This window comes from Carcharhinus amblyrhynchos, chromosome 8, assembly GCF_965287045.1.
Source record: "Carcharhinus amblyrhynchos chromosome 8, sCarAmb.v2.hapA, whole genome shotgun sequence".
Classification (NCBI taxonomy): domain Eukaryota; kingdom Metazoa; phylum Chordata; class Chondrichthyes; order Carcharhiniformes; family Carcharhinidae; genus Carcharhinus; species Carcharhinus amblyrhynchos.
This window is the reverse complement of record NC_137331.1, coordinates 45,555,297-45,627,385: the sequence shown is the minus strand read 5'-3', so window position 1 is coordinate 45,627,385 and position 72,089 is coordinate 45,555,297. Positions and strand designations below refer to the sequence as shown.

The 72,089-nt window shown below is 41.9% G+C and overlaps 1 protein-coding gene across 4 annotated transcripts; it reads left to right on the top strand.

Annotated features, from left to right (window-relative positions):
* The first annotated feature begins 26,566 nt into the window (after nt 1-26,566).
* stard3nl (STARD3 N-terminal like) lies at nt 26,567-61,124 on the top strand. Of its 4 annotated transcripts, XM_080193997.1 has the most exons (10): nt 26,587-26,653; nt 34,319-34,472; nt 34,970-35,229; nt 36,456-36,533; nt 36,626-36,703; nt 37,102-37,155; nt 38,347-38,467; nt 38,842-38,940; nt 52,526-52,569; nt 59,030-61,124. In XM_080193997.1, the coding sequence occupies exons 3-9, from the start codon at nt 35,011-35,013 to the stop codon at nt 52,564-52,566; spliced, it is 690 nt and encodes a 229-aa protein (XP_080050123.1). In that variant the 5' UTR covers nt 26,587-26,653; nt 34,319-34,472; nt 34,970-35,010; the 3' UTR covers nt 52,567-52,569; nt 59,030-61,124. The 4 variants fall into 4 exon arrangements, with proteins under 4 accessions (XP_080050125.1, XP_080050122.1, XP_080050123.1 ...); XM_080193999.1 differs by lacking the exon at nt 34,319-34,472 and having other exon boundaries at nt 26,567-26,653; nt 59,033-61,124; XM_080193996.1 differs by lacking the exon at nt 34,319-34,472 and having other exon boundaries at nt 26,567-26,653.
* Nucleotides 61,125-72,089: the final 10,965 nt, after the last annotated feature.

Genomic DNA, 72,089 nt, shown 5'->3' with positions numbered 1-72,089 from the left:
TAATAACTGAGTACCAATAGCCCTTTGGGGTAGGGAATTCAAAATATTAACAACATTTGCCTCAGGTATCAGTGCTGAGCCTACTGTTATTTGTCATTTATATGAATGATTTGGATAAGAATATAGGGGGCATGGTTAGTTTGTAAGTTTGCAGATGACACCAAGATTGGTGGCATGGTGGACAGTGAGGAAGGTTATCTCCAATTGCAGCGAGATCTTGATCAATTGGGCTAGTGGGCTGACGAATGGTAGATGGAGTTTAATTTAGACAAATGTGAGATGATGCATTTTGGTAGATTGAACCAGGGCAGGACTTATTCAGTTAATGGTAGGGTGTTGGGGAGAGTTACAGAACAAAGAGATCAAGGGGTACATGTTCATAGCTTCCTGAAACTGGAGTCACAGGTGGACAGAATGGTGAAGAAGGCATTCAGCATGCTAGGTTTCATCAGTCAGAACATTGAATACAGGAGTTGGGACGTCTTGTGAAGTTGTATAAAACATTGGTAAGGCCACACTTGGAATACTGTGTGCAATTCTGGTCATCCTATTATAGAAAGGATAACAAGAAAAAATGCAGAAAAGATTTACTAGCATGCTACCAGGATTTGATGGATTGAGTTGTAAGGAGAGGCTGAATAGACGGGAATTCTTTTCTCTGGATCGTAGGAGGCTGAGGGGTGACCTTATAGAGGTCTACAAAATAACGAGGGACGTAGACAAGGTAGATAGTCAATAGCTTTTCCCAAAGCTAGAGGAGTCTAAAACTAGAGGGCATGGTTAGTTAGTAAGTTAGGAGCTATGAACATATACCCCTTGATCTCTTTGTTCTGTAACTCTCCCACGTTCCCTACCATTAACTGAGTAAGTCCTGCCCTGGTTCAATCTACCAAAATGCATCACCTCACATTTGTCTAAATTAAACTCCATCTGCCATTCGTCAGCCCATTGGCCAAATTGATCAAGATCTCGCTGCAATTGGAGATAACCTTCCTCACTGTCCACCATGCCACCAATCTTGGTATCATCTGCAAACTTACTAACTAACCATGTCCGCTATATTTAGGTATAAAGTGAGAGGGGAGAGACACAAGAGTGTCCAGAGGGGCAATGTTTTGCAGAGAGGGTGGTGAGTGTCTGGAACTAGCTGTCAGAGGTAGTAGTAGAGGCAGGTACAATTTTATCTTCTAAAAAGCATTTAGATAGTTACGTGGGTACGATGGGTAAAGAGGGATATGGGCCAAATGTGCACAACTGGGATTAGCTTACGGGTTTTTGAAAAAAAGGGCGGCATGGACAAGTTGGGCCGAGGGGCCTGTTTCCATGCTGTAAACCTCTATGACTCTAAAACTAGCTTGTTCTATCATAAACCCTATAAGTTGTACTCTCCAGCTCAGGGTGACATATACCTACATTTAAAATTTCCAAGAAGTTGTTAAAATTTTGTTACTTTCAACCTATTAACCCATAATTTAAATATTTTTGGGGGGAGCTGATTTCATGCCGGTTTTACAATAGGAATAGCAATTAGATTGGTATGAGGGTGTCCCATTACCAACTATTGTGACCACAACACTATGATATTGCTATGATTACCTGCTAATTGCAAGTTTAAAATTCATAAGTATGTTTCTTTATCATGGGATCTTTTATTCAGACTGCCCTATTTATAATTTTGTAAAAATATTTTGACGTGAATTTAAGCGAAGTTTGTCTATCTCAGCACAGTGACCCAGATATGAAAAACTTGCATTATTATATATTGCCTTCCTCAAAATAACGTGAGGTTAGGGTTCGTATTTTATAAGTATTTTAGAACCAATGAGAGCACATGTCAGTGGCATGTAGGGTACAACATCTGGCTATCCAAGAAGATGCCTCAGAAATTCATCCAGCATCACTCTACCACTGCACCCCACCACCACACCACGCCCCCCCCAGTCCTATTCCCACATCCCCCAACTGCACTATTTCTCCATCTCTAGGGCCAGCTGCTATATCAGCTCCTTGACCTTTGAGTACCAAAGATGCAGCCAACTCTGAAACGAGTGAGGTGATATACACTTTGGAAGGTGTAATTGACAAGGAAGTATTCAATGAATGATAGAACAATAGTAAGTTCTGTGAAACAAAGAGACCTTGACTTGTTTGACCACAGACCTCTGAAGGCAGAAAGGCATGTTAGTAGGGTAGTGTAAAAGGCATATGGGACACTTGCCTTTATCAGTCGAAGTGTAGATTACAAAAGCAGGGAAGTCATGCTGGAGTCGTATAGAACTTTGGTGAGGCCACAGCTAGAGTACTGTGTGTAGTTCTGGTCGCTATATTATAGGAAGGATGTGATTGTACTGAAGTGGTTGCAGAGGAGATTCACCAGGATGCTGCCTGGGATGGAATGTTTAAGTTATGAAGAGAGATTGGATAGGCTTGAATTGTTTTTGTTGAAACAGAAAAGGCTGAGGGGGGCGACCTGATTGAGGTGTACAAGATTATGAGGGATGTGGATAGAGTGGATTAGGAGCAGCTGTCCCCCTTAGTTAAAAGGTCAGTCACATGGGTCATGTTGCAAACTGTACAAAACTCTGGTGTAGCCACACTTGAAGTATTGTGTACAGTTCTGGTCCCTGCATTATAAGAAGGATGTGGAGGCATTGGAAAGGGTGCAGAGGAGGTTTACCAGGATGTTGCCTGGTATGGTGGGAAGGTCTTATGAGGAAAGGCTGAGGGACTTGAGGTTGTTTTCGTTAGAAAGAAGAAGGTTGAGAGGTGACCTAATTGAGGCATACATAATGATCAGAGGGTTAGATAGGGTGGATAACGAGAGCCTTTTTCCTCGGATGGTGATGGCTAACACGAGGGGACATAGCTTTAAATTAAGGGGTGGTAATTATAGGACGGATGTCAGAGGTAGGTTCTTTACTCAGGGAGTAGTAAGGGTGTGGGATGCCCCTGCCTGCAGCAGTTGTGGACTCGCCAACTTTAAGGGTGTTCAAGTGGTCAGTGGATAGGCATATGGATAACATTGGAATAGTTTAGGTTAGAGGGTCATTAGATTCATTCCACCGGTCAGGGCAACATCGAGGGCCGAAGGGCCTGTACTGCGCTGTAATGTTCTATGTTCTATGTTCTATAACATTCAGGGCTGGGAACCAAATGCTGGTAGATAGGATTAGGTGGGAGTTCAAGTGTTTCTCATGTGATGGTGTGGACCCAATGGGCCAGAAGGCCTTGTCTGCACTGTATGATTCTATGAACTAATATTGGCCCTCATGTTGCACCTAAACAAAGAATGCAAGAAATAATGGATTTATTCCATGCTGCCTACTGCAGTCATATGATTTAAGATTTGCACTGTCATTTAAGACCAAAAGATTTTTATGTATCATGATGTTCTTTGATGGTCAGTGTTGAAGGATTTGTCATTCAATTCAATTTGTTATTATTCTACAATAAAAGCTGGTCTACATTTCACATCGGGAAGAGATATTAAAATAGCATTAGCCTGATTGCAGATTTATTTAATATAGCCACCACATGTCATGACATTGAATTTATGATATTAAGCATTCTTACACATACCAGTTAGGTCATCAACACATCTGGATGAAATGAGTTCTATAGTCATGAACATGATGCTGGAAAATTGCTATACACATGCTCAATGAATCTTGTCCAGAATTGTTTTGTCCTTTTATCATTGTGGCTTTTGTGGATTTTTCTGATAAGATTTATTTGCCCACTACAGCTTGAAGATACTAACCTACTCCTCCCCACACCTCCTCACCGGCCCCCCCCAACCCCCCGTCCTCCCCCACCCACCCTCCATTGCTTCAGTTTGGCAGTTCTACATTTGACCTCCTGTCTGAAAAGTACATTCTTGTAGTGCCATTTACAAGAATAGCCTACATTGTACTAGACGATTCTGGTCACAAGTCAAAAAGTCGTTGAAACTAACAATATTTTGGGTTCTGCAGATAACATGGTACAAATTGTAAAACAGTCAGTATCCTGATTTCTGGCATTAACAGTATTTTTTAAAAATCGCAATTAAGAAAAATCTTTAAAGACATTTCAAGCATTTTCTTTCCAAAATTAAAACAGCCATACACAAAACTTGAAGATAATCGAAGATTGCCCATTGTAGAAACCTAATGGACATGACAGCATTTCCTATATTTCTGATAAAGAGTCTGACCTTGAATGTCCCTGGATGTTGTCTGATTATTGTGTAATCTCAGCAGGAAATTACTGCTCCCCTGGAGCTAGGGCATAAATGGCCGTTTCCAACCAATCTCCTACTTGTTGGGAATTGGATAGCTTTACCATAGAGTCAGCTGAAGCACGATATGCTGAATGGCCACCTTCTGTGTTATACCAGTCTAGGATCCTATGAGGCAGGACTATCCAGAGATGAGTTAGTGTAATAAAATGCAGCATGATTATAATAGTAGGATCAACAAAAAACTTATCAATCATTAAGTGTTTGTTAAAATAATGACACTTCAGCAATTCTTAACCTGTGAAACTGTTAAAATGGGAGATTTAATCTTCGCAGTGTCAATTTTTCCTGAACTTATCTTTGAACTCCTTCTCACCACAAACCCTTCTCCCTCAAAACCTTTCAAAATCAATGTTTTCAGCTAGGTTTTGACAGTCTTTAACCATCCTGTAAGAGAGAAACAGTGACTGCCTTTGGCAGGTAGAGTGCCTTACATGCATGTTCAGAAAAAAGACATGTATTTTGTCCCAGACATGCGGACTCTGTGTTGATACATGGGGGACCCATGGAAGAAGTTGTATAACTTTAAAAGCAACCACTAGGAAATGCACAAATATTATTGACAGGTAGCAACACAGCGCTGACATGAAGAGAAAGCAGAGGGAATGTGACAGCAATTATAGAAATTAGCTGGTTGTTATAGTATTGCTTGTGAATGATTTGGAATACCATTGCAATGATTACCTGCTAAGGTAAGTTGGTCTGTCTGTTTAATTCGATTTATTATTTATTTGATTTATTAACATACAGTGAGAAGTATTGTTTCTTGCACGCTATACAGACAAAACATAGTGTTCATAGAGAAGGAAACGAGAGAGTACAGAATGTAGTGTTACAGTCGTAGCTAGGGTGTAGAGAAAGGTCAACTTAATGCAAGGTAAGTCCATTCAAAAATCTGACAGCAGCAGGGAAGAAGCAGTTCTTGAGTTGGTTGGTACGTGACCTCAGAATTTTGTATCTTTTTCCCAAACGAAGAAGGTGGAAGAGAGAATGTCAATGGTGCGTGGGGTCCTTAATTATGCTGGCTGCTTTACCGAGGCAGCGGGAAGTGTAGACAGAGTCAATCGATGGGAGGCTACTTTGCATGATGGATTGGGCTACATTCACGACCTTTTGTTGTTTCTTGCAGTCTTGGGCACAGCAGGAGACATACCAAGCTGTGATACAACCAGAAAGAATGCTTTCTATTGGTGAATCTGTAAAAGTTGGTGCAAGTCGTAACTGACAAGCCAGATTTCCTTAGTCTTCTGAGAAAGTAGAGGCACTTGCTCAAGTGCTTCCTGAGAGTAAGTAGTCCAAATAGACTATTTCTGGCAGCTTGTAAACTCCTATGGCCAATTAAGGAGCTATTATGGTCGTTGGTATCTCATGCAGTTCACAGGTTAGAGCACAATGTTAATTCCTCACAATGCCATGCCAATTTGGGCAAATCAAAAGGCTCATGTTTCACTACCAATCATCAATCTTTCATGCTAACTTTTTGCACTTTGGGAACCTGGTCAACATATCAATCTTTGCTAATTGAAACCGAATCCTTCTCCACTTAACCCTCTCCTACCCTAGCCTATCTATTCATACATCAGAGCCTCCCTATTATACAGCTAATATTACATGTTAACTGATCAGTACAAACTATCCCTTATTGACGATCACCATGGATACCTTAACCCAGCCAGATTTGCACTCAGTCATGCACTCCATGGCCACACCCTAGCAGGCACCATCAGGATGTAGGTCACGAGGCATTTGGACCTCTCTCCAGGTGTCCTATCTCCTGCAGGAGTCAGTCCAGTGTCCTCTGGCACTCACAGGGGAAGATGAGCATCAGCTGGACATGCTGGGCGCCTCCACTGAAAATAGTTCAAGTGTATGCAGTCCCCTCTCCCTGTGCCTGCACCAACTCCAGCACTGCAAACCACTGAGGGTGCTTCTGCCTCTGCGCAGGAGACTCTTATTAGTCCAAGCCTCTCCAGGGCTCGGGTCACCAGAGGATATCCACTAAAGCCATCACAGGCATTGGGACATAGCAATCAGCATGTTACCTTTGCCCCTGCTGCAGATGTTAGGGCTGCACCAAGGCATTGTGGTTGGATTAAGATGTTACCCCAAGGTTACGGTCCTCCATCATTGTAAATAAATCTCACTTGTTGAAAATCACTCCATTGCTGTGTGAATGTTATGATCTGATGAAAGCATTATGGTTTGGATCTTTGCAACCCTCTTATACCAAGGTTCAGCCTTCCCGCTTTAAGATTAACATCCAGATGTTGTCATTCTCAGTTAACTTGTTTCAGGGCCTTTATGTTTTTTCAGGGAGAAGTATGTAATTCTTTATTAGGAGTGTATGTTGGATAAGTTCTTAATCCTTAATCCTCAAGACATAGTAGTGGCTGAGGAGGGTTCATCAGTAATATGACTCTCTATGCATCTGAGTTTCCGAACTAATAATGTCCCAAACCAAGATGTGCACTTCTTTGCGGCAGTGTTTGTATCCTTTACATGGTGTAGGAAGCATTTAGCCTCAACTTCCATCGCTCTTCTTCTTTGTTAGACTTTAAATTAACAGAATGAGCGTATTAGCAGGATACTGAGGGTCACAGCTAAGATCTAACCATAGTGAGTTGTGTGCTCTTAAGGCCCAAGTATGAATGCGGGACCTGCTTTCAGGAATAGTACATAGAACATTACAGTGCAGTACAGGCCTTTTGGCCCTGGATGTTATGCCGACCTGTGAAACCAATCTAAAGCCCATCTAATCTACACTATTCCAATATCATCCATATGTTTGTCAAATGACCATTTAAATGCCCTTAATGTTGGCAAGTCCACTACGGTTGCAGGCAGGGCATTCTAAACCCTTACTACTCTCTGAGTAAAGAACCTACCTCTGACATCTGTCCTATATCTATCATCCCTCAATTTAATGCTATGTCCTCTTGTGCTAGCCATCTCTATCCAAGGAAAAAGGCTCTCACTGTCCACCCTATTTAATCCTCAAGATTAAATAGGGTGGACAGGTATACAGCTTGGAGCGCTAGAAGAAATGCCTCCTGATGTTCTGACTTAGTTTTACTCCCCCGGAACCTATTAGCTAGTAGGGTATCACAACATGGGAGGAGTCATGGCAACTCCCAGGGAACCAGAATGTGCTTGCAACGGTCATACGTCAACTGCATGTTGGTGGAATGGAAGCCTTTGTGGCTGATGAAAATTAAGGGCTGCTACTGGAGCATACAGGTGCAGCCAATTGCACACTACGCTCTTGGAAAGCCTGCGATAGCTGCAAAGCCAATGAATCTCTGAGCCTGACTATTTCGTCCAGAGGAAAGTTTACATAATACGGTCTTCCTGTAGAGGGCATCGGTCACCTCCTTTATGCAGCAGTGTTGCCAATTGAGAAAGGCCACAGAGGCCCCCTGTTGTCCCTGGAAAGATCCAGAGGCAAAGAAATTGAGTGCTGTCATCACCTTCAGGGCCATAGTCAGGGGGAAGCCTCCAATCTCACAGGGCACCATATCTTCTTGGAGCTTGTGGCATATGTGGCAGAGCAGATGTCTGGACAATCACAGTCTTGCCCTGCACTGTCTTTCACTCATGCGTGGTTAGGACACTTGTTGATGGTAGGCCCTTGGTGTGGCAAGTTATCTCTGCTATCTAGGTCTCTGCTCTTCAGTCTCCTGTTGAAGCTCAGGCTCCACCTGGCCTTGTCCCCCATAGAGTGTCTCTTGTTGGAGCTGTGTGTGCTGACACCTTTCCCTCCTTTTCCTCTTGCACCGAAAGAGGATTCTGAGGAAAACTGTTTAGACCACTGGATCCATTATCACTTATGCCAGTTTCACATACTCAATTCTACATGTTCCCTATCCACAGATTGCAGAAGCTCCTTGTGACCATCACCATACCCTCTGCAGCCTCATACAGAACCTGCCATGTCCAGGGACATTGCTTGTAGGACAGCCCTGCACATCAAGCTGTGAAGGACATAGCCCTTGACTCTACCTGTAGCTGAGGTACACCATGCTCTTGATGATTGCTCCTGCTACATGCCGCTGCTCATTTTCTCCTATCTGACTTCAGACTGAGATCCACTATTCCCTGGACTGCCTGTCATCTCTCGATTTTGCAGTCGGAATGTCTGCACTCTCTGACTCTTGCTAGCCCCTGAACTCAAACAGAAGTCAGTTCTACTTTTTTTCATTTTCATTCAATTTCCATTTCCAAAGAGGACTAGGGACAGCAATGTCCTTCACAAACAACTGCATACCCAAACTAAACTGTTAATCCTATCTGCAAACAGTCCTGAATGTTCCAGACTTGTGAAGCTGGTTTATTGTAAGACATTTCCTCAATGCTACTCACCTACAAGAAGCTCTCTCCCCAATATGTTCCAGCTGTATCTATGGGACAATCAGTGTCACGGGTTTAACTAGCAATTCCCTGAACAAGATTAAGAGTATGTTGACAGCACCAACAAGCCCTCATCCAATATCCTGGAGGTTCTGTGTGTCCCCTTCGATAATACATGCACTATCCCTTAGAACCCCTTATTCATTTGCATTTCATGCAGCTTTGTCGAGGTCCAGATTTGCTCCCCTTGGTTTTCCTTCTGTCTTCCATTGTTTATCTTTCTCATCCACCTTCTTGTCCCTCTGCCTAACATTGTAAGTCCTGTCCTTTCTCCACTTTTTGCTCTCCTTCCATATTGACCCTTTGTCCTCGTCAGTCTTTCCCCCAACCCTGGCACCACATTGCACTCTATCCCAGTCAAACTTTGGACCTTTGTTGCAGGTGGCAACAGGGTGCCACAGAACGCTCCTGTCCAGATACACACTGCTGTGTGGCAATGAAGAAAGGAAACCTCTGTACTCCCCACCCCCAGGCACAGTCCTGATCTGAATCAGTGACACAGGAGGATCCATGGGTCCAGCAACACAGTGCTATCTATGAAGACCAGCTCAGCACGGAGATGGAGGGCAGGAACCAGTCTCCTCCAGAAGAGTATTGTACAGTGCATTAGAGGCAGCGCAGCACAATGGCAGGTAGACTTTGTATGTTGCACACACCACAAAGTCTCTTGCAAACTAAGAACTGCCTTGTGCTCACCACTCATTATCAATCGTGTTTTAAACCAATGTAATCTCATGCTGGCATGATGCAAGATCAGAAGCCCTGTCAGGATTTTGATGGCCAACTGTTTTGCAAATGGAATTCATGCCACCAGCTAGTGGCCAGACCAGCCTGCCATTAATAGATTTCTGACTTTTTGGCTCTGGGCTAGATTCTCTGTTCCGGCTAGCCATTAAAACTGGCATGGGCAGAATGAGAAAATTTCTCCCATAGAATTGAGGAGAGATAAAAGGAAGTGGGCCAGGAGAATCTCCCCACTCCCCAATTATGTACAAATAAATTACTTTTTCTCCCTTAGCTTTTCAGTGACATTCTTAAACTTGATGAGTGGAGTTTCACAACCCCACCACGGCGAACTGAGATCCTAGGCCGACTCAAAAATAAATGAAATGAGGTGTGTCTGAGGTCAGCTAGCATTTGGTAGTCCTTGATGATGGGGGCAACCCACTGTCCTGTTCCAGATCTTTAACAGTCAGATTGTAAGCAGCTGTTATAGAATAAAAGGAGAAAATTGCAGGAAACAGTTAAGAAAAATATTTGCTTTGGCTATCTCAGATTGGCTGGCTTAGATACAGCCTGTAATGGTGGTATCATCTTGATGTTTCTTTCTGCCCTCTGAAAAAAGACTCCTCAGGGTATTATTTATTCATTAAAATATTCATTAAAAATAGAAAGCAGAATGTACAAGAGGTAGAATAACCAACCCTTGGTTCATTATGGTGAGAATTCAGCAGGGAAGGTCTGTTTACTTTGGTTATCCTGTGTCATTTTAATCTGCAGCTAATATGAAATTAAAGTGTAAGTGCAGGTGTAATGGAACAAATGAGGTATTTCTGTACCAGTCAGCAAGATATTCAGTACTATAGCAAGTTTCCTTTCAAACCATCTGTATTTTTAAACACATCTCTAAGGATGAAATTGTCACACATTAATCCTGAGTTTAACATGTTACTGACAAGGAACATAGAGAAGGAGCACATGTTGACCTCATCTAGAGAGTAGTAGAAGGGTAATCAGAAAACTGAGTGCGTACTATGTCCTATTTTGGGAGAAGTTCTTGAAAAAGAAAACAAACACCAAAATGCTGATGTTTTAGTTTCCTCTTATTGAGTTAAACCGTATGTTTACTCTGAACACAGCATGGTGCTGCACTAGTTACCACTTCTCAGAAATACAGACCTTGACCAGGCTCCATATATGTATTAAACTTAATTATTTCACATTCAAAGCATGGGGTTTGGATATTTTTACTGGAACACATTATCTGACCACTGTCTAATGGGCTGTGACGCCTGATCAGCAGCATACAATTCCACATTGATAAAGATATTGCAGTTAGCCTCCAGTGCACCTGCATTACGCGTCATCAGGGGCCATGTTCATATAAAAAGCAAGAGTTTTAAAATAGCTTTTGCATTTTGCAATGCAACTCTAACAGATCCTCAAATGAAACAGAAAAAACTCTGCTAAACTTTCACATCCTGCAGAACCCGAATGTGTTTTTTATTAGGATACAGGTAAAATGGGATTATCCTTAATTAGGAAGCAGATTCGGATAATATTTAAACCAGAAAAAATGCATTTTACGGTTAATGTTGTTACTCCATCAGCACAACACCTGACACTGAATTTAGCCCAGTATTGAACAGCCTGCAGGAGAGATCGCAATACAATCATGATCAATCTTGTTCGAGCAGATACCTGGAACATTTCCTACTGTGAATCCTTATCCTTTGCAATGGATTAGAAACTGTTAAACAAGTAACTGTGTATGGATTGATTCCGATATAACATAAGTGGTTGCATTTACATAAAATAACTGCTCACAACTGTTAGCATCAACCCTTCTTTTCTTCAATATCATTGAAATGTGACTATTTCAAAATATATTCAAGAACACGGGATTATTATCAACTTTAATATTCCAATCCTGATGAAGATCAGTGAGAACACCCCAAAACATCTAAAAGTAATGATATTCAACAATATCATTTTGAAATTGTGTTTAATGTATAAAAAGCTTCACTTTCAACCGTATTGTTTCATCGTGAAACTTCCACAAATCACATAAATTATAAAATTGGAACCATTAGCAAACACAGTGCCTGAGAAATGGAGCCAATACACATCAGCAACAATATAAGTAATACCAATTTTTTCTTTTATTGATTGATTCTTTCTCATTAATGCCTCTATTACTCCTATGTTTATTTAAATATATAATTATTTTATATTGGGTCTGGGTGTTGGAGGCTGTCAGGGAATGGAGGAGGATTCAGGAAGGGGATAGGAATATGAGGGAAGAGAAGGTGTTGAGGTGGGGTCTGTGGTTAGTGACTCCATTTCTCAAATCTTAGGCTCATATTTTAACTAAATTTAAATTTAAAAATTAAACCAACACCGTTGTTAGTGTTGACTACCCTAAGACAGACTCTCTGTATAGCCCTAAAAAGCTATGGTGTCATGTATACGAAGACTTAGTGAAAAAGGCAGCAGTCATATTATAATTGTGTCAGTTAGACAAACATATTCTCTAAAATTACAAATATGTGTTGGGGAGGTAGTGGGATAGTGGTATTGTCACTGGGCTAGGAATCTAAAGACTCAGGGTTCATAATCCCACCATGGCAGATTGTGAAATTCAAATTCAATAAGTTAAATTTTAAGAAATCTGAGATTAAAAGTCTGACGGTCGACCATTGTCAATTGTTAACCATCTGATTTATTAGTGAAATAAATCTGCCGTCCTTACCCAGTTTGCTTACACGTGACTCCAGACCCACAGCAATATGGTTGACTCTTAACTGCCCACTGAAATGGCCGAGCAAGCCATTCAATTGGAGGGCAATAAATGCTAGCCTTGGCAGTGACAACTACATCCCATGATAGAATAAAGCATCAGAATTCAGAATTTCTGATGGCACAGTAAATCCTGAAAGTCACATGTGGGTCATGGTACAATCAGAACATCCGTGAAATTAAATTGCACCATAAGGCACTAGCCTAGCCCTTGATGATCAAAAAAATCTTTTGCATTAAATGTCATCACAATTGATTAAACCCTTTATCATACATTATTATATACTAGTTAGAACTTGTTAACTATTAAATGCATTGATGTAAAATATGAACTGCACACTTTAATACCCTTCAACAGTAATATAGTATAAAACATATACTTCCTCCTGCTTTGTGACTGTTACTATACACACTAAAAGTCAAGTATTTAGTCTTACATGACAGGAGGGCTATAAAGTTGAGATTCAATCTGGAAAGAAGGTTTAAATTGCTGTTACAGCAAGATTAGACTCTATCAAATTATAGCCATGAAGTTTCTTTCTGAATGAAGGTAATTCCATATATCATTGTCTCATATATATGAGGTGACACTTAGAGCAAGCCTTTCCAATTTCCACATGTAGAAGCAATAATGAGACATCATCTGAAAGAGAATTTGTACTGCTTGCACACTTAAACATTTACATTTAATGGTAGTTACAGGCACATTATTCTTGTAAGCCCAGCACTATTCCCTTCTAAAAGAATAGACTCAATGGGATTTCAACACAGCCTCCCACACCCCTGCTATCGTCATAAGTCCTCCCCTGGAAGGGCCATGCATTTGGGAAGAGCATGATGTGGAGTGAAGGATAGCAGTTCTTGACATGGAGTAGAGGAAAATGATGGGATCAGGGATCATTTATACTTAATGTGATTTGGAGTGGAACTGAAGATGGCCACAAGATGCTCCTGTCTGCTCTGACAGAATTTTAATTGAGATGAATGTGGACATAATGTCCAGCACTCAAATTTCTGGCATTTGTGACTGCAAGATATCCATTCGTAATTATGTTTTTCATAATGAGGATGCTATACACAGTGAATAGTTAGAAATTTGAGGAGAAGGAAGAAATACATCTCTACTAATTTTCTTACTTTTGTTTTTTTGTCGATGCTTACATCCTAATCAGTCTTAAAATAATGATTCTAAAGTTGTTGCTCTAGCCCAATTATGAAACATTTGATGTCTTGATGAGAATTTCCCTGCCCATGCTATTTGCAAAATGAGAAGAATCCATGGAAGAATAGGAGACAGATCAAAACTCTGTGCCCAGCTGTTGATTTCCACATCTGCAGGTGTGCATATCCCTCACTTTGACAGAGGATTCATGGATTTAGAGTCTTTCATTTCCAGCAGGCGGGGGATACAATGCAAATGGAAATATATCAATCTTGGGCTAACCATAGCTTTGATGCTTTCACTGAAGCTCCACAATCACACTGTGTCGTATCTTCCCAGGGTGGAAGAGTCAATTACCGGTGAACATAGCTTTAAGGTGGGAGGGGTAAGATTTAAAGGAGATGTATGAGGCAAGTTTTTTTTTTACACAGAGGGTGGTGGGTACCTGAACTCACTGCTGGGAGAGGTAATGGAAACAGATATAATAGTGAGCTTTAAGAGGTGTCTGGACAAATACATGAATAGGATGGGAATAGAAGGAGGGTGGCACGGTAGCACAGTGGTTAGCACTGCTGCTTCACAGCTCCAGGGTCCTGGGTTCGATTCCTAGCTTGGGTCACTGTCTGTGTGGACTTTGCATGTTCTCCTCGTGTCTGCGTGGGTTTCCTCCAGGTGCTCTGGTTTCCTCCCACAGTCCAAAGATGTGCGAGTTAGGTTGATTGGCTATGCTAAGAAATTGATCCTTAGTGTCTAGGGATGCATAGGTTAGAGGGATTAGTGGGCATAATATGTCGGGATATGGGGGTAGGGCCTGGGTGGGATTGTGTTTGGTGCAGACTCGAAGGGCCTCTTTCTGCACTGTAGGCTTCTATGATTTATGATATGGTCCCCGCAAGGGTAGGGGGTTTTATTTCGGTCGGGCAGCATGGTCAATGCAAGCTTGGAGGGCCGAAGGGCCTGTTCCTGTGCTGTAATTTTCTTTGTTCTTTGTTCTTTGAAGAACTACATTCAGTTTTAGACACTGTATCTCAAGAAAGATATATTGGCCTTGGAGCACATACATAGAACCAGCACAGATTTACCAGAATTATACTGAGCTTAGAAGATTCAATTACAGGGCCAGGCTGTATAAACTTGGCTCATATTCCCTTGAAGTGTCATCTTTTTGAGAGGTTTAAAAGTTATAAAAGCGTTCAGAAAATAGATAGGAATAAACTATTTCCTTTGTTGAAGAATCAAGTGAGGGCATACAAAAAAGTTGGAGCGAGGTTATTCAGGAAATTCTGTTCTAATGAAAAGTCATCAGTCTGAAATATTAACTTTGTTTCTCTCTCCGACATTGACAAATCTGCTGATTATTTCCACATTTTCTGTTTTTTATTTCAGATTTCCAGTATCCATTGTATTTTGCTTTTGTTTAGAGTGTTGTGAAATCATTAAGGGATCTTTCATGAAAAAGATAGAGAAATATGGAACCTTATCCTTTATGGATGCTGCAAATTAATTATTATTTTCAACACTGGTCAACAATCTTTTGTTGGGTTATGGTCATATGGGATTTGGAAGTTAGGTAGGTAAATGAAGTTGAAACATAGAGCAGCTACAGTCTAACTGGATGGTTGGACAGGCAGGTGCCCTTCTCCCCCATTGATATCTCTGCTTGTTGACAATTGTGCCAATGATTCTGTTCTGTTGGTTGAATGAAATTTAACTGTGCCCGCAGCGTGTGCTTTGAGGCTCTGTGCCTCAGAGGATTCCAGCTTTTCTTCCTCTAGATCTTTCATAAATAACTATAGTCTTAAGAAGTTTGAGCAAATCGCTCATTTACAAACAGACAGCGAGTGCAGCAAACACTAGAGTTCTATGTAATTCCAATTGGAATGAGTCACCAGCTTGAAGATACAAATTACTTATTGAATGATGAATGTTTTGGGATAAATTGCAATCCTGAGTGATATCCTGGCAGTAATGCACAAGTGACTGTGGCTAAGTTGAAATAGGAAACTGAATGCACGTTCCGTTGTTTTCTTACTTCTGTTTTAAATCCTGCAAAATGTATTGCTTCCACCTATTACCGAAATAAGGGGCTTTTCTCACCAGAGGGTGAACATTACTGAACTTCACATAAACACTGAGGAGCGCTGCATCTGGATAACATGTATGATTTTTGTGCTATCCATTGTGCTAGGAGATAAATGATTTTTTTGCACTTTGTGATCTCCATTGAGTGTTTTATAATCTGTAACAGGAGCCATTCATATTACAATATAAATCAGATCAAAATACTGTACTTCCCATATTGTAATACATACCCATCACCTCCACCCTGTGTTCGTTGACCAACATTGGCTTCAGATCGCAAGGACAGTGACTCTCTTACAGCGTTAGTTGCATTCTCCCTGGAATTTCCTTAGGCAAGTGATGGTCACTACCTTTAACCTCTGTGTGCACACTCTGAGCTGCTGTATTTATCACACCAAACACATTCTTTCATTTTCTTTCAGGAGAAAGCCCATAAAAGCCGACATTCAGCCTCTGAGCCCTTTATAAAGAAAGCCCACTTAGCACTAGAGCACACACTGTGCAGAGGAATTGAGGGTGGAAAAATGGAAGGACAAGATATCTTCAAATGTTCTGTTTTTCCAACTCTCGCTGGAGACATTCTCATTCACCCAGAGAGCGCTGTAATCCAAACACATCCTAACTTCTTCCTTTATTCCACTTCAGTGTGAAAAGGAGCATCAAAGAGCTTAGACATCAACTGGGCTCCTCTAGCTTTTCTTTCCATACTGAACCCGCCCATATAGAATTATCCAGAAGCCTTTACATGGTAAACATGAGCACATCAGGTTGATGCACAGAGAATGACTAACTGTGCAAGAGTGTGAGGAGCGTCATGTTCCTGAGTAGAAGGTCAGGAAACTTAAACCCTTTGCTAATCTCACGGGTCCTTGTGAAAGGATAAGTTACTGTGGATCATTGCCTCTATGTATAGGTATTGCAGACAGCTTTCTAGTGTTAGCATCCTCATAGCATGGCAGCCTTTTTTATATATGTTCATAAGGTGTGGACAAAGCTAACATTTATTGCCCATCTTGAATTGCTGACAGCAATATGGTAGTGAGCCAGCTTCTTGAACATCCATAGTCCATATGTAGATCCCTTGCAATTGTAAATCAAGCACAGCCTCAGGCCAAGCCTCTCAAATACCAGGTGGCAATAAGGCAACAGGACCAGGTTACCTATTCACAGCCAGAGCTGCTACTTTGCAGGCTGTAAATGACCATGCAATAAGCTTATCACTGGCCAATGGCTCTATATAAATAGGTTGAATGAGCAGGCAGACAATTGGCAGTTAGAGTATGGAAAAATGTGAAATTGTTCATTTTGTTGAGAAGAATAAAAATCAGAGTATTACATAAATACACACAGCTGCAGAATTCTGAGGTGCAGAGGGATCTAATGTTCATGTGCATGAGTAACAAAAGATTAGTATGCAGGTACAGAAAGTAATTAAGAAAGCTAATGGAATGCTATTCTTTATTACAAGAAGAACTGAACATAAAAGTAGAGTGGTTATGCTTAGTCATATGGATCACTGGTGAGACCCCATTTCAAATATTGTCTGCAGTTTTGGTCTCTTTATTTGGATGTGAATGTGTTGGAGGCAGTTTACAGGAGGTTTACTGGATTGAATATATCTAGAATGAGGGAAGAATGAGAACTGGGCTTGTTTTTGCTGGAGTTTAGAAGAGTGAGGGATGACTTGGTCAAAGCATAAAATATCCTGAACGGTCTTGACAAGGTGGACATGGAAGGGATGTTTCGTCTTTGGGTGATTCCACAACAAGATGGATTGTTTAAAAAATAAGGGTTTCCTCCTTTAGCACAGAGTTGAGGAATTTCTTTTTCTCTCAGAGGGTTGTGTGACTTTGGAACTCTGCCTGAAAAGACGGTGGAGGTGGAAGTGGATCACTGAATATTTTTAAGGCAGAGCTAGATAGATTCTTGTTGGGCAAGGAATCAAAGATTATTGAGTGTAGATGGAATGTGGCATTCAAAAAAACAAGCAGATCAACCATGATCTTATCAACTGGCAGAGCAGAGCTGAGGAACTGAATGACCTACTTCTGATTCTACTTCATATGTTTGTTTTTGACATCCAAAACCTCCTTGTATTTTCTAATCTCTCATTTACAGACAGCTCCAGATGAGGCCAAGATGCTACAGCACTTTGGTATTTCATTCTTTCATGGGATGTGAGCATCACAGCTAGGTCAGCATTTATTGGCCATCCCTAATGGGCAATGGAGAAAGTGGTGGTGAACTTCCTTCTTGAACCACTGGAAGCCATGTGAAGTAGATACACCCACAGAGCTGTTTGGAGGGGAGTTCCAGGATTTTGACCCAATGACAGTGAAGGAACAGTGATAAAGTTTCAAGTCAGGATGGTGTGTGGAGAGGAACTCCAAATGAGTGGCGTTCCTGTGCATCTGCTGCACTTGTCCTTCAAGACGATAGAGGTTGCAGGTTTAATATAAGAACATAAGAACTAGGAGCAGGAGTAGGCCACCTGACCCCTCAAGCCTCTCCGCCATTCAATAAGATCATGGCTGTTCTTTTCATGGACTCAGCTCCACTTAACCACCCTCTCACCATAACCCTTAATTCCTTTACTGTTCAAAAGTTTATCTATCCTTGCCTTAAAAACATTCAATGAGGTAGCCTCAACTGTTTCACTGGGCAAGGAATTCACAACCCATTTTGTGAAGAAGTTCTTCCTCAACTCAGTCCTAAATCTGCTTCCCCTTATTTTTCACCCACCAGTGGAAACAACTTCCTTGCTTCTATCTTAACTATTCCCTTCATAATCTTATATGTTTCTGTAAAATCTCCCCTCATTCTTCTGAATTCCAATGAGTACAGCCCCAGTCTACTCAATTTCTCCTCATAAGCCAATCCTCTCAATTGCGGAATCAACCTAGTGAATCTCCTCTGCACCCTCTCCAGTGCCAGTATATCCTTTCTCAAGTAAGGAGACCAAAACTGTACACAGTACTCCAGGTGTGGCCTCACCAGCACTTTACACAGCTGCAACATAACCTCGCTGTTTTTAAACTCCATCCCTCAAGCAATGAAGGACAAAATTCCATTTGCCTTTTTAATTACCTGCTGCACCTGCGAACCAACTCCTTGTGATTCATGCACAAGAACACCCAGGTCCCTCTGCACAGCAGCATGCTGCAATTTTTTACCATTTAAATAATAGTCCACTTGCTGTTATTCCTATCAAAATGGATGACCTCACATTTACCAACATTGCACTCCATCTGCCAGACCCTTGTACACTCATTTAGACTATCTATATCCCTTTGCAGACTTTCAGCGTCCTCTGCACACTTTGCTCTGCCACTCATCTTAGTGTCATCTGTAAATTTTGACACACTACACTTGGTCCCCAACTCTAAATCATCTGTGTAAATCGTAAACAATTGCAGTCCTAACACTGATCCTTGAGGCACACCTCTAGTCAGTGATGGCCAATCAGAAAAACACCCATTTAGACCCCCCCCCCCACTCTTTGCTTTTTGTTAGTTAACCAATCCTCTATCCATGCTAATACATTACCCTTCACACCGTGCACCTTTATCTTAAATAGCAGTCTTTGGAGTGGCACCTTGTCAAATGCCTTCTGGAAATCCAGATAATCCACATCTACAGGCTCCCCATTGTCCACTGCACATGTAATATTCTCAAAGAATTCCACCAAATTAGTCAAAAATGAGCTGCCTTTCATGAACCCATGCTGTGTCTTACCAATGGGACAATTTATATCCAGATGTCTCGCTATTTCTTCCTTGATGATAGGTTCAAGCATTTTCCCTACTAGATAAGTTAAGCTAACTGGCCTGTAGTTATATGGCTTTTGTCTACCTTTTTTTTTAAACAGTTGCATCACATTTGCTGTTTTTCAATCTGTGGGAACTACCTCAGAGTCCTGCGAATTTTGGTAAATTATCAGTTGTGCGTTTGCTATTTCCCCGGCCAGCTCTTTTAGTACGCTGGGATGAATCCCATCTGGGCCAGGAGACTTGTCTACCTTTAGCCCTTTTAACTTGCCCAACACTACTACTTTCATGATAATGATAGTTTCTAGGTTCTCACCTGCCATAGCCTTCCTGTCATCAATTTTTGGCATGTTATTTGTGTCTTCCACTGTGAAGACCAACACAAAATACCTATTCAATGCCTCAGCCATTTTCTCATTTCCAGTTATTACATCCCCCTTCTCATCCCCTAAAGGACCAATGTTTACTTTCGCCACTCTTTTTTGTTTTATACATTTGTAGAAATTTTTGCTATCTGTTTTTATATTCTGACCTAGTTTACTCTCATAATCCACCTTACTTTTCTTTATAGCTTTTTTCATGGCTTTCAGTTGACCTTTAAAGATTTCCCAATCCTCTAGGTTCCCACTAATCTTTGCCACTTTGTATGCATTTTCTTTCAATTTGATGCCCTCCTTTATTTCCTTAGATATCCGTGCCTGATTATCTCTTGGAAGGTGCTGTCAAAAGTGCAGTGGTGAGTTGCTGCAGTGCATCTTGTAGATGGAACACACAGCTGCCACAGTGCAGGGAGTGGATATGGATGAGGTCCCAATCAAGCAGCTGCTTTGCCCTGAATGGTCTCCAGCTTCTCAAATGTTTGTGTAGCTGTGCTCATTCAGGCAAGTGAAGAGGATTCCATCATATCCCTGATTCAAGCCTTGTATGTGGTATTCAGGCTTTGGGTAGTCAGGAGGTGAGTTACTCTCTGCAGAAGCAGTTTTGGACCCAGAACGTAGTAGTGTTCTGGACCCAGATCCTGAGGAACTCTTATGTCTGAAACTGAGGTGATTGACCTCCAACTATAGAATCATCTTCCTTTGTGCCAGGTGTGACCCCAAAGAACAGAGGATTTTTCCTCGATTCCCATTGACTCCAGTTTTGCTTGGGCTCCTTGATACTATACTCGATCAAATGGTGCCTTGATGTCAAGGGCAGTCACTTTCACTCACCTTTGGAGTTCAACTCCCTTGTTGTGTTTGGACCATGATTGTAATGAGATCATTAAGGGAAAAGATGTGGAAAGCATCCTCCACCAAAATGGCAGCTGCAACAAGTGTTGTACGAGACAGCTGAAACTGCCTGGCTTTGATAGAACTTAAACTGAGCATTGGTGAGCAGATCATTGCTGAGTAACTGCTGCTTGATGGCATCACTTTGCTGATGATTGGGAGTTGACTGATGAGGTTGGATTCATCTGATTTTTGTAGACAGGGCATACTTGGGCAATTTTCCACATTGCCGGATAGATATATGGGAACAGCTAAGGGCATGGCTAATTCTAGAGTGCAAGTCTTACGTATTATTGCCTGAATGTTGTAAGGGCCCAGCGTTGAATCAGTAGGATATGCGATTTGGTCTAACAACTGAGAACACATAATACATTTCTCAGAGTTGCTGAACTTAATGGATTTACTTCCTAAGATTGGATTCCATTTGGATGTTGACACCCTTCTCAGAGTTACGCATTTGGAGGGTAACAAAGAAGATTCTAGGAAGTGGATAAACTATTTTTTAATTATAAGGTTGTTGACACAAATTAGAGATATCGGACTAAGTGGATAGCTTCTCCACAGCAATCGACTATCTGGCCTCTAACTGTGTTAAATTCTATAACTGTCCTTTCAAAAGTCTTCATTCTGCTTCATCAAAGAGAGATACTTCTTAGTTTCATAATAAGAAACACAAAAATCAGTAAATCAGTAACAGACTCAGCAAGTCATTGGACTTTGATTATTGGTTTAGGTCTTCTACAAACTATCTGCATTGATCCAAAATTGGCAGTAGCTTTCATCCAATACAAAACCTGAGTAACAATTACCAAGCATGATTGAAAAATATAAATATGGTGACAGTACCTCAGGAAAAATTGATTTTCCTTTTTTTTGGAGTAGGTTGATTATCAGAGGCCCAGGGTGGTGAATATATCACTCACTTTGTAACAGCAATTGAACTGCATAGAACTTATATCTAGTTTTCTAATTAGGGATACTCAGTCAATCTGCAGACAGTATTATCTATGATAATACTGATAAATGATCACTCACCATCAGGGACATAAGGATTCCTTCATTGAAATCTATCAGTGCTGGATACTGTTCTTGTGTAGAATTAGATTCTCAATTGACCAAAACTACAAGACCACTGGGAGAAAAAATGAGTACTTAGAATCCCCAGGCACTATCCAAAAGCTGTAATGAGTCTGGACAAGTTATATACAGCAAAACAAATCCCTGACACCTGGAGCATGCATTAATTCTGTGCTGAAGAACTGTTGTAGATTTATCAGTGATTCTGCTGCTGTAAAATTATTCCTATGAAATGATTTGAGGCAGGTTTTGTACATTTTCAGTATTTAAGTAGATCATGTTGCTGGCTCAAGTGGCATCTGCCTGAGGGCCCTGAAAGAAATAGGACATGGATTTTGCAAGCTCCTCATTCACATGGTTAACAGCTCTGAAGCCAGGAACAGGGAGAATGCTCCTATAATTCCAGTTTTCAAATATGATGACAAGACAGTGTCAAGGAACTATAGGCCAGTTAGTTTGATCTCTGTAATAGGTAAAATTCTCAAAGGGATTGCAGAGATGCTCTGTTAATTATATATTAACTGTGTTACATGCAGTGGCGGGAATGAACTGGGATTTCATATGTACCCTTTAAATAGAAACACACCAATACTGTGGTGCCTCGATTAGGCTTGTAATGGGATCTCTGTAAACAGTTGCATTCCTATCCTTTATTACCTAGCTTTCCGGAATATAATACTATATAATCATCTACACAGAAAAGGAACATCAACATATTATGTCTTAATAACTTGATTGAACTTGGCATTAATATGTTTGAAGATGCTACAGTGCTAGTGGATAAAGGCATTATTTTACTTGGATTTTTTAAAAGCACTGTTGTAGTCCCTCCAACATAGATTGTTCCACAGGGTAAAATCATGTTGAATTTATGGGAGGTTGCTGCTATCAATTAATAAATATAAGCAGCCAGAAAGCTGTTATCAGTGCTTTGTTTGCGTGAAGTGGTTAGGAGCTTGGCTCCTCCCCATGAACATTAGTGAGTTGAATGAAGATGCTGGGAGAAAGAGTTACAGTTTTGTTGTATTTCTACAGTAACGGACAGAGTGGATCATTTGCCCATTACACAACCCATCCAATGTTCAAACATAGGGATCTCATTGGGCAGGCAAAATGCTTTTCTATGTTAGTGCCTGCAAGTTGAGGGTAAAAATTACCCCTCACCTCTGCTCCTATTGCTCCACAAGTTTTCTATATTCACTGACAAACAGAATTCATGGCTAAAAACAGTCATCTATTTTACTGAAACCATTCACACAATGTCATGCCCTACTATTGAGGTGTGAACAGGAGAATATGTTCTTTAGTAGAGGTAGGTGTAAGGTTACTTGTTAATGCAGAAAACATTCCCAGTTATTACCAGAGTTCTTTGTACCCTGGTGTGAGGTCACTGCATGACATCCAGATTCTCTGGAACTGAGTCCTAGCATCTATCAGCATGGTTTACTAACCTCATTGCCTTTGGACAGGATTCCTGGTCCCTTAGTTGATAGATGACATCTCTTCTTCCCTCCCCTCCTGCACCAAGGCCCCCAGGTGCAGCATTTGAAAATGCTGGATCCACCTTCTGCATTGTTGTGTCATTACTGAGTGTTCCCCATTATCAAAATCACTCTTAGCAAAACCTCAAGCACCTACTTTAGCCACAATGCAGCCCCAGCCTGGGTTTAAGTGTGTAGAATGCCATTAAATAGCCGGGCCTGGCTTTAATTGGTCTTTCAGTGCACATAGTGCTGACAGCAGACTATAATCATTTCAGTTAGCAGGCAGCTCAAAGTGTAGTGTTGCATTGAAAACAATATGTGCAGGGTAATCCACATTATGATCACCTGATGAAGGAGCAGTGCTTGGAAAGCTCGTGCTACCAAATAAACCTGTTAGGCTTTAACCTGGTGTTGTGAGACTTCTTACTGTGTTTACCCCAGTCCAACACCAGCATCTCCACATCTCACCTCACCTTTGCAGCCATTGAATTTTAGGACCATGTGGCCCTCTGGTGGTGAATAAAATAAACACAGTTTATGCACAATTACAGATTTCCTACAAAAGCAAAATGTTGCAGAAAATGGAAATCTGAAATTGTAACAGAAAATACCGTCAATAATACTCAGCATCTATGGAGAGAGAAAGAGTTAACATTTCAGATTGATGATCTTGCACTAATGGCCTATGGATGCTGCCTAACCTGTTGAGTTTTTCCAACAATTTTTATTTTTCATACACCAGTGAACTGTTAATGATGGAGCTGAGGTTCCACAGAACTAATTATTTTTTTCAATGTGAAATACTTTGGGGCATGCTGAGGTCATGATATTTTTCCTTTGAAATACTCATCCAATTTCATTGTAAATAAAGATAAATTCTGCCTCAATAAACACTAGTAATAAAGCAGTACAAGTTTCATTTGTGAAAACACTTCTTTTAACCTTTAGACATAATTATCAGTTTCTGTTATCAATTTACCAGGAAAAAGTCTTGCACAGTGTGCTGGATCTCCTGAAGAGCAGGGCTTGTCATCTTGAAGTAGCTACTTTTCCTCAGCATGATGATGCACCTACACTTTCCAACTCTCCTTCCCACACCTCAGCTGTCCAAAGTTTGGCCTGAATCATGTTTTTCTGCTTATTATAGTTCACTCTCTCAGAATTGCAATTGCATTATCTTCCCATCTTATTAAACGTGCATCAGAACAGACAGAGAAGGTGCAGATTCAACATCACATCTGAAAGAATAGCACCTCTGGCTCATCAGTGTTCCATTGAGTGTCAGACTGGGTTGTCTAAATGCTTGTCCTGAAGTGGCATTTGAAATTTGAATGCACAAAGTTCTGACTATTGGAGCATTACTTCAAGGTAAGATATGACATTAATGTCAACCAACTCAAACTGGTGAGAGGGCAAGTTAGTACACTTCTGAGGAAGTACTACTGCACAAGATTAAGACACTGAAAGACCTTCCAGTATAATAGCAGAAATAAAAATATAAGGTTCATTCACAATCCAGTGGGTTAAAGCACTTTGAGAACTTCTTGCTATATTAAAGACACCACTTAAATACAAGTTGTGACTGAGGGGCTGAAAATATATTTCCCAGATTAAGAAACCAATGGAATATGGTGTTACAATCCCAGTTAATGTTAATACTGTACAAGTCAAGTCCCAGTGTGAAATATGGCTTCATAGATGCTAACATTTTGTTTAGAAAAGACAGAAGTTGCTGAACAAATTCGCAGGAGTCTGCTGGTGAACTTTTAACAGAAAAATAAAATATTTATTAAAACACGAAAAGTGAACACTAGATAAAGATTGAAAAGATCTTGGTACAAACACAAGAAGATGACTCAATTTCCCAATATTCCTTCACGCAGTAATACTTTTACAAATACGTACATCCATGAAGAGTTACCACTAGCTTGACACAAAGGCTCCTTGCTTGGGACTAGCACACATGCAAAAGGTTTCAAGCTGGTGAATTCTTGAGCATTCAGTTGATGCTTCTCGCCCATTCGTATGTCTTTTGAGATGGCTGAAACCACACTTTACTCTCACAATTGCTTCAATTCCTTAAACTCAATCTCCCAGTAGTCTTGTAGGATTTATCTCAGAGAGCTGAAAATTCCTATCTTCCATAGCTAACACACTGAACTCTTCCCTGTCTTATACTCTGTCTCTGTGAGACCTGACTACTGTTGCCAGACAACAGCCCAGGTTTTTCCTACTTTGTGTTGTTTTTTCCAAAAAACTAAAGTTCTAACCCATTTTTAAACTTTTATCTGATACTGAAACCTTTTTTACTTTATTGGACACACTATATATTTTGAACATAAATATTATACCTTGATCAATAACCTCTTTATTATGTGATGAAATGCTGAACATTTATAATCTTCTGAACGTTATGGTAGTAATGATAATCAAGCTGTTAACATTTGCCATTGTTGCTCCTTTGAAACTGACAGCAGCTTCCAGACTCTGCACACAGGCAGCTAAAGAAGGAAATCAGAAGTCACTCAGTAATTCTCTATTCTTCTAGATGTTCGTACAAACTGTAATCATAAAGCAACCAGTGAATTAATGAAAATTGTCACGTTTACACCGTTACATTTGCTTTGAAAAACCTTTGAAAGTGTTATATGAGATTTATTATAGAGTTCATAGTGCAGAAGGATTCAGCCCATCAACCCTGCACCGACTGTCCGACAACAATCCCACACACACCCTAAGATAAAAGTAAAATACTGAGGATGCTGGAATCTGAAACAAAAACAGAAAATGCTGGAAAATCTCAGCAGGTCTGACACCATGTGTCGAAATATCCAGCATTTTCTGTTTTTGTTCAACGCAGGCCCTAGCACCTTAACCTTGTTAATCCCCCAAACCTACAACTCTTGGGACACTAAGGGGCAGTTTAGTAAGCCAATCCACCTAAACTGCACATTGCTGGATTGTGGGAGGAAACTGGAGCTTCCAGACGAAACCCACACTAAGCCTGAGTGGGTTTCCTTTGGGTGCTCTGGTTCCTTCCCACAGAAAAAAGATGTGTGGGGTAGGAGAATTAGGAGGGTAAATACATGGGGTCACAAGGTTAAGAAGGCCTGGGTAAAATTGCAAAAAGGTGAGTCGGTGCAGACTTCATAGGCTGAATGGCAACCTTCTCACTGAAGGGATTCTGAGAGAGGTGCAGTGATGTGGAGATGCCAGCATTAGACTGGGATGTGCACCGTAAGAAGTATCACAACACCAGGTTAAAATCCAACAGGTTTATTTGGTAGCACAAGCCACTAGCTTTTGGAGCTATGCTCCTTCATGAAGTGAGTAGGAGTTCTGTTCACAAACAGGGCATATAAAGACACAAACTCAATTTAACAAATAATGGGCGGAATGCCTGTTGGAATGCGAAGCACAGTAACCAGGGGCAACCACAGCCCCGCCCACGCGAAGCTCCGCCCTTAGTCCCGCCCCCACTGGCCGTCCTCGAACACCGTCCTTGGTGGTGGGCGGGGCCGCGCGGATCACGTGTGGTTGTTCTGGAACTCTCTCCCCCGGAGCAGCGAGTCCCGGGCGGCGGTTCCGCTTCCGCCGCTCTTCAGGTAAAAGTGGCGCCGCTCGGGCCCGGAGTCTAAGCACAAGGCCTCGGGTTAAAGGCTGGGATTGACTCGGGAGCTAGGCCGGTATCTGGATACTTGTTTCTGGGCCGGAGCCTGGACTGATTCCGAGAGCCGGTACCGGGCCCGAAACCCAGTCCCCGGAACCATTCCCCCCACCCCCGCTCCTCTCCCCTACCCCCACCCCCTCTCCCTACACCATCACCTCCCCAAACCCCCCGTTGTCCGCCCGTCCACCCCCAAACCCCCCGTTTTCCCCCCGTCCACCCCCAAACCCCCCGTTGTCCGCCCGTCCACCCCCAAACCCCCCGTTGTCCCCCCAAACCCCCTACCCCGTCAGAGACAGTGAATTGTTTGGGTGTATTTGAAGAATTGTGTTTTGTTGACAGCAGGTTGAAGAGTCTCTATTCTCACTAACCATGTCGGAGGGGAGGTTCCTCAGCTTTTCCTCAGCTTTATTCATGCTCTGCCTCCCTTCATATTGTAAGAAGTCTCACAACACCAGGTTAAAGTCCAACAAGTTTATTTGGTAGCAAAAGCCACATTCAGAGAGGTTTCCACTCTGGAAACAGGCCCTTCAGCTCAATTTGTCCATGCTGCCTTTTTTTTAAAATACCTAAATTAATTCCAATTGCCTGCATTTGGCCCATATCCCTCTATGTCTATCTTACCCATTTAACTGTTTAAATGCTTTTTGAAAGACAAAATTCTACTACTACCTCTGGCAGTTTGTTCCAGACACACTCCACGTTCTGTGTGGGGGAAAAAAAACTGCCCCTCTGGACACTTGTATCTTTCCCCTCACCTTAAACCTATGTCCTCTAGTTTTAGACCACCTCCCCTCATTACATTCTCTACTATAGTAAAAATAATGTAGTGTAAACTTTGGGAAAAGTTATTGCCTATCTAGCTGATCTAGGCCCCTCATTATTTTAAAGACCTCTATAAGGTCACCCCTCAGCCTCCTAGGCTCCAGAGAAAAAAGTCCCAGTCTATCCAGCCTCTCCTTATAACTCAATCCATCAAGTCCCAGTAACATCCTAGTAAACCCTTTCTGTCATGGTTGAATAGCTGGCTGTGAGATGTGGCTGAGAGGTTTGCAGTGCATCCAGGAATAGAAATCTTGTGTTAGCTCAAATTGGAAGAAAGTATACCTGGTAACAGGAAGTAGAAAAGTATCAAGTGAAGTTTGAGGATAGCTGAAGCAAAAATGTGCATCAGCTAAACTTAGAGTGTGGAATGAGAAAGTCAAAATTAAGGGCACTCTACTTGAATGCATACAGCACTCAGCAAGGTGTATGGTTTAATTGTAGAAATAGAGGTGTAAGGGTATGATCTAATTGCCAAAATAGAACCATGGCTACACGGTGACTAAAATTGGGAACTCAATTTTCAAGGATCATAGAATTGTAGAATTCCTAAAGTGCAGAAAGAGGCCATTTGGCCCATCGAGTCTGCACCGACTACAAACCCACCCACACCCTATTCCCATTATCTCTCATATTTACCTTAGCTAATCCCCCGACACTAGATGTAATTTAGTATGGTCAACCAACCTAACCTGCCAGTCTTTGGAGTGTGGGAGGAAACCAGGGCACCCAGAGGAAATCCATGCATACTCGGAGAATGTGCAAACTCCACACAGATAGAGACCCAAAGCTGGAATTGAACCCAGGTCCCTGGCGCTGTGAGACAGCAGTGCTAACTGCTGTAACACCTTGCTGCACAATGTTTAACATTTAAGAAGGACTGGCGAAAAGGAAAAGGGGTGGCATTGCATTGATAAGGTATGGGATTGGGGCATTGGTAAAGGGATTTTGGAATGCAAAACCACAAGGGCTGCAAACTTTGGTTGGAGTTGTTTATATGCTACGAAACAATCATGGTTGTGTGGGGCATGGTATTAATCAGAATATTAAAGAAACACGTTGCATGGATAATACAATGATCGTGGGTGACTTCAGTCTGCATATAAACTGAGTAAATCTAAAGAGCACTAACGTTATGGTGGATGCTATTTACCATTTATATAGATGATCTGGAGGAGGGAACCGAGTGCAGGGTGTCGAAATTTGCTGATGACACCAAGATTGGGGGAAAGGCAAATTGTGCGGAGGGTGTGGAGAGTCTGCAGAAGGATCTAGATAGGCTGGGCGAATGGGCCAGGAAATGGCAAATGGAATTTAATGTTGGCAAGTGTGAGGTGGTCCACTTTGGTAGGAAAAATGGTAGGAAGGACTATTACTTACGTGGCGAAAAACTGCAGCAGGCGACGGTGCAGAGGGACCTCGGGGTCCTTGTGCATGAGTCGCAAAAACCCAGCTTGCAGGTGCAGCAGGTGGTCAGGAAGGCGAATGGGATGCTGGCCTTCATAGCGAGGGGGATTGAATATAAAAGTAGGGAGGTCTTGCTGCAGCTGTATAGGGCATTGGTGAGGCCGCAGCTGGAGTACTGTGTGCAGTTTTGGGCGCCGCACCTGTGCAAGGATATTTTGGCCCTGGAGGGAGTGCAGAGGAGGTTTACTAGGCTGATACTGGAGTTGAGGGGGTTGAGCTATGAGGAGAGGCTGAATAAACTAGGCTTGTACTCGCTAGAGTTTAGAAGAATGAGGGGAGATCTCATTGAGACGTATAAGATGATGAATGGGATGGATAGGATAGAGGTGGAGAGACTCTTCCCGCTCAAAAAAGACAGTAGGACTAGGGGGCACAGCCTCAAGATAAAGGGGAGGCGGTTTAGAACGGAGTTGAGGAGGAACTTCTTCACTCAAAGGGTGGTGAATCTCTGGAATTCTCTGCCCGTTGAAGTGGTGGAGGCTGCCTCGCTAAATATTTTTAAGAAGCGGGTTGATGGGTTTTTGATAAGAGAGGGGATTAAGGGTTATGGGGAGAGGGCGGGAAAGTGGAACTGAGCCACGACAGATCAGCCATGATCTTATTGAATGGCGGGGCAGGCTCGAAGGGCTAGATGGCCTACTCCTGCTCCTATTTCTTATGTTCTTATGTTATGAGTTTCTGGAGTGCAAAAGGGATGGTTTTATAGAGCAATTTGTTGAGGAACTGACTGAAGGCTATTTTAGATTTAGTATTATGTGATGAGAAAGAGCTAATTAATGTAAAGAGAAACCTTTAGAATTGAGTAGCCACATTATGATAGAATTTTGCATTGTTTGAAAATGAGGTGCAGTAAATCCCCATTTTAGTGTCCTTTTTTCAACTCGTTTCATTTTAAAGGGCTTTTTTTATGTCTGAGTTTCATTTGAAGTCAATGTTCCCCATTTAAAATTGTACAAATACTGTGATGATGGAATGTGATGTCCGAGCATGACCCAGCCAGTGATTCTGTGCGGAATCTGGCCATTTTGTCCTTTCTGTACATCTGAAGGACATCATTGTTTTCAGGTTAACCTCCGCCCCCCCACCTCCCCCAATTACATTCTCTATTGTAATGTACCTTGCAGTAAAAATAGTGTGCTGTAAACTGCTTTTCAGCTTTCTTTGATACAGCTGATACCTTTGATACCTGAGGAACTTTTGTGGACTTCTGTTTTTAAAAGGATTCTTTGCTAAGCAACAGTACTGTTCTGTACTGTACAGTACCTGTGTTTGAGGAACTCTTGTAAATTGGATGTTTTAAAGAGGCCTCTGCAGAATGAAGCCTGCAATCATGGCAGCAATTTTAAAGTCACTTCCTGTGGTCTAATTCTGCCCCTATACCTTTATGGTCTTATGGATGATACTTTCTCAAAGCATTCACACTTGAACATTAATTCTTTTTTCTGCACCAATGGTATTTGAACTATTAAATGTTTGTTCCATGGTTAGTGCATCTTGTCAAATACTGAATGGAACAAAGCATTTGTCTGTAATCTTCTGCTCATCCAAAACTCTGTTTCCTGTGTGCTAACTTGCAATAAGTCTCATTCACACATCGCTGTGTGTTCATTGACCGAGGTTAGTCTGGCACTGTCTAGATTTAAATCCCTCCATAACCTTGTCCTTCCCACTCTCATTTCCTCCAGCTCTACAGTCCTCAGATACCTGTGCATTTCCATTTCTGGTGTCATCAGCATTTTTGATTTTAATCATTCCGTTGGTGGCTGTGCTTTCAATTGCCTAAGGCCCTCAGCTTGTAATTTCCTTGCTCAATTTCTGCCTGTCTTCCTCTCTCCTTTTTCAAGGCATTTTTAAAAACCATGATAACCTGGCCGCAAAAAGGTAGTCAAGCATGTTGTGACTTAAATCAATTTATAAAAATATCAATCTACAGTATAGCATGGACTCCGAACTAGAGGTGGCTAGTTACTCAGGTCCCTTGTGATAAGACTAAAACTCGTGTTGCTAAAGACACTCTCACATGCTCGTACCCACTAAGGACATTACCCCATCCCCTCCCAGAAATTCCCCTTTAAGGAAAGAAACATAATGAAACATCATGCCTCAACAATACATCAGTCTTTCAGAAACTAAACTGTGACTGGTGCATTACCACTGATAACTCGGTAGACACTAATGAGGCTTGTTTCAGTGGAGCTGGACTTGTGGGCGCAGGAGTGGATTAAATATCTGTGAATGAATGTCCTTCATCCTCTCCTGGAGTAGAGTCCACTGGAAATGGTTCTACATCAGGAACCATTTCCTGTTGAAGTCCATAGCAGCATTTCTTTTTACCAGGTCATCTGGAACTTTCGCTGTCTCCAAGTCATGCATAGACAGAATTGCTCCTGGTATCTGCGGTCAGTCACACTGGATACTGGACTGCTTTGGTTAAAAATAACTCCAGGCAGCCATCATTGATCACTACCAAAATTCCTTATGTAGACACAATCATTTAGATTGAAATCTCTCTCCTTAGCATGGTAGTCATGTTTCTCCTGCTTTTCCAATTTCCTTCCCATTCTGACTTTGACAAGTGGATCCAAATGAGATTTTGGCTTCCTGCCCATCAGTGATTGGGCTGGTGCGAGCCCTCTTGTTGCTTGTGGTGTGATACAATACTAGAATAAGAACTGAGAGAGTTTAGTTTCCAAAGTACCACCTGCCATTCTCCTCAATTCTCCTTTCAGTGTCTGAGCAACTCACTCTGCTAAACCACTTGAACCCCAAAGAATACAAACATCCTGCACATTCAGCTCATCTTTCTACTTTGCAGATTGTCTCCATTCTTCATCCCCTATAACTGTAGGCCAGCCCCGCGTAAGGAATCTCCTCACCTGGATAGAACAGGGTCCTGGTCCATTCACTGCTTAATGTCTTCAGCATTCACTGGAAAGTGTGAAAGTCTCCAACAAGAAAATTGTCTTTAGAGGAAATAATGTCTGGTAAAGGGAGCTGACTCAATGCATTTATGTTTGCATTGTCCTTCCTTGCCCTACACACAATGTTATACTGGTAAGCTGACAATGTGAGAGTCTTGCGGCGAAGCCATGGGGAGGAATGTACTGGGATTCACTGAAAATACTCATCAATGGCTTATGGTCTGTCCGTATAGCAAATGAATAACCATGAAGAGATTAATGAAGCCATTGCGCAGCAAAAACAATGGCTAGACTTTCCTTGCCTAACTGCAAGTATTCCTTCTCAGCTGTTGTCAGCAGTGGTCATGTAAAGCCAATAGGATTTTCTGATTCGTCTCCATCAGATGAGAGAGTGCTGGCCAACATCTGAGGGCAAGACATCACAGAGTAAATTGAGTTCTCTTGTCTTGATCAAAATGAACCAGCAAATTGGCTGTTGAAACAGCTGTTTTGATTTCTTGAAAGCTTCTGTGCTGGCCCCTATTTCCATTTTGTTTCTTTGTGAAGTAGTGGATACAGTGACACTAACACCATTGAAAGGTGTGGCCAAAACCTCCTGTAGAAATTTACCATGCCCAGAAATGATTTGAGCTCAGACACACTTGTGGGGTTCGGAACTTCCTTGATAGCTCTGATTTTGGCTTCCACTGGAGACAAACCCTATGCTGTGCTTTTATGACCCAAATATTCCATATTCTGTGCCAGGAAGCTGCACTTGCTACAAGTCAGTCCTGCATCTGAAAATCTCTTAAACACTTAATCCAGGTTGCTGAGGGGCTGCTTCTCTTTTTTCCATGTGATCATAATGTCCAGCTATTTATGAATGCTATTTGTCACCATTGCAACAAAAGAGATCATTTAGCTAAGAAATGAAGGAGTGCTAGGAGCAAGTGGAAGGTTGAGCAGGGAAATTCAAAAAAGTCTCAGTCAGCTATAGATCTCCTGGATAGCTCGGAGCAGGTATGGTGCACTCTTACAATGTTTAATGTGAATGAGGCGTGCACCAAACTTATCTATTCTACAATGGAGGTTGATGGAAAACAAATCCAAATGGAGTGGCAACAGAAGCCTTCTGCATCTGTATTCAGTGAGGAGACTTGGGGGTCTAAACAGACAACAGAGATCCAACAGATTCTAGTGTAGAATGTACACTAGAAATGCTATACCATTGCATCCAGCAGCCAAGAAGGTGGTCGACATATTCAAGAGCCAAGAAACAAGAGCACTGCTCCTGGGGTAAAAGGGAAAGGCCTAGTCTACTAGGACGTGACTGGGTCAGTAAAATTCCTTTGAACTGGGGTGATATTAAGTGCATGCGGATGCCAGAGGATGTCATTCAGAAATATCCTGGGGTTTTCAAATGTGAACTGCGTACGTTGCATGGCACTACCTTTAATGTGTTGATAGATCCTTTGCCATGAAAGGAAAAGTGCAGGAGGAATTGGACTGGCTGCTGAGGTTGGAGCCACTCAGTTTTCACTGACCAATTGTTCCTGTTCTTAAAAGTGATAAGAGACACATGTGTGGATTACAAACTTAGCATTAATCGATCCTCCAAGCTGGACATTTACCTGTTGCCATAGGTAGAAGATGTTTTCAACCTTTGGAGGAGGCAAGACGTTGTCAAAACTTGACATGAGCCGTACCTATCAGCAGCTTTTGTTGGAGGAGGACTGAAAGTAGAATGTCACCATCAACACTCATAAAGGTTTTTTCAAATGCAACCCTCTGGTTTTCGGGTTGTCCTCGAGTCCAGCCATTTTTCAGAGGACAATGGACAATCTGTTGCGGGGGATTCCTTGAAAGTCAAAGCGGCTTCTCCCAAAAACAATGCTAAATGCTATTCTATTAATGCCACAAACTAGTTTGTCCCACAACCATTCCTCCAATACTGCACCAAACTCAATGTTCAGAATGCTGGTGTAATTCAGCAAAATAATTAACTACAGACTGCCCCGTCTTCCGAAAATGACTATGAAACTTGAAACAAGAACAGAAAATGCTGGAAAATCTGATGTTTATTTTTATTATTTTATTAGTCACTAGTAGGCTTACATTAACACTGCAATGACATTACTGTGAAAATCACCCAGTTGCCACGCTCCATTGCTTGTTCGGATACACTGAGGGAGAATTTAACATGGCCAATCCACCTAACCAGCACGTCTTTCAGACTGTGGGAGGAAACAGGAGCACCCACAGGAAATCCATGCAAACATGGGGAGAACGACATGTTTGAAAGCATTTGTGAAGAGCGAGTAGAGCTCATGTTTCGAAATGTTAACTCTTATTTTCTCTCCACAGATGCTGTCAGACCTACTGAGACTTTCCAGCATTTTCTGTTTTTGTTTCAGATTCCAGCATCCGTTGTAAATTGCTTTTACCTTCAGACAGCCTGAGGGCTGAGGATTGTGGTGTTTCTGAATAGCTGCAACTAGATCCACAAATGGAATTTTCCACTGTGTCTGTGATGTTGCTAAGTTCCTCACTAGTTTATAAGTCTTCATGGTAAGATTCAACCCATGAAAGCCCATGCTACCAATGACATCACTCACACATGCTCTTACGTGCTTAAGACATCAGTATATACATTCAAATAGGAAAATGCTTATTATAACACTAACAAAAACCTACCTTTCTGATTATTTGTCCTAATATTTCCTTACATGATTTGGTGAACAAAGTTTGTTGTGAAGACAGAGGGACTTTTTACTAATTTAAAGGTGTTATATAATTGTTAGCAGAACTAACACCAAGAAGCAAGGACTCTAGGATTATAATGCTACATTGAGCAGGGCATGTGGAGTAATGTGTATATTGGAAAGTTTTCCTTTAATGCCCTGTGTGATGCTGTGTGCCCAGTGTTGCTGGTGACTCTTATTTTCATTTGAGGGAGTTATAGTCACACCAAATTTGTGGCTTTATTCAACGAAACAGTTGTTACTGTTTTGACACACTCCTGCTGCATTCCTCTGCTGAACTCTCTTGTTTCTGTTCTTGTACAGATGCTTGTGGTGATGTTGAAGCTGTGGTAGAGCTGTGCAGGATGAGCAGATCGCTGAATGACCAGGACGATGCTCGAGTTAATCGTTTCACTTCCAGTGCATCCCTTAGTACCACACGTTCCATTAACACATCCCAACTTGCTGCTAGATTAGAGCCATTCAGCGACAAAAAACCTATTTCCGATGTCAGAAGGACTTTCTGCTTATTTGTTACATTTGACCTTTTATTTGTTGGTTTGCTATGGATAATAGAATTAAATGTAAGTATTAAACTCTTTTACTTAGCTTTCCATGATCATGTGTTTGTATATATCCTTGTAGATTCTGTAAGTCACTGAGGGTACCATTTGATATGCAGGCGGTTAAGTTTATAAATTTATCGGGAATGGAAACATTGTGACTGGGAAAGAACAGAAGGGAGAGGATCTGTTAGAGAATGGATAGCATGTGGCTAATGATAGGAAACAATGCTGACCTTGCCAGAGTGACCCACATCCCAGAAAGCCCAGACCCTCCGTAGCCTTGAGATGTTCCTAGCTCCCACTAGGCAACTGCCCACTTTTACCAAACTAGCAAAACCCCAGCAGTTTCCCTTGTTTCCATTAACGTAAACTAGTTTTCAGCACATCTTTCTGTGGTGTTGATTCTCATCCCATAGCCTCTCGTTGACCATGGTTTCTTTCACACTGTTAGTTTTCAGATGCCATATTGGACGTTACCCCAGAAAAAGCCGTCCGTATATTACATCCATTGCCATTCCCTCTTCACCTGAAATACTGTGTATTGAGATGATGTAGAGTGGGGAAATGGCTTTCAGGAAGACCACATGTTGAAAATGTTACCAGGACATTTCACAGATAGACACTTGTATCCCGTGATTCACTATTTCTCTTTAAATTGAATTGAAATAAATCAAGTTATTGATATTCATTCCCATTCAAGCTGACTTCAGCTTGTTTTGAGGTGATTGAATCATTTAAATCCCTTTGGATTAATATAATGTGGTTATAGAATCCCGGAGTTATACAGTAATAGTGTACACATATGCTAACTATCTGAAAGAGTTCTGTGTCCTGACCATTTCCCTACTCTTTCCCCATATTCTTACTCTTTCAGAATATTAGTGCACCAGTACAGATTCTCCTGGAGTGACAATAAGCCTTTGCTATAGGATGTTTGTTGTGGAATTATTGGTACCTTATTTTCTGTGTAAATCAAACTCTAGCACTAGCAGCAATCCCATGGCAAACCTGATTAGCAGCCACAATGCCTCAGAATACAACACACTGAGGACGTTGTCATTTTTTTTGCAGTATCCGATGAAAATGTTTTCTTTGAGATGAGTGTGACTGGCATGGCCAGCGTCTATTGTCCATCCCTAAGAACTGAATAATTACCAGTGTAGCTCCGGATGTTTGATTATTTAAACCTATGTTTCAATACAATTGCTAATAAAGATGATTCCATTTGTATCTTTGTTTTCTAGGTAGATGGTGGCATAATTCATTGTTTAGAAAGCGAAGTTATTCACTATGACTTCCACAAATCTTACTTTGATATATTTGTGAGTAGATTTTCTTAGATCGCTTGAAATAGTTGTTTAAAGTAGCTTTAAACTCTTTGCAGTTTTTATCTAATCCTTATTATCCTTTCCAGTTACTGGCGGTGTTCCGATTCCTTACGCTGGTTATTGCATACGCTCTGTGTAGGATAAACCACTGGTGGGTCATTGCGGTGAGTGATAACGTTGTTCTTGTCTTCTGTGTTAAGCTGTCTGTGCTCGAATCCCTTTCTCAAACCAGATGTGAGTTTAATTTTGAAAGTTGTGTCCATTTGAATTTCTAAGATATGGGCAACAGGTGCAGGGAAAAGAAGTATTTAATACTGTTGTTGCTAGTGTCTATGTCATGCTGATAAGGAAGTGTGCATAATCCCCGGGCGCTGCCAGTTGGGGAGGGAGTGGGGTGGCATCTACTGAAAAAGTGCTCTGATTCGATCAGTAATTTGGACTGGTCACAGCCCTAACTGGTTAGTTTAGATTGATTAGTCCACCACCAATGCTCAACGCTGAATAACGGAATCTTTGTAACTCCTCCTATAACTGTAAATGCTTCTTCTCTTCATTATTCCAGATTACAACAGCTGTCACCAGTGCCTTTCTAATTGTAAAAGTCATTGTTTCCAAGGTATGTAGTGACTGCCACTGTACTGTGCAGTTGAGATGAGTGTGTCTGCCCTTGACAAAGGCAGCATTTGACTGAGTGTTCCATCAAACTGAACTTGTTGGGAATTGGGGGTAAAATGCTGTTTGGAATCATTCTTAAGGACAAAGAAAGGTGGTTCTGGTTATTGGAGGTCAATCTGTTCAGTTCTGAGACATCTCTACAGGAGTTCCTCAGGGTCGTGTCCTAGGCCCAACCATCAATGACCTTCCTTCCATCATAAGGTCAGAATGGGGATATTCACTGATGATTACACAGTGTTCAGTACCATTCACAACCCCTCAAATACTGAAGCAGTCTGTATCCACATGCAGCAAGTCCTGGACAATATTCCAGCTTGGACTGGTAAGTGACAAATAGTATTCCCCACACAAGTGCCAGGCAATGACTATTTCCAACAAAAAGGAATCTTAACTATCTCCTGCTGTCATTCACTGGCATTACCATCACCAAATCCCCTATGATTAACGTTTTAGGTATCACCATTAACTAGAAACTGAACTGGACCAGTCATATAAATCCTGTAGCTACAAGATCAGGTCAGAGCCTGGGAATTCTGACCCAAGTAAGTGACCACCACCCTGCGCACGGACCCCCACCCCGCAACCTGTCTACCATCTGCAAGACACAAGTCAGGAGTGTGATGGAATACTCTCCATTTGCTTAGATGAGTGCAGCTCCAACAACACTCAAAACTCAACACTGTCCAGGACAAAGCAGGCTGCTATCCGCACCCCATCAAACACCTTAAATATTCACTTGTTTCCACCACTGACATTCAAAGGAAGCAGTGTGTATTGTCTACACAATGCACTGCGATAACTTACCAAGGTTCCTTTGATTCCACTTCACAAACCTGCAACTTCTACCACCTACAATGATGAGGATGGCAGATGCATGGGGGTACCACCTGTAAATTGTCCTCCAAGCTAGACCATATTTACTTGGAACTATATCACCGTTCCTTCACTGTCGCAATCCTGGAACTCCCTCACTAACAGCACTGTGGGTGTACCTACATCATATGGTGAAACTTGTTCTGAAGGGTAATCAGGATAGGCAATGAATGCTGGCCCAGCCAGAAAAGATTTTTTTCTTTCATTATGTCCTCCATCACATTCTTTAACTTATTAAGCAGATCTTGTTTTCCTTTAGCTCTTGGTCCTAGGTACAGCCTTTGCTTACTTACTGCCAATCATATCCTTCATACTGGCCTGGATCGAGACCTGGTTCCTGGATTTTAAGGTGTTGCCACAAGAGTTGAAGGATGAAAACAGTAAGTGCAGTTGCTTTTTGTTTGTACACTCTACCCCCCTTGTTCTGCTGTCAGATTAAGTTGTTAACCAAGCCAGGGATATAGATGGTACAGATGAAGGGTGATTTATAACACTGAATGTTAGTCTTGTTTCAATTACATCAACCTAATCCCTTGTTTTGTTCACAAGCTATTCTCTGTCCATTCCACTTTTGCTGCATTGCTTTTCAAATCAGTAATAGGCTGGTTTACAAATTTGGAGTGTGTGATACTGTCAGATCAGTCGACCAAGTTGCAAACTTTAATCTGTTGCTTTAGGGATATAAATTGAATTAAATGACGTTAATTTTCTTCTGCCAGTGTCTGTAATACAATTATCATTCTTCCTGTTGTAGGAGTGTTTACAGTATCTGATATATCAGAACATGCACCACTCATTCATCCTGGTCCCCTCTCTGATGGACAATTTTATTCTCCTCCTGAATCTGTTGTTGGTGAGTATTGTAACTCTGGAATGGAGATTGTAGGGTAGCTTTATTTAGGCATATGATGCTGACATTCATTGCATCTGTTTATGGAATAATAAGCTGTTAATTTCCCTCAACCCTGCTTGTTTGTGTGAATTGTGTAAAGCACATGAAGAATTATGTGGATCTGATCACTTTCACCCAAATATCCCACTGATATTTTGGACACATGCCTCCAGTAATTGGCCATTCACCATGGTTGCAGCATAGGACCGGAAACCATGAGATGATGAACAGCTGCCCAAGACACTTTGCAGATGCTGAGTGGGCATGTTCTCTTGCTCTTCATGAGCACGCATCCATCTCGTTAGCAGTGATCTCTGCATTTTCTCAATGTTGAAATAAATCACACTCTTAAATTTGTACTCTCATCATATCCATCCTCTTTTTTCCCCTTAATCTGACTCAGCATAACCCATGCAGTTGTTTGTTGAACTCATTTGAACATCTCTGAATCTAGTGCTTGCTACAATGCATTCCCAACCTGAACATCTATTTTACATTGATCTCATCTTATACTTGTTCTTGGGGAGAGCCACTGGAACTCTGCATCTCCTGGAACCTGCCTCCTCCCAAAGCCTTCATCACTGACATACTCAACTGTAACCTCTTCATTTTATTATCCCTCTAGACCTGCAACTTCCTAACAACTTCCCATCTCTTACATCCACAATGGTGGAAGAAAGTACCTCCCCCAAATCACTGATTGCTGTTTCTTACCTGTACCAAAAACCAAACTCTTAACCAATGCCTCCCTGGCCTTCTGATGATGTGAGCAATTTCAGATTTCATTTTTCCAAGATTCAAACAACTCTTCATCTGGTTCTGCTTACCCCGCCCTGCTCTTCAGACCTCTGTCTTCTGACCCCTGTCTCTTCCTTAACCCAGCTCTTTCATCAAGCATTGTGACCACTTGCCTGACATCTCTCCCTGTCTGAGCCTCAGCCGACATTTTGTCTGATCATCTCTCTATGGTAACCTGGGTTTTTGTTTGTTAAAGACATAATGTAAATACAGGTTGTTTTAACTGTTTCCTACATAAATTATGATATTCTTAATGTGTTCTGAAATGGAATGGGGACCAGTCATCCAGTAAACCAATTTGAACAGTTGAACCTGGGTGGTGCTGCTTGGCATTTTTCCTTTATTGCTGTAAGTGTCATCACTGTGTCTGTACCTATGAGCTGAGAAACAGAGTAAGTTTCGAGTCCATTCTGTAGAAGTTTCATACAGACACAAAACGTTAATTGTGTTTCTTGCTCCACAGATGATGCCAGTCCTGCTGAGTTTATCTAGCATTTACTGTTCTGTTTCAGTTTGATTTATTGCATCATATTCCTGGATAATAAATGCTTGCTGAATAGTTTTTGGATGCTATTACTCTGTTCAGAATATACTGTCTTATGCTGTAGAATATGGTTCTAAAATTGGGTTTAATCTCGTGACATAAACGATTACTGAATTTTGCTGACTTGTGATATATCAGTTTCAGCCTGCACTTCTGCCTTTTGTTCAGCCTCTTTTTAAAATATAAGTTCAGTTCTAGTCGCTACAGAAGAGGTTGAGTTGAGGTTGATTCCCAGAAGTACAATTGCTGTTATAACCACGCTGATATCTGTGGGCTAGCTTGCAAGGGACCATTTCACAGTGAAGCTGTAATAAATGTAGTTGATGCGGTTGATTTTTGGAAATAGTTCAATTTCCTCCCTCCCTGATGCTGTTGTGCTGCAAATTTAACATGAGGGTGTGAGCTGTGTCAGTTCCAGCTGTCACCTCATAGAGCCATGTGTGATATGATGGGAGCCCCATCTCTCCACCACATCTCCTCTTGTTCAGTTTTTTTTTTAGAAGGATGGCTTGAAACTTAGCTTGGCCCATTGAGGGATTGTTTTTCTGCTACATGAGCCTGTTTTCCGAATCTCTGGAGCCATGATCTTAAACCACAATGAGTATTTCTCGTATAGTGTGATTCTCGGCTATGTTGCCTGGGTTAAGTTGGAGCAGGTGTTAGTTGTAAATAAGTTTAACTGTTTTCAGCCACGAAACAACCACTTCACTGATCTTGGGTGATCTCTCCTTCAGAAATTGCTATAAATAACAAAGCTTTAAAAATGTTTCCTCTTAAGGAAAAAACAAAAAATAATGATGACATGGACTGGCTCTAATTGAAGGGGTTGCCGAGTTTGACATTTAAAAAAATCTGCTTGGTAAATCTTTGTTTAATTTCTGTGAAATGAAACAGTTTAACCTCCACAAACTTTTGCCTTTGTACCCTAACACCCCCTCCCCCCACTTTGCTGTGGTGTACAGTAAGACTCCAGTTACACCACTGCATGCAGTTTTGAGCTCCACGCTATAAGGAAGATGTTGAGCTGATGGGGAAGTGGGATATTGCACAGATTCACCGAGTTGCTGCATACTGCTAGGAGTTACAAATATGACAAAATATCTAAATTGGGACTGCTTTGGTTGAACAGAAGTTTGAGATAGAATCCTAGAATGTTGCAGCACAGGAGGAGGCCATTTGGTTCATCACACCTGGGCTGGTGACTTGAAAGAACTTTCTAATTAGTTCTCTGCCCCCTTTCCCAAACAGCATGCTAATGTTTCTTTTTCAATTAGTTATCCTATTGCCTTTTGAATGTTACTATTAAATATGCTTCCACCACACTTTCAGAAAGTGCATTCCAGATCACAATGACTCGGTGTTTAAATTAAAAAAAAAATCCTCATGTCGTCTTAAATCTAATAGGTAAGGCAGATGAACTTAGAGCTTGGACTAGTATTTGGAATTATGATGTTGTTGCTATTACAGAGACTTGGTAAGGGAAGGACAGGATTGGCAGCTTAACATTCCAGAATGCAGATGTTTTATGCAGGATAGAGCGGGATGTAAAAGGGGTGGGGGAGTTACACTACTGGTTAAGGAGAATACCACAGCTGTACTTCGGGAGGATACCTCACAGCGCTCATACAGCGATGCAATATGGGTAGAGCTCAGGCATAGGATGGGTGTAGTTACAATGTTGGGGTTTACTATAGGCTGCTCAACTGCCAGCAGTAGATCGAGGAATAGATATGTTAGTAAATTTTAGCAAGGTCTAAAGGTAGCAAGGTTGTTGTGGGAGATTTTAACTTCCCCAATATTGACTGGGATTCACTTAGTGCTAGGGGCATGAATGGGGCAAGTTTCAAGGAGCATCCAGGAGGGCTTCTTGAACCGGTATGTAGTTAATCCAGCAAGGAAAGGGGCCATACAGGACCTGGTATTGGGGAACGAGCCCAGCCAGGTGATCGACGTTTCAGTAGGGAGGCAATTTGGGAACAGTGATTACCCATTCCCCCCTCCCAGAGTTCTGAAAGAAATGGCGGAGCTGATAGTGGATGCCTTAGTAATTATTTACCAAAATTCGCTGGATTCCGGGGAAGTGCCAGAAGATTGGAAAACGGCTAATGTTACGCCGCTGTTTAAAAAAGGTAGCAGACAAAAGGCAGGGAATTACAGGCCGGTTAGTTTAACGTCTGTAGTTGGAAAAATGCTTGAATCCGTCATCAAAGAAGAAATAGCAAGTCACCTAGAAAAGGATGGTTTGATAGAGCAGACGCAGCATGGATTTGTTAAGGGGAAGTCGTGTTTGACGAATTTATTGGATTTCTATGAGGATGTGACTAGTGCGGTAGACAGAGGGGAACCGGTGGATGTGGTGTTTTTAGATTTCCAAAAGGCGATTGATAAGCGGCCTCAAAACGTTGCTACAGAAAGTTAGGGTGCATGGAGTTGGGGGTAAGGTGCTAGCTTGGATAGAGGATTGGCTGTCTAATAGGAAGCAGAGAGTTGGTATCAATGGGTGCTATTCTGATTGGCGGTTGGTGACTAGTGGAGTGCCGCAGGGATCGGTGCTGGGGCCTCAATTATTTACCATTTATATAGACGATCTGGAGGAGGGGGCTGAATGTAGGGTGACGAAATTTGCTGATGACACGAAGATGAGTGGAAAAGCAAATTGCGTGGAGGGATCTGGATAGGCTAAGCGGGTGGGCGAGGACCTGGCAGATGGAGTATAATGTTGGCAAGTGTGAAGTTATCCACTTTGGCAGAAATAATAGGAGGGATTATTACTTAAAAGGCGAAAAGCTGCAGCATGCTACGGTGCAGAGGGACCTGGGGGTCCTTGTGCATGAGTCGCAAAAACCAGTCTGCAGGTGCAGCAGGTGATCAAGAAAGCGAATGGAATGTTGGCCTTTATAGCGAGGGGGTTAGAATATAAAAGTAGGGAAGTCTTGCTGCAACTGTACAGGGTACTGGTGAGGCCGCAACTGGAGTACTGCGTGCAGTTTTGGTTGCCGCACTTACGCAAGGATATATTGGCCTTGGAGGGAGTGCAGAGGAGGTTCTCTAGGCTGATACTGGAGATGAGGGGGTTGGACTATGAAGAGAGACTAAATAGACTGGGTCTGTACTCGTTGGAGTTTAGAAAGATGAGGGGAGATCTTAGACGTATAAGATAATGAAGGGGATGGATAGGGTAGAGGTAGAGAGATTCTTCCCGCTTAGAAAGGATAGCAGGACTCGAGGGCACAGCCTCAAGATAAAGGGGCGGGGGGGGTGCAGTTTAGATCGGAGTTGAGGAGGAACGTCTTCACTCAAAGGGTGGTGAATCTCTGGAATTCTCTGCCTGTTGAATTGGTGGCGGCTACCTTGCTAAATATATTTAAGTCATGGGTAGATAGGTTTTTGATAGACAAGGGAATTAAGGGTTATGGGGAGAGAGCGGGAAAGTGGAACTGGTCCACTTCAGATCATCTTATTGAATGGCTGGGCAGGCTTGAAGGGCTAGATGGCCTACTCCTGCTCCTATTTCTTATGTTCTTATTACAATTCAATAAGCTTTAAGGTACTGATGGATAAAGGTAAGTGTAGTCCTCAAGTTAAGGTGCTAAACTGGGGGGAAGGCAAATTGCAACAATATTAGGCAGGGACTGAAGAAAGTAGATTGGGGGCAGATGTTTGAGGGCAAATCAACATCTGGCATATGTGAGGCTCTTAAGTGTAAGTCGACAGGAATTCAGGACCAACACTTTCCTTTATGGATAAAGGATAAGTATTGCAAGTTTTGGGAACCTTGGATAACGAGAGATATTGTGAGCCTAGTCAAGGAGAAAAATGAAGCATTTGTCAAGGCCAGTTTTGGGAAAAACTGGGAACACAAAGCATTTGTGGAATATAAGGAAAATAGAAAGAAACTCAAACAAGAAATAAGGAGGGCTAAAAGGAGTCACAAAAAGTCATTGGCTAGCAGGATTAAGGAAAATCCCAAGGCACTTTATACATAAAGAGCGAGAGGATTGACCCACTCAAGGACAGGGGAGGGAATTGAAGCGTGGACCCAGAGGAAATGGGTGAGGTATTAAATGAGTATTTTGCATCAGTATTCACAAACAGAAGGACTTGGTGCATGATGAGTCTGGGGAAGGATGTGTAGATAGTTTGAGTCATGTTGAGATCAAAAAGGTGGTGGTGTTGGGGGTCTTGAGAAACAGTAGATAAATCTCCAGGGCCTGATAGGATATATCCCAGAATAGCGAGAGGGGCAAGGGAAGAAATTGCTGGGGCTTTGAGAAAAATCTTCATATCTTCACTGGCAGCAAGACAAGGTCCTAGATGATTGGAGAATAACCAATGTTGTTCTTTTGTTTAAGAAGAGTAGCGAGGATAATCCAGGTAATTACAGACTGGTGAGCTCTACGTCAGTGGTGGGGAAATTATTGGAGAGGAGTCTTCCAATTATTGGACAGAATTTACTCCCACTTGGAAATTAATGGCCATATTATTGAGAGGCATCATGGTTTTGTGAAGGGGAGGTCGTATCTCACCAACTTGATCGAGTTTTTTGAGAAAGTGAAGATGATGATTGAGGGTAGGGCAGTTGATGTTGTCTACATGGACTTCAGTAAGGCCTTTGACAAGGTCCCTCATGGCAGACTGGTGCAGAAGGTGAAGGTGCACGGGATCAGAGGTGAACTGACAAAGTGGATACAAAACTGGCTTGGTCATAAAAGACAGCGGGTAGCAATGGAAGGGTGCATTTTTGAATGGAGGGCTGTGATTAGTGGTGTTCCTCAGGGATCAGTGCTGGGACCTTTGTTGTTTGTAATATATATAAATGATTTGAAGGAAAATGTAACTGGATTGATTAGTAAGTTTGCGGATGTCATAAAGGTTGGTGGATTTGCAGATAGTGATGAAGACGTCAGGATACAGCAGCTTATAGATCAGTTGGATACTTGGGCAGAGAGATGGTAGATGGAGTTCAACCCGGACAAATGTGAGGTAATGCATTTTGGAAGGTCTAATACAGATAGGAAATATGCAGTAAATGACAAAACCCTTCAGAGTATTGATAGGCAGAAGGATCTGGGTGTACAGGTACACAGGTCACAAAGTGGTAACACAGCTGGAGAGGGTAGTCAAGAAGGCTTACGGCATGCTTACCTTCATCGGTCAGGGCATTGAGTTTAAAAATTGGCAAGTCATGATGCAGCTTTATAGAACCTTAGGCCACACTTGGAATATAGTGTTCAATTCTGGTTGCCACACTACCAGAAGGATGTGGAGGCTTTGGAAAGGATACAGAAAAGATTTACCAGGATGTTGCCTGCTTTGGAGAGCATTAGCTATGAGGAGAGGTTGGAGAAACTTGGTTTGGTCTCACTACAACAATGAAGATTGAGGGGCGACCTGATAGAAGTCTGCAAGATTATGAGGGGCATGGACAAAGTGGATAGTCCGAAGCTTTTTTCCAGGGTGGAAGAATCAATTACTAGGGGGCACAAAGAACAACCCAGCATGGGAAACAGGCCCTTCGGCCCAACGAGCCCGTGCCGCCACATCACCCTACACCTATTCTACCCTGCATGTCTACGAATGGAACCCCTAACTTAGCCAGATTCAGGGGAGAATAGTGTCAATTTGGTAAAACCAATCAGCCTAAGAGCACAGCTTTGGGGAGTGGGAGGAAACCGAGCGCCCGGAGGAAACCCACGCAACCACAGGGAGAATGCGCAAACTCCCACAGACACAGGCCCAAATCCATGTATCTGCACAGCTAGCAGTGCTAGTCACCGAGCTGTTGCGGCGCCCGTCTACCGGTCCAGGATCAAGCACACACACCGACACGAAGTACTAGGCCACTCCCGGAACTTCCGAGAGCAGCCCACGCACGACCCACCGTGTGCATGCCCCTCGTTTGACACGAGGTGGACCTCCACCTGCGGAATAAAAAGACAAAAACGTTAATCTTACAAGCCTGCTTTTCCGGTGTCTCCCGAGGTTCTAACCTTATTTAATAGCCCCTACCATAACCCTCCATCCTCGTTTCACTCATGTGTTTATCTAACTGAACCTTAAACGAGTCCAACGTTCCTGCCTCCACCACCCTACTCGGTAGCGCGTTCCACACCCCCACAACTCTCTGCGTAAAGAACCTTCCTCTCACTTCCAAATTATACCTCTCCCCCCTCACCCTTAAATCATGACCTTTCGTGTTTGTGCCCAGTCTAGGGAGCAGTCTCTCACTATTAACTCTATCTATTCCCTTCAGTATCTTATATACCTCTATCACGTCCCCCCTCAATCTCCGTCTTTCCAAGGAGAAAAGTCCCAGTTTCTCTAACCTTTCCTCGTAACCCAGCCCCTCCATGCCAGGCAACATCCTGGTAAACCTCCTCTGCACCCTTTCCAGAGACTCCACGTCCTTCCGGTAGTAAGGTGACCAGAACTGGACGCAGTACTCCAAATGCGGTCTAACCAACGTTCTGTACAACTGAAGCATTAGACGGCAGCTTTTATACTCTATACCCCTTCCTATAAAGGCTAACATTCCATACGCCTTCCTAACAACCTTCTCCACTTGTGACGCAACCTTCATGGATTTGTGAACCTGCACTCCCAGGTCCCTCTGTATGTCTATACTCCTAATCTGTCTACCTTTTATCACATAGCTCCTCTCTGCATTATTCCTTCCAAAATGCATCACCTCGCATTTGTCAGGATTAAATTCCATCTGCCACCTATCTGCCCAATGCACCAACCTATCTATATCCTGTTGTATCACCTGACAATCCAGTTCAGTACCCGCCAACCCTGCCATCTTGGTGTCATCAGCAAACTTGCTGATCACACCACCTACACTCTCTTCCAAGTCATTTACGTATACTACAAAGAGGAGAGGTCCCAGTACTGAGCCCTGCGGCACACCACTGGTCACTGGCCTCCAGTCCGACAAGGTCCCCTCCACAACTACCCTCTGTCTCCTATTACCCAGCCAGTTCTCAATCCACCTAGCTACCTGGCCTTGTATCCCATGCGCCTTAACCTTTTCTACCAGCCTACCATGAGGGACTTTGTCAAACGCTTTACTGAAATCCATATAGATGACATCAACGGCTCTCCCATCATCAACCGTTTTTGTCACCTCCTCAAAGAATTCCACCAGATTCGTAAGGCAAGACCTCCCTCTAACAAAGCCATGTTGCGTATCCCTAATCAGATCGCAACGCTCCAAATGCTCATACGTCCTACCCCTAAGTATTTTTTCCATTAATTTCCCTACCACCGATGTCAAACTCACTGGTCTATAATTTCCAGGGTTATCTCTACTACCTTTTTTGAACAGCGGTACCACATTAGCTACCCTCCAGTCCTCTGGGACCTCACCTGTGTCCAAAGAAGAGACAAAGATTTGCGCCAGAGGCCCAGCAATTTCATCTTTCACCTCCCTAAGCAGCCTGGGATAAATACCATCAGGCCCCGGAGCTTTATCCGTCCTTACGCTACCTAAAAGCCCTAGCACTTCCTCCCTCGTAATAGATATTTCCTGCAACTGATCCTCCGCTCCCTCCAAGAGACCGCACGATTCCGAACCCCTCTCCTTCGTGAATACCGACGCAAAGTATTCATTCAGGAGCTCCCCCATTCCCTCTGACTCAATACATAAATCTCCACTCTTGTCCCTAAGAGGACCAATTTTCCCTCTAACTACTCTCTTGCCTCTAATATAGGAATAAAATGCCTTTGGATTTTCCTTAATCCTACCAGCCAAAGCCATTTCATGCCCTCTCTTCGCCCTTCTAATTCCCCTTTTTAGCTCCCTCCTACTCTCTCTATATTCCCCCAGCGCACTCTCCGTACCCAGTCGTTTTGACCTAACATACACCTCCCTCTTCTTCCTGACCAAGTCTTCAATACCCCCTGTAATCCACGGCTCTCTAATCCTACCTTTCCCATCCTTCCGCTTAACCGGAACATACCTCCCCTGCAACCATTTCATTTTGCCCTTAAAAGCTTCCCACTTGCCAACCGTGGACTTTCCAGCTAACAGTCCCTCCCAATCAGTGTCCTGCAGCTCCCTCCTAATTCTGCTATAGCTCGCCTTTCCCCAGTTCAGCACACTCCCATTCGGCCGGCACTCGTCCCTTTCCATTTTTATCCTAAAGTAGACGGACTTGTGGTCACTGTTAGCCACATGTTCGCCTACCTCTACCTCACCCACCTGCCCCGGCTCATTACCCAACACTAAATCAAGTATAGCCTCTCCCCTAGTCAGGCTAGTTACATACTGCTCCAGCGACCCTTCCAAAACACATTTCACAAACTCCTCTCCCTCCAATTCACTCCTGGAAGATTAAAGTCACCCACTACTACCACTCTGTTCTTCCTGCACCTGTCTGAGATGCCCCTACAAATGCCTTCCTCCACCGACCTCGGGCTGTTGGGTGGCCTATAGTACACCCCTAGCAATGTGATCTCTCCCTTTTTATTCCTCAACTCCACCCACAGTGACTCAATCCCTGTCTCTTCCCTATCATCCTCCCTCTGCACTACTGTGATGTTTTCCTTTACTAAAAGAAAAATGCAGAGAAATGTGAGGTAATTCACTTTGGTAGGAATAACAGATGTGTTGAGTATAGGGCTAACGGGAAGACTTTGAATAGTGTGGAGGAGCAGAGGGATCTAGGTGTATGTGTACATAGATCCCTGAAAGTTGGGAATCAAGTAGATAAGGTTGTTAAGAAGGCATACAGTGTCTTGGCGTTTATTGGTAGGGGGATTGAATTTAGGAGTCGTAGCGTTATGTTGCAACTGTACACAACTCTGGTGCGGCCGCACTTGGAGTATTGTGTGCAGTTCTGGTCCCCACATTACAGGAAGGATGTGGAGGCTTTGGAGAGGGTGCAGAGGAGGTTTACCAGGATGTTGCCTGGTATGGAGGGGAGATCCTATGAGGAGAGGCTGAGGGATTTGGGGTTGTTTTCGCTGGAAAGAAGGCGGCTAAGAGGGGATCTTATTGAAGCATATAAGATGATTAGAGGTTTAGATAGGTGGATAGTGATAGCCTTTTTCCTCTGATGGAAAAATCTAGCACGAGGGGGCATGGCTTTAAACTAAGGGGGGGTAGTTATAGGACAGATGTCAGGGGTAGGTTCTTTACCCAGAGGGTGGTGAGGGATTGGAATGCCCTGCCTGCTGCAGTTGTAAATGCGCCTAGTTTGGGGGCGTTTAAGAGGTCTGTGGACAGGTTTATGGACGAAAAGGGATTGGTTTAGGTTAGTGGGTCATTGTTGTGTTTTTTTTTTAACTGGTCGGCGCAACATCGTGGGCCGAAGGGCCTGTTCTGCGCTGTAATGTTCTATGTTCTATGTTCTAACAGTGCCACCCCTCCACCTCTCTTCAACCCTCCTCTGTCACACCTAAAACACTTGTACCCAGGAACATTCAGCTGCCAGTCCTGCCCCTCCCGTAACCACGTCTCCGTTACAGCCACCACATCTAACTGCCTCACAAACATCAAGGCCCTAAGCTCATCCGTTTTCCCTGCCACACTCCTAGCATTGAAACAGACACAGTTCAACCCACGAGTGTCCCTCAGAACCTCCTTCTTCCTGATCATTTTCCTTTCACCCGACTCTCTCCCAGCCACCTCCCCCCATTAGTTTAAACCATTCCTGATAAGTCTAAGGTCCGAGGAGCAAGGTTTAAAGGAGATGTACGAGGCACTTTTTTTTTTACACAGAGGGTGATGGGTGCCTGGAGGTAGTGGAAGCAGATATGATGGTGACTTTTAAGGGGCAGCTTGACAAATACATGAATAGGATGGGAATAGAGGGATATGGTCCCTGGAAGAGTAGGGGGTTTTAGTTAAGTCGGGCAGCATGGTCGGTTCAGGCTTGGAAGGCCGAAGGGCCTGTTCCCATGCTGTAGTTTTTTGTTCTTATATTCTCTGGTTCCTGTCCTTTTGCTGCTGAAAACTATTATTCCTTATTTACACTATCAAAATCCTTCATTATTTTAAACACCTCTGTTCAAAGGAGAACAAATTCATCTTCTTTAGTTTGTCTATATAACTGAATCATCAGCAATGCCATTCTGGTAAATCCCCTCTGCACCCTTCCTAAAGCTTGGCATCCTTCCTAAAGTGTAGCTCTCCCAGAACTGTCCATGTTACAATAGTGTGGCCCCTACCAATGTTTTAAGCCAAGGATCCTGTGTGCCTTGTTAACCGCCTTTTCAACTTATCCTGCCACCTTCAAAGTTTATTTATGCATGCCACCATGAAGGTTCTATTTTTACAATCCTTCTAAAATTGTACCTTTTAGTTTATATTGTCTGTCCTCATTCTTCGAATCTAACTACATCATTGCACACCCCTGTTAAATGTCATCTGTCCATTTCACCAGCCTGTCTGAATCCTAAAATCTGTTGTTACTTTCCTCAATTCCAAGTTACTTTCCTCAATTCCAAGTTTTGTATCATTGGCATACTTTGAAATTATGTCCTATACAGCCACGTCCATGTTGTTCAACTATATCACAAGATCCTGGCATTGACTCCCGGGGGCCATGTATGTTTGTTTCCATCCAGCTAAAAAAAAACCAGTAACCAATATCTCTGCTTTCTGTTTCTCAGCTGCCATTGTTCCTTTGGTTCCACGGACTTCAATTTTTCCAGCAGGCCTATTTTGTAGTTCTTTATTAAACATCTTCTGAAATTCATTCAACATCAAATGTCCTCCTCCTCGTTAACTCTCTGTAATTCAAAGAGTTTTGTGAAGTTAGGTAAACATGATTTGCCTTTAACAAATCCATTCCATTTCAGTTCATTTCATTCATTAGCCCATGTTTTTCAAATACCAACTTATTTTGTGTTTCCGTGTTTTCCCACCACCAATATTAGGTTGACTGTTGTGTTGGTATTGGGGTTTAATTGCCCCTCCTTTCTTGAACAGAGGATTAGCAGTTGCAATCTCCAATGCTCTTTCAACACTCCACTGTTTTAAGGAGCACTGGGAGATTGTGGCCAGAGCCCCCACAACCCCTTTCCTCCCTCAGTACCTAAGATGCCTCCTATCTATACTAGTTGAGTACCACTAATCTTTAAGTACCTCCTTTATTTTATCTGATTTAATATTGCTGCCATCTTCTCCTTTAATGCTACATTGACAGCGTCCTGCTCCTCCTCAGTGAAGACGAATGCAAAACTCATACTTTGACTATAGCTGTTAATTCTTCAAGTAGACTTTTTTTGTGGTCCGTATACAGCCCTGTGATTACACATTTACTATTTAAGTGTGAGAAAATACTTTTGGGTCTTATTACTTGAAATTAAATTTTCATATTCCCTTTGCCCCTCATTTCCTTTTTTTTGGTTGACCTCTGTACTTTCTGTACTTAGTTTGGTTCTCTGGTCAATTACGAACTGATGCTTCTTCAAACCCCGCTTTTGCTGTTTCGTTTAAGGGAGCTCTAGCTTTGGATGGGAATCTGTCTACTCTTAACAAAAGTAGAGTTCTGCGGATCATGGAAATCTGAAATAGCACAAATGCTAAGATTGAGATAATCTGTACTGAAGAAAGATCATTTCGACCTAAATCATTAGCTCTGTTTCTCTTCACAGCTGCTGCCTGACCTAAGTATTTCCTGCAATTTTTTTTTATGTTCTTTACACAAACACTCTCTCCTTTGGAGTCCTCCCTCCAATTCAGAGAAGTTGGGACAGAATTGATGATAACAGGTTGTTTCCAGTAGTAAAATGAGGGTCCATTGACATAAGAGATTTAGGAGAAGGGTAGGAGAAACTATTTGGAGATTGTGGGGCTGTAGGATCCCGACTCAACTTGCTGATTGAAACACAACTGTGTCAACATTTAAGAATAGGTTAGAGAGGTGTTTGAAGGAAAATGGGGATTGAGCAGATAAGTGGAATTAGAATGCTTCTATGAAATTTAACACCCCAAAGAACTGGTTAGCTGAATAACATATTTCTGCGTTGTAATTTGCAGATAGTCATAGAAGCAGAGCTGTCTGAAAATGACAGTATTGTCTCTTGTGCAGCCTTCCAACGGTGTTCTGTGTTTATTTATCATTTTCAAATCAGGAAAATAGTTACCAGTGTTGATGAGATGTATCTTTTGAAAATAGACATAATTTGTATCCTTTTTTTCTGAGGATTGAGAAATTATCAGGAGGTTGACAATTGTGTGTGTTTAATTTGTAGATTCTGATGAGGAAGATGATGCTGGCAGTCAGAAGCATTAATAGGTAAGGAAAATGGCACTCTTCAAGTCCAGCCACGTGAGTGAGAGTACTGACTGGCAGCATGGTTTCACAGTTACACAAAAAGATAAAAGCTATTATTAAGTGCACTTTAATTCATCCCCTCTTTCTCTGGCCCGTGCAATATTCTCTGTCCGTTTCAACATGCTTACTCTGTTTCTTCTCCACTGATTTTAGTTACATATGGTATTCTTCCTGCTCTATTGAATGTATGATGTTCAAGACAAGAGGCTGAGACGATACAGATGGACTTCTAATACCAAATTGTACTGTTACAATGGTCTATAACTAAGCCAGGCTGGAACCTGAACTTAGCAGAAAGGATGACCAGAAAGGTGACAGTTTAAGCTAGTAGGTGGAAGGGAAAACTTGGATAGAAGCAGCAGTTTAAATAATAGCTTGAAAACAAACAAAAGGGTAGAGCATAGATGAACAGTCAGAAATTGTATTTTAGACACCACAAATAAAGGGAAACTGGATGATGTAAAGTAATTAAAGCAGGAGAGAGAAATAGAAACATTAGAGCTAAGGAAGCTGGGACTGTCTAGTCCAGTTAAGTTTTCTTTGTACAAAATATTTGAATAAATTGCCAGGTACAGGTACAAGTTCAACTTGGAGGGCCTGACATGGTAGCTGCTATGGTGGCATGACTACAAGACAGTCAGGACTGGGAACTATATCCCCACCAGGTTTCAAGATCTACAGGAAAGATGTAAAAATGAAGAGAAGTAGTTTTAATGATGAAAGGATGTAATGAAAGATAAACAGATAGTGGAGGTTTTACAGATAGATTTAAGAAATATGATTTACAGTTGCAGCAGGAGTCATGAATAGCACCCCTTGTAGTAGCTCTGCAGTAATAGTTGTATAAATGCTATGGCTAAGCAAGCATGCAATAAATGCAAAATAGTTTTAATAGGATAAGGGGATTTTAATTTTCATATAAATTGGGATAATCAGACTCACAGTGAAGGGGCGCGAGGCCCTTGCAGAGTCTCATTTTGGTTCGGGGCCATACTCTGGGTAAGCAGGAATGAGAGAGACTATACCAACTAATGTATGAAAACAACCAACTTTATTAGATAATTATTAATTAAAGAAAAATGACAAAAGACAACTTTACATGTATGTATTTGTAATATAGTATATAAGTACATACATTACAAATTAACCCCAAATTGGTCTCTTTACAAGAGCTCCCAAGATGGTGATATTTCCTTTTGTTCATATATCACCCAATCTGAATAATCTTACATGGGGTGGACACTCCTGTCAGCCAATCGGTTGACAGGCTATTGGCCTCCTGTATTCTTGAGTAGTTGAATAATCCACACCGATGACAACCCCAAATTTTAAATACTGTGGCCTTTTAAGTCCAACTCCTGGCTCCATTCCAGCCTTTTGAGGCTTTACTCAGACTTGAATATGAGCCCTTATCAAATTCACCACAGAGACACTGCAAGGTTTTGCAGACTCTGAAATATTCAAGGAGCTCATGCATCATTTGATGGGTGTCTCCCATCTGCCGTCAATCAAACTGTATCTTTTTATTTCTCACCATGTTTGACCACCCCACACTCAAACTATTCATTGTCCTGACTTCAAGGAAAATGACTTAGTTAAACAAAGCCAACTTTTAGTTTACTAAATCTAGGTTGAGAAGGGAAAACAGTGATATAGACAAAATATCAGTATGGTCAGTATGAAAAAGGTGATCTTGAAAAAAAATGAAGGTTAATATCACTGTTTACCATTGATTAATGACTTAACTTGATCAAAGCACAATAATGTTTAGTTTTAAATCGAAATCTATAAAGTAACTTTGCAAATATTTAATACAAACTTAAAATCGAGAGCAAAACAGAAATAAAATGCAAAAATACAAATTTACAGAAGTTGGTTGTTGCAGGCCTACAATACATGTCAAAAGGGAAAGAAGTGTACTTGCCAAAAAAAGCAGCCATAGGCAACTAAAGAAGTAAGAGAAAACAAAACTAAAGAAAAGTGTACAGAAATGCAAAGAGCTTCTGATCTGGTGATTGTTAGTTTTGTTCTTTTTTTCTCCTTCCTTGGAACGAGCATGTTTCCCAAAATGTCAAAGCTGCATCTAAACACACTGATTATGTTGCAACCATTCTTAATACAGAACAAAGAGTTTCCATGTGGCAGCTTCACACCTGTTGATGAAACTGTTGTGGCCAATATATCAGCTCTAAAAAGTTCTGATAAGAATCTCACAGTAGACCAACCGTGGTCGGTTGTGTTATGTCAGGTTGTGCAAACTGCCATTACTTGTTGTGGTCCGCAGCCCTGACTAGAAATACCTTTATCTTGTAAGCTTATGCCTCAGGTTCATATTGAAAACCCAACAAGACTTTAAACAAATGTTGCAATAACTTGTGTTTTAAGTTGATATAAAAAGCTGCCATATATGTTAACCCTTTTGTAGATTGTAGCAGCTGGTACTTCAGTCCCTGGTGTTTGTTCCGGCACTCTATATCTGTACCATTTTCTTGCCTTTGAACCACATTCCTTTATGTCCTTGGCCACCAAAATCTACTGATCCCAGACTTGAAATCACTATTGAATTTCCATACCCATACCTTTTTGACAAGGATGTTGGGGTTGTGGTACCAGATTTCCATTACTCTTTAGTTGAAGGAACTGCTTCCGAATTTTGCCCTGGCTCTCATTTTAAGATTATTTCCCCTTGTTCTGAATTCCTTCACTGGAGCAAATAGTTTCTCCATTATTAAATTGCTATTGTTTTGAGCAGCTTGATCAGATCAGCTATCAGTCTTCTGTACTCAGAGGGATACAAATCATGTTTATGCAACCTGTCCTCAACTTAACCCCCTCTTAGTCCCATTATTCTGGTGAATGTACACTGAATCGATCCAAAGCCTGAGGTGCGATGCCAATAAATAAATGGAGGGAGAACCATAAAGTGGCTCAGTGATTAGCACTGCTGCCTCACAGCACCAGGGACTAGGGTTCAATTCCAGCCTTGGGTGACTGCCTGTGTGGAGTTTGCATGTTTTCCCTGTGTCTGTGTGGGCTTCCTCTGGGTGCTCTGGTTTCCCTCTACAGTCCAAAGCAGCATGGTGGCACAGTGGTTAGCACTGCTGTCCCACTACCAGGGATGAAAGATGTGCTGGTTAGGTGCATTGGCCATGCTAAATTTTCCCTCGGTGTACCCTAACAGGTGCCAGAGTGTGACAACTAGGGGATTTTCACAGTAACTTCATTGCAGTGTTAATGTAAGCCTATGTGTGACAACAAATAAACTTTAAACTTTGAATGTTGAGCTGGCATTGATGGGTATGCCTTCTTTGTTGTAATGCTTTGTTACAATTAGCTGTAGAAGTTAAATTGGAATGATTCAAACGTTATATCAGGTACAATCTTAACTTTTCCCCTGTTATGGTGTATGGCCTATTTTCTACTTTACACTTTTTAACCTCAGCATGAAAAATAAAGCTACTCAAAATCTTTGTGAACAAATTAGAGTTTACCAACACAGAAGGAAGCCATTTGGCCCATGTCTGCACCAGCTCACGAAAGAACTACCCAGCTAGTCTCATTCTCCAACTCTCTCTCTGTAAATTTATCACTTTCAAATATGTATCCAGCTCTCTTTTGAGCCTGCTGTGGAATCCGCCTCCAGCACTCTCCCTGACAGTACATTCCAAATTTTAAAAATACTCAGAAGTTTCTCCACAATCCACTCCTAGCTCTGTTGCTGACCATCTTGAAATTGTGACCTCTAGTCACTGGCATACCAACTAATGGAAACAGAATAACCTCCTTTACCCTGTAGAAATTGTTCATAATTTTGAACACCTCAATAAGGTCACCTCTTAATCTTCTCTGTTCCAAGGAGAATAAGCCAAATTTCTCTAATCTTTCCTAAGATCTTCATTCATGGTATCATTCTAGTAAGTCTCCTTTGCACTCACTTGAGTATCTTTCCTTAATATCCTTCCTTAAATAAAGTACTCAGAACTCAACACAATACTCCAAATGTGTTCTGACCAATGACTTGTAGAGGTGTAACATCACTTCCTTGCTTTTATACCCTATGCCTCTATTTATAAACCTAAGGATCCTATAAATCTTCTCAACAACTGTTTCAATGTGCCTGACCATGTACTCCCCTCAAAGTTGCATCATTGAGCCTGGATTGTTTCCCCATGTTTCTTCTGCCAAAATGTATTACCTCAAGTTTCGCTGTATTGAAATTCATCTGCTAGGTGTCTGCCCATTTGGCCAACTTGTCCACACCCTTCTAAAATCTCTCCACATCATCTTCACAATTCATTATTCTCCCTAGATTAATATCATCTGCAAATTTAGAGATTTTGACCTCAAAGCCCATCTCTAAATGATTAATTTAAATCAGAAAAAGCAAAGGTCCCAACGCTGGTCCCTGGACAAACACCATTTTCAACTCATCACCAGTCCAAGAAATGCCCATCTATACCTACCCTTTGTTTCCTATCCCTGAGCCTACTTCTAATCTTTGCTGCCAAGGAGCCATCAGTCCCTTTGTTAACCAACCTGCCACAGTGCACTGTATCTACCACTTTCTGAAAGTCCAAATATACAACATCCATGGCACTCCCTTCATTCACTGCCTGTGTCAACTCAACAAAGAACTCAATTAAATTTGTCTTGCATGACTTGCCTTTGACAAAATCATGTTGATTGTTTCATATTAACCAATTTTTTAACTAACTGCAATTATCTAATCCTGAATTATGGCTTCCATCAGTTTTCTCAGTATTGATGTCAAGCTGACAGGTCTGTGGTTTCCTGGGCTATCCTTTACTCCTTTCCTAAACAACAGCATCACATTTGCAATCTCCCAGTCCCCCAGAACTAATCCTGTGTCCGGAGAAACCTGGAGAATTTCTGTCAACAGCTCTGCAATTTGCTTCCTTACCCCTCTCGGCAATATAGGATGCATCCCAACCTGGCCTGGCAACTTCTCTACTTGGAGTGCTGCCAGCCTTTTTAGCCCCTCTTTATCTGTCACTATACTGCTCAGTTGCTCAACATCTACATTTTCAACTGGGTCACTGTGACATTTAATTTTTTAAAAAATTCTGCAGAGCAGTGGGACACTCTAATGAAACTCTAGCAGCTAAACTGGAGATGATGCGAGGAAAGGAGACTTTAGGCTAAGAGAGGATCTGGGCCTTTCTTGAAACACGAGCAACAGTGTTGTGATACTGTTTTTAGAAAGAGAAGAGAGAGGTTGATGAGTCTGCCAAATTGCTGTTTGATAATTGGAACTGATGTTACTGTCAGCATGGCCATAGTTCTTTGATCTCTGTGTTGAATGCCACAGTAAGAAGTCCCACAACACCAGGTTACAGTCCCTGTGTTTACCACAGTCCAATGCTGGCATAGCCACATTTTGAATGCCAAACAGCAGAGGAAGGATTTTAATGTGTTCAGCAGTGCTCTCACCTTGAACTGGAAAGTTTCATTGACCTTGTTTCCAATTTACACCCTTTTCTCATCTTCACATGACCTATTTCTGACTTTTGCCTTCCTTTCCTGGACTTCACTATCTTCATTTCTGGGGATTAGCTGACATTAGAATTATTAGAATCCCACAGCTGCCTTCACTACAGTTCCTTACACCCAGCTTCCTATAAGGACTCCATTCCATTGTCCCAGTTGCTCTGTCTCCTCCACTTCTATTCAGATGGTGCAACCATTCATTCTACCACTTCCAAATTTAGTTCCTGTTATCTCAGCTAAATGAAGATTGCCCGCAGGCATGGTTTGCAATCCCTTTACCTTGTCTGAGCTATTGCAAGCACTTCTCTCTTGCCCCTTCCTCCACCTTCTAGAATCATAATAAGATTCCCTTGTCTCATCTTCCATCCCACCAACCTCCATATTCAACCATTTCATTCTCTGCCATTTTTGTCCGTTACAGCATGATGGCCACCATCAAATAGCTGCACCATTTCAGACTGTAAACTCTGCCTCCATCTTGTTGCGTGTGTTTTTCCTTTGCTGGTTTGGTCTTGTCATTTCCATCCAAACAGCTGAAATGTAGTCATTGGCATCTCATTTGAACACGTTTTGTTTCTTTTTGTCTCTTTGGTTTTTTCACCATGGAACCTTTTGTTGTTTAATCTCCACTGCCCTGCACTGTATCACAGACCTTCCCTTTTCTCTTGCTGCTCCTTCCATGTGTAAATAAACTGTAAGCTTGTCAGTGTCACTGAGGATTTATCCCATTCTCCAGCATCAAATCAATCTGCATGATACTTTGCATTTATATTTAAGATGTAAATTCAATGCAGTTATCACTCAGTGCATTGACTGACTGGAGTAGATCATTGTGCATCTGTGTTTTCAGTTCTGAAAATTTATTGCAACTAACTTGACTTTATTTCTCTTCACCCCACTCCCTCCACCTCAGCAGTTGCCTTGTGGTTGCGGCTCAGTCTGAAAGGGATAAAGAAGAAGTTTCTAATAGCTGAGTTGCTGAATTCTCCCATTACTAGAACTCCTGCCTGGCAATGGGAAGTCAGTGATTCACTTTGTGCTGTAGAGCCTTCACCTGATGGAAGTTGATCACTTTTACTGCCTTATGTCAGCTTTGAAATGGTTGCAGAATCCTGCTATCACTGAACTAACTTTGAATCCAGAACTAGCTCCTGCGACATTTCTCACAGTCGCTCATTTTAGGCTCCAAACCAGTCATTTCAGGGATTAATCATTTTACTGAGATATTTGAATATCGTTGAGAAATGTGATCTGGTTACCTGACTTTTATGGTTGAACTTATTCACTTTAAGCATATTGTTGCACTAAAATTGTTTTATTTTTATTTGGTCTTTCATTATTTTAAATGGAATTGGCCAATTGCAGCAAAACATTATAAATTATGAGGTGTTTCTGAACATTCAAGTTGTTTTAGATTTATGCCTTATTTGTAAAGAAAACTATTTGAGATGCATGGGAGGGAAAATTGCATAGATGCACAAGTAACTGAGTGTTAGCTCAATGTTCTGTGTTTCTACCCCAAAGCGCCAATACACACTACGGTGTGAAGATGTTACTTTCTGCAACCTAAGTTTATTAGAGTTTTCAAAGCATTTATATTTAGCTAGCAGCAACAACAACTTAGGCAGAGAAGTACCTAACATTATTGACAATGAAATCACACAAAATGTTTTGTAACAAATTGAAGAATTAAAGGGAGTGTTATCTATATCCATTAATTTCTCCAAGAGTTGCAGAAAGACCCAGAACTCAATGCAGGTGATGGAATGCATTGTCTGCTGCTAATATTGGCAAGTAATTGGAATATGTCAGCTGCTAGCACTCTCATAGTGACACTCCGTTCATGGCGTGAGCCCTGGTGCAGTAGGAGTGTTTGTATTGAGATAGGGAGCACCAATGCAGATATTTCAATCCTTTTTAAGTTTTAATTACGTATCTTTTTAATAATCAAAGCAGTAGATTTATAAACTAATGCAATAAGGCATTATAATCAATTTTAGTTGCTTGCAGACATTTTGTGTAAATATTATATAATGTGTTGTACAATAAGATATTCATTCTTAAAAAAGGAATGCTGCTCGGGACAAGGTTCCAACTGTTGGTTAACCTCTCTCCAGCTCCCTCAGAAATGACATTGTTGGATTTTCAGATTTTTGTGCTTTAGCTTTAACAAAATGCTTATTTGATTTTGAGGCAATGATTGGCTGACCTCTGCCCCACAAGAAGCGCAAGAACAGGGCGTGCGCGCACACACACACACACACACACACACACACACACACACACACACCCTGCACCCTGTTGTTGCACTTCCCGTAAGATCATCATCTGCTGGCAGGTGTCTTTTATAAGATGCCTAATCACTTCATCTCACCTCTTGAGTTAGTTGCAGACAGAAGCAATTGAGAACTGATACTTTCAGAGCCATTGGAAAAATGGGTGAATTTTTTGATTGGATGTAAATTAAGTCAGCTTCATCATCGGTCTGCTGCAGGAGGAGGGTATTAGTTAGAAGAGGGATATTATAAAGATGCATGCCACTTACAGGTGCCAGGGCTAGTTAATTGATAACACCCATATTTAATAGACAATCGTGGGCTTTTCATTTCACAGTTCCCTCCACCCCTGAATATGTCTAAATATTTGTGCATGGGATATTGCGTATGTATGTGTTAATATAGACATTACTTCTGAAAAATTAATGTATTATAGAAATTTGATAAAATATTTTAACATTAGCTTAAATTGGATTGAAATGGAATAATACGTACTGTGCATTTAATCAACTGCTTTAATGTTTTTGTGGAAAATCTCCAGTTTAGTTATATACAAGCAGCTATACCCAGAGCTCTGTAAATGACTGAATTACAGTAAAAATATTCTGTGATAGTAAGTGCTGTGGCTACACTGAAATTGTTATAATTATTGCATGTTGCAGGGGCTTTGAACTTGAATCATATTTTTATACTGACTGCTCTCAATTAAAATTCTGATGATTTTAATTTTTACATTGCTTAGTTCAAATTATTGGATAAATTATTTTAGCACAAAATACAACTCTGAATTGTCAAGAGCAGGCTCTGTGTACAAGTTTACTGAGTGATTTGATGCTCATCTTATTGTAATGCCTATTCCTCTTTTTGTGTCTGCAATCTTGCATTGTTTGGTATTCGGATTTTTTTAAAGATACAAGGTCCACCTCATGACTGACCTTCAAAATCCTGCCTTTTGTTTAGCTAACAGTTGGTTGTGACCGGGTGAACTCCATTTTTATCTCTCTCACTAGTAATTCTTCTGGCATTCCCTGTCCTGGGGGTTCACAAGGTAATGGGGCGGCTCTTCAAAGCCACACTGAGGGAGCAAGACTGAGTGTTGGTGAAACGGAGACCGAATGGTGGCGTTTTGCACTTGAGATTTAGGGCTATAAATGATTTAACTACTGATATTGAACATGCAACTAGTTAAAGGATGAAAATAATCAAGGTATTAACTAAGCTGGCAGAATCTGTCCAACTAGATCCAGCTCCTGTCTTTATGCTAGTACATCAAATATTATGTCTGCAATTTTCAAGTTATGCCTTGTTTTATTCACCTGAAATATTTGGATCACTTTATCACTTTATACATTAAAACATTTGCAATAAAAATAAATGAATCAATGAAAATGGGAGAAGATGCTTTATTTGAGAAAATGTCTATTTAAAGAAAGATGTCAATGTGTTAGAAGCAGTTCAAAAAGGTTTGCTGAACTAATATCAGGAATGGGTCAGTTATCTTACAAAGAAAAGCTGGACAGGTTTGGTTTGTATCCACTACTTGAAGAGTAAGAGATGACTTGAATAAAATCTTAAAGACACAGAGGGTTATTGACAGTGGAGATAGTGAGGATATTTCCTCATGTTGGAATATCTAGAGTGAAGGAAATTTTTTCTGAAGATCTTGAGCCTCTAGAACTCCCATCAATTGTATCTTGAGTGCAGGCTGAAGGGGCTGAGTGCCCTAATCCTACTCCTGATTCGTATGTTTGTAAGATGTTTCACAACTTGATATTTTTCTGTTTTTGTATCACTACCTGTTTAATTTGTTCATTTTTACTGTTGGAAATGGTTATCCTGAGTACTGATCCGCGCTTTTATTTGAAAAGTCATTTGCTTTAGGCCACTTTTGATCTCTAATCAACTAATTGTGCTGCAATTTTCTATACACTTATATTTATAGATGTTTGTTGTTACGTTGTGGCTATCGTGGTGTCATTTCATAAAATTCAGAGTACTGTGCAGGAGAAAGCCATTCAGCCCATTGGACCTGCACTGACAACAATCCCACTTATCCCATAACCCCACATATTCACCCTGCTAATCCCCTTGGCACTGTGGCCAATCAACGTAACCCACACATCTTTGGAGTGTGGGAGGAAACAGGACCACCTGGAGGAAACCCATGCAGACATGGAGAGAATGTGCAAACTTCACACAGACTGGGGTGGACACAGTAAGAAGTCTCACAGCACCAGGTTAAAGTCCAACAGGTTTATTTGGTAGCATGAGCTTTCGGAGCGTTGCTTCTTCAGGTGAGTCAACTGATGAAGGAGCAGCACTCCAGAAGCTCATGCTACCAAATAAACATGTTGGACTTCAACCTGATGTTGTAAGACTTCTTACTGTCCACACAGACAGTTACCCAAGGCCAGAATTGAACATGGGTCCAAAGATGTACAGGTTAGGTTGATTGGCAACGCTAAATTGTCCCTTAGTGTCCCAAGATATGTAACTTAGGGGGATTAACTGGGTAAAAACGTGGAGCTATGAAGATCAGGTGTGGGTAAGATGTTCTGTTGGAGGATTGGTGCAAACTTGATGAGCCGAATGGCCTCGTTCTGTTCTCTAGGGATTCTATGATTTGTAAATCAATGGCGATCTTAAAGCTTTCTTCTAGAAAGTTTTAATTGTGCATAGTCCCAGATATAGTCTTGCGTGAGATTCTTCCATCAAGCTTGCTGCTTTGAGTCCTGTTCTAGACTGTGTGTTGACGATGGACTACATAATTTACTCTGTGGACAGTGTCACTCTCCAATTCATCATTTACTCTGCCACCCAGCTTACTGAACAATGCATGCAGGTACTATCATCACAACACAATACAAACTTACATCTTGGCAGTTCTTGCACACAGTTTGTCACTTGTGAAGGAAATGATTGTGGTACTCTCTTTCTGGTACTTAAGTCATGTAATAAAGTTTCTTTTTCTAATGCTTCGATTCGACACCTTTTCCATTGATCAATTTAGTTCTTGTGCATCTTCATTAGTGTAACTGTTTCAGCAATCTTGTTCTGGCATGTTTCCTTCTCTGCCTGAATTGTTGCTTTGTCCAGTTCTCTCTAACACACCTCCTTCAGCTGAATAGCTTAATTTAAGCTAAATCTTTCCTTCCATTTTCTGTATCAATCAATCTTCTGCTTAGACCTGAGTTCTTTATTCCATGCATCTGATTTTGGTATCAATTCAGTTTCTTTTCGCGTTTCTTCCGAGGTAAATTGATCATTCTCTTTGAACTACCCCTTCCTACTTGTACCTTGCATCTTTTCAGACAATTGCTCCTTTTGTTATAGTTGCATTGAACTCTTACATTCAATATTTCTTTCTACGTCCAGCGTTTCTTTCTTCCATGTCTTTTTTTAATGAGACAATTTTCTGAATTGCTAACTTCTTCCAACAATTGTGTTCTCACTTTGGTTTGTCCATTGTTTTCACATGCAACTGCAGTTTGATCATTTAATTAGATCCCTAGAAAGTTGAGTTTTTTTAAAAAGCTTATTTATTAGTGTCACAAGCAGGCTTACACTGCAATGAAGTTACTGTGAAAATTCCCTAATCACCACGCTCCGGTGCCTGTTCAGCTACACTGAGGGAGAATTTAGTATGGCCAATGCGCCTAACCAGCACATCTTTCAGATAGTGGGAGGAAACTGAAGCACCTGGAGGAAACTCATGCAGACATGGGGAGAACGTGCTGACTGTGCCCAGACAATGACCCAAGCCGGGAATCGAACCCGGGTCCCTGGCATTGTGAGTCAGCGGTGCTAACCACTGTGCCACCATGTTGCCCATGGCTCTGGTAAATTATAGCTGTACTCAAATTTGTGAGATTCTTGAAGTAGTTGATACAGGATGAGTGCCATGGATCAAACGTTTCAAATGCTTTACTCTGAAATGTGCAGTTCTCACCGATGAAATAGATAGCATCCATTACGCGATAATTTCTTGGCTCCTCTAGTCCCATGCTATAACCTGAGTTCCACCTGTGCTTTTTCTTTCGATCCTTCTTACCTTTATGTTCTAACTGCAGTTCCTTAACCACTTGTTTGTGAGTGTTGAATTGTTTTTTTATTGGCCCTGATACTAGCTACTTCCATGTATTTCATAGCAAAGCTTTGATGTAGCTGGATCTCTTCTCATTAGATTAAGGGTCATAAGAACATAAGAAATAGGAGCAGGAGTAGGCCATCTAGCCCTTCGAGCCTGCCCCGCCATTCAATAAGATCATGGCTGATCTGTCGTGGCTCAGTTCCACATTCCCGCCCTCTCCCCATAACCCTTAATCCCCCCCCTCATCAAAAACCCATCAACCCGCGTCTTAAAAATATTTAGTGAGGCAGCCTCCACCACTTCAACGGGCAGAGAATTCCAGAGATTCACCACCCTTTGAGTGAAGAAGTTCTTCCTCAACTCCGTTCTAAACCGCCCCCCCTTTATCTTGAGGCTGTGCCCCCTAGTCCTACTGTCCTTTCTGAGCGGGAAGAGTCTCTCCACCTCTATCCTTTCCATCCCATTCATCATCTTATACGTCTCAATGAGATCTCCCCTCATTCTTCTAAACTCTAACAAGTCCAAGCCTAGTTTATTCAGCCTCTCCTCATAGCTCAACCCTCTCAACTCTGGCATCAGCCTAGTAAACCTCCTCTGCACTCCCTCCAAGGCCAAAATATCCTTGCGTAAGTACGGCGCCCAAAACTGCACACACTACTCCAGCTGCGGCCTCACCAATGCCCTATATAGCCGCAGCAAGACCTCCCTACTTTTATATTCAATCCCCCTCGCTATGAAGGCCAGCATCCCATTCGCCTTCCTGACCACCTGCTGCACCTGCAAGCTGGGTTTTTGCGACTCATGCACAAGGACCCTGAGGTCCCTCTGCACCGTTGCCTGCTGCAGTTTTTCGCCACGTAAGTAATAATTCTTCCTACCATTATTCCTACCAAAGTGGACCACCTCGCACTTGCCAACATTAAATTCCATTTGCCAGTTCCTGGCCCATTCGCCCAGCCTATCTAGATCCTTCTGTAGACTCTCCACACCCTCCGCGCAATTTACCGTTCCACCAATCTTGGTGTCATCAGCAAATTTCGACACCATACACTCGGTTCCCTCCTCCAGATCATCTATATAAATGGTAAATAGCTGAGGCCCCAGCACCGACCCCTGGGGCACTCCACTAGTCACCAACCGCCAATCCGAATAGCACCCATTGACCCCCCACTCTCTGCCTCCTATTTGACAACCAGTCCTCTATCCACGCTAACACCCTACCCCCAACTCCATGTCCCCTGACCTTCTGCAATAACCTCTTGTGAGGTACCTTGTCAAACGCCTTCTGAAAATCAAGAAAGACCACATCCACCGGCTCTCCTCTATCCACCGCCCTAGACACATCCTCATAGAACTCCAGTAAATTTGTCAGACACGACTTCCCCTTAACGAAACCGTGCTGCGTCTGCTCAATCAAGCAATTCCCCTCAAGATGCCTCGCTATTTCCTCCTTGATGACGGATTCTAACATTTTACCTACAGACGTTAAACTAACCGGCCTATAATTCCCTGCCTTTTGCCTGGCACCCTTCTTAAACAACGGCGTATTATTAGCCGCTTTCCAATCTTCCGGCACTTCCCCGGAATCCAGCGACGTCTGGAAAATAACCACCAAGGCATCCACTATCACCTCCGCCATTTCTTTCAGAATCCTCGGATGCATTCCATCCGGTCCTGGGGACTTGTCCACAATCAGCCCCTCCAGACTGTCGAGCACCACCTCTCTAGTAACAATAGTGTCATTGAGACCCTCCAGCCCTACCACCTTTCCATCTCTAACACCTGGCAAATTATTCACGTCCTCCTCCGTGAAGACCGAAACAAAAAAGTTATTCAAGACCTCAGCCATTTCCCCATCCCCTACCACTAAGTCCCCCTTCTCATCCTCTAAGGGTCCAACGTGTTCACCCTAGCCAGCCTCTTCCTTTTTATATATTTATAAAAACTCTTGCTATCCTTTTTTATATTAAGCGCTAGCACAACTTTGTTTTCTATTTGCTGTAGTTCTCAGTGAAGTTTATCCAACTTTTCATTCTTACTGCTACTTCTGCTGTGGTTTAACTTATTTTCTGACTGATTATAGCTTTATTGTTTGCTTGTATTTTATTGCTGCAACTTCAAAGAATGTTTCATTTTAATACAAAAGGATGGGACAAAACTCTGTTTTGGTTTATGCTGTTTATTTAGGTATTTAGGGTCTTTTGGTGCTGATGCTTGGGTTTTTCATTGTTCTCCTTGGATTTTTGTGCCCTCTGAGGCCTTTCGATACCACCTTTAGGGACCTTTCACTGCCCCCCTCTCAAGGGACCGTTACTGCCTACTAGGTCTAGTGTTGCTTCTTTCTTGAGGTCTTAATTTCCTACTTTTAAGTCTCATTGCTTCAGACCTGCCCTGCCATTTTTAGATTTGTTCTGAATCTGGGGTCATCTGATTTTCTTGTCCCCTCCCTTCTTATGGTTGTGGCACTAAATGTTGCCCAACTTTAAACTCTTTTAAAACCGTCCATTATTTTAAACTGCTAACAGCTGCTGTTTCTGTCTCTGCTTTTCCTGCATATTTTGGGGTTTTGGCAGGAACTCCTTGGACCTTTTTTAACTGTTTAACTTTTATGAGCTGATGGAAGTTTTTTTAATATCAATATCTGAAGTTTTCCCTTTTTCTGTTTGTTTGCATTTTTCTCTCCTTTTAACGTTGATGTTTTTGTCTAGTTCACTTGTGGTGTCAGTCAGGAATATTTTAATAAATATTTTCAACTGCTTTATTTTCAAACAAAATTTCAAACCTGGCTGCCTGCAGACCCCCAGTGCAGTGACCATTGACAGAGATGGCTTTTCTTGGATCAGGGGTCTTACGAGCCTGAGCCTCTTCATTTTCCCACACTTTTGGGAGAAGTCCTGTAGCTCCTTGGGGTATTTTCTTTCCTTTTACTTTTAACTGGACCAAATCTCTACCTTTTGATTTCAGATTTCTTCTTTTTAAATCTGAAACACAGCTTTGTTATATTTGGATATATCCTCCTTGTTTTTCAAACTCCTGTCATTTTTTAATTTCTCTTTCCTGCTTCTGAACTAATCTCCATTTTAATTTTTAAAATATCTTTCTAAATCTTTGATTTATTATTGTCACGTGTATTAACATACAGTGAAAGCATTGTTTCTTGCGTGCCATACAAAGCTTACCATTCATAGAGAAGGAAATGAGAGAGTGCAGAATGTAGTGTTACAGTCATAGCTAGGGTGTAGAGAAGGAGCAACTTAGTGCAAAGTAGGTCCATTCAGAAGTCTGGCAGCAGGGAAAAAGCTGTTCTTGAGTCAGTTGGTACATATCCTCAGACTGAAGAAGGTGGAAGAGGGAATGTCCAGGGTGTATGGAGTCCTTAATTATGCTGGCCGCTTTGCCGAGGCAGGGGGAAGTATAGACAAAGTCAATGGATGGGAGGCTGGTTTGCGAGATCGATTGGGCTGCATTCACAACTTTTTGTAGCTTCTAGCAGTCCTGGGCATACCAAGCTGTGATACAACCTGAAAGAATGTTTTCTTTGGTGCATCTGTAAAATGTCTTGACTTGCTGGCCATACTGAGTTTGTTACTTGGACTGTCCCTCAGAATCTGACACGGTTCAACAAATCGCTCCGAGTCCAAGAACTATCTTTCTTTTGCCACTTCAGTTAAACCTAATACTCTTGGATGATCTGTGCCAATTAATTCCATTTTGTCAACAATATGTTGTGGCTGTCATAGCGTTGTCAATTGATTTCAGACTTTGTCAGGAACAAAAGGTATTTTTTGATCAGAGAAATTATGGTACAGAGGTTAATGCAGAATGAAGGCTGCCCAGGGGCAGAGCCCAGTTCTGTATGTTTACAACATAGTTCCAAAGCATACACTGGCGTAATCATTCACTCAGTTTCCGTAAGAACATAAGAAATAGGAGCAAGAGTAGGCCATCCAGCCCTTTGAGCCTGCCCTGCCATTCAATAAGATCATGGCTGATCTGAAGTGGATCAGTTCCACTTTCCCGCTTTCTCCCCATAACCCTTAATTTCCTTCTCTATCAAAAACCTATCTACCCGTGACTTAAATATATTTAGCGAGGTAGCCTCCACCACTTCAACAGGCAGAGAATTCCAGAGATTCACCACCCTTTGAGTGAAGAATTTCCTCTTCAACTCTGATCTAAACTGGACCCCCCCCCCCCCCCCCCCCCCCCCGTTATCTTGAGGCTGTGCCCTCTAGTCCTGCTATCCTTTCTAAGCAGGAAGAATCTCTCTACCTCTACTCTATCCATCCCTTTCGTTATCTTTTACGTCTCTATAAGATCCCCCCGTCATCCTTCTAAACTCCAGTGAGTACAGACCCAGTCTATTTAGTTTCTCTTCATAGTCCAACCCCCTCATCTCCAGTATCAGCCTAGTGAACCTCCTGTGCACTCCCTCCAAGGCCAATATATCCTTGCGCAAGTGCGGCGACCAAAACTGCACACTACTCCAGCTGCAGCCTCACCAGTACCCTGTACAGTTGCAGCAAGACTTCCCTATTTTATATTCTATCCCTCTCGCTATAAAGGCCAGCATTCCATTAGCCTTCTTGATCACCTGCAGACTGGGTTTTTGCGACTCGTGCACAAGTCCCTCTGCACTGTAGCATGCTGCAGCTTTTCGCCCTTTAAATAGTAATCCCTCCCACTGTTATTTCTACCAAAGTGGATAACCTCTCACTTGCTAACATTATACTCCATCTGCCAGGTCCTTGCCCACTCACTCAGCCTACCCAGATCCCTCTGCAGACTTTCCACACCCTCCACGCAATTTGCTTTTCCACTCATCTTCGTGTCATCAGCAAATTTTGTCACCCTACACTCAGCCCTCTCCTCCAGATCATCTGTATAAATGGTAAATAGCTGAGGCCCCAGCACTGATCCCTGCGGCACTCCACTAGTCACCAATCGCCAATCGGAATAGCACCCATTGATACCAAATATCAATTGAAACCACGTGTCCATCAGGTCAGGTAACTCACTTCTGCTGTAAAGTTTTAAAAGTTAATTTATTAGTCACAAGTGTGGCTTACACTGCAATGAATTTACTGTGAAGGTACTGTTGTAAAGTGACAGACACCACATAGACATCAATGATAGCCTCATTAATGTAAAAATTCTTAATTTAGTTCTTAACTGACCCAGGGGAGGTTAAATGGTTCAATATTGGTCAAACAATGGGTGAGAGATGGCAGTGTTGAATGATCAGTAACTAGGTTTACTATAGACTCTTGTTCTACTAGTTTCTTTGAAAGGTGCACCTTGAAGTCTAATCATCAATAACATGGTAACTATATATGATATGGTTGATATCAGACTACCTTTTTGTACTATTGGTTCTTTCTATAGCTGGCTGTAATACGGAAGTCATGTTGTGGAGGTGCCGGCGTTGGACTGGGGTAAACACAGTAAGAAGACATTCAACACCAGGTTAAAGTCCAACAGGTTTATTTGGTAGCAAAACCCTCTAGCTTTCAGAGCACTGCCCCTTCGTCAGGGAGGTGGGAGTTTTTGTTCACAAACAGGGCATGTAAAGACACAAACTCAATTTATAAGATAATGGTTGGAATGTGAGTCTTTACAGGAAATCAAGTCATAAAGGTAGGGACAATGTGAGTGGAGAGAGGGTTAAGGTGAGGTTAAAGAAATGTGTATTGTCTTCAGCTGGGACAGTTAGTGAGATTTTGCAAACCCAGGCAAGTCATGGGGTTACAGATAGTGTGACATGAACCCAAGATCCTGGTTGAGGCCGTCCTTGTGTGGAACTTGGCTATTAGTTTCTGCTCAGCGACTCTGCATTGTTGTGTGTCGTGAAGGCTGTTTCGGAAAACGCTTACCCAAGATCAGAGGCTGAATGCCCGTGACCACTGAAGTGTTCCCCAAACAGGAAGAGAACACTCTTGCCTGGTGATTGTCGAGCGGTGTTCATTCATCCGTTGTCATAGCATCAGCATGGTCTCCCCAGTGTACCAAGCCTTGGGACATCCTTTCGTGCAGCGTATCAGGTAGACAATGTTGGCTGAGTTGCATGAGAATTTACCATGCCCTCATAAGAAGAGGATATGGCGCCGGACTCATCGATCGACAGTTCCGATGCGCCACTGCAAAGAACCGCACCAACCTCCTCAGAAGATAAACACGGGACACGGAGGACAGAGTACCCTTCATCATCCAGTACTTGCCCGGAGCTACAACATCTTCTCTGGAGCCTTCAACATGTCATTGATGAAGACGAACATCTCGCCAAGGCCATCCCCACATCTTGCCTTCAAACAACCGCACAACCTCAAACAGACCATTGTCCTCAGCAAATTACCCAGTCTTCAGGAGAACAGTGACCACAACATCTCACAGCCCTGCCACAGCGATGTAAGAACACCTTCCACCAGGTACACGATACATACTCTTGCAACTCAGCCCAACATTGTCTACCTGATACACTGCAGGAAAGGATATCCCGGGGCATGGCTCATTGGAGAGACCATGCAGACACTATGACAACAGATGAATGAAGAATGCTTGAAAATCACCGGGCAAGAGTGTTCTTTTCCTGTTGGGGAACACTTCAGTGGTCATGGGCATTCGGCCTCTGATCTTCAGGTAAGCGTTCTCCAAGGCGGCCTTCACGACACATGACAACGCAGAGTCATTGAGCAGAAACCGATAGCCAAGTTCCGCATGCATGAGGACGGCCTCAACCTGGATCTTGGGTTCATGTCACACTATCTGTAACCCCCACGACTTGCCTGGGCTTGTAAAATCTCACTAACTGTCCTGGCTAGAGACAATACACATCTCTTTTTAACCTGTGCTTAACGCTCTCTCCACTCACATTGTCTGTACCTTTATGACTCAATTACCTGTAAAGACTCGCATGCCAACCATTATTTTGTAAATTTGAGTTTGTGTCTTTATATACCCTGTTTGTGAACAGAACTCCCACATACTTGACGAAGGAGCAGCGCTCCGAAAGCTAGTGGCTTTTGCTACCAAATAAACCTGTTGGACTTTAACCTGGTGTTGTAAAACTTCTTACTGTAATATGGAAGTTAGTGCTCTCAATATAATTTGTATTTAAACTCAAGGCTTCTGTTTCTGTTTCATGAAATGTCACACTAATTAAATTTAACTTGACTAAAAGATAATCAATTCTGCCCATTGATTCTGTACCCACTCTCCAAAAGAACTCTTTATCTAGACTCTTCTCTGTCGCATTTCTCCATAATTACCCTTAACCACTTTGAGATGTCTGCTGTTATGTTTTTTCCCCTCAATTAATTTTTGAATCATCTGTCTCGAATTTTCTAATGTGGCAGTGTTACATCTTGTTTTATAAACCAATGTGTAGTATTTTATTATGTTAAGAGTGTTATATGAATTCAAGTTGTTTCTTTTGTGTATAAATTTTAGTGGTAGTATTTACCATTATTATCCCCACTTCACGTTGATTAAAAAAAATTCCACTTGTACTGCTGATGTTTTATAGCCAGAGGGAGCCATTCGTTTGCAGTGGTTTTGGAAAGATTGATTCAGTGGCAAATTCTGCAAAATGATCAATTTCTTTTCCATTA

Excerpts from the sequence above, each read along its gene's own strand:
- stard3nl (XM_080193999.1), top strand. The coding sequence starts at position 35,011 with ATGAGCAGATCGCTGAATGACCAGGACGATGCTCGAGTTAATCGTTTC. Across the intron at positions 36,534-36,625 it reads AATCTTACTTTGATATATTT|TTACTGGCGGTGTTCCGATT; the intron begins GTGAGTAGATTT and ends TATCCTTTCCAG. Across the intron at positions 38,941-52,525 it reads TCCTCCTGAATCTGTTGTTG|ATTCTGATGAGGAAGATGAT; the intron begins GTGAGTATTGTA and ends TTTAATTTGTAG.